This window comes from Schistocerca cancellata, chromosome 1 (assembly GCF_023864275.1).
Source record: "Schistocerca cancellata isolate TAMUIC-IGC-003103 chromosome 1, iqSchCanc2.1, whole genome shotgun sequence".
In the NCBI taxonomy this organism is placed as follows: Eukaryota; Metazoa; Arthropoda; class Insecta; order Orthoptera; family Acrididae; genus Schistocerca; species Schistocerca cancellata.
Window position 1 is genome coordinate 884027349 of NC_064626.1, and position 72089 is coordinate 884099437.

General features: G+C 38.7%; 1 protein-coding gene across 1 annotated transcript; it reads left to right on the top strand.

Moving 5' to 3' along the window:
* Positions 1-39906: 39906 nt before the first annotated feature.
* LOC126111220 (major centromere autoantigen B-like) lies at positions 39907-42266 on the top strand. The gene is made up of 2 exons (XM_049915004.1): positions 39907-39954; positions 41757-42266. Exons 1-2 carry the CDS (start codon positions 39907-39909, stop codon positions 42264-42266), a joined length of 558 nt encoding a protein of 185 aa, XP_049770961.1.
* Positions 42267-72089: the final 29823 nt, after the last annotated feature.

A 72089-nucleotide genomic window follows, 5' to 3' on the forward strand; every position in this document is an offset into this window, starting at 1 on the left:
CTAATACATTCTTCTAGATTAACTCCCTCAAAAAGATCAGGTCTGTTTGTCACCAAGGTATCTAATATGTTCCCATCTTGAGTTGGTTTTCTAACCAATTGCTCAAGGTTGTATGTTGAGAGTGCCCCTAGAATAACTTCACACGAATCTTTGCGTCTGCCCCCTGTGATAAACTTGTAATTTTCCCAGTCAGTGGATGCTAGACTAGTCTCAACCTATAACTAATGGATAATTTGGATATTTACTTCCTATGTACTCAAGACTTTCCCTGAAATGTTCTGCGACATTTGTTGCACATGTTGGTGGTCTATAAAAACATCCTAATACAATGGTCAATCCTTGTCTGATTGACAGCTTTATCCAGACTATTTCACAGTCCAACCCAGTATCGATCTCAATTGCATTTAAACAGCTTTTAAGTGCAATGAACACACCACCTCCCATAGCATCAGTCCTACCCTTCCTAAACATTGTCCAATCTGAGTTCAAAATTTCACTGTTTTTTATGTCTGGTTTCAACCAGCTTTCGGTATCTAGTACAATATTGGCATTGCTACTGTTTATTTCAGAGATTAACTTGGGTGTCTTGCTACAGACACTTTGACAATTTACTAACATGATATTAAGCATCAAACCAACCAATTACCAGCAATACCTCCACTTTGATCACTGCTACCCATTCCATACCAAGAAGATGTTTCCATACAGTCTAGCAACAGAAGGCTGTCGCATCTGTAGTGATGAGCAGTTGTGTAGGTACATGGTGAAAGACCCCCAGGATATTGTAAAGTTAAAATTTATTAAAAACAAAACATGAAACACTGATCGACCATAAGCATCATCAAAGACATTAATTATGAATGCATGGTAAGGTGCAGACAAATGAAAAGAAAACCATTCATTTTTCTTTGCACATGATTTGATTTTTCACTCTTTCATGTGTAGAAGGATAATTAAGATGTAGTGCTTAAAATATGAAGTATCTACATCTACATATACATCCATACTCCGCAAGCTACCTGACATGTGTGGCGGAGGGTACCTTGAGTACCTCTATCGGTTCTCCCTTCTACTCCAGTCTTGTTCATGGAAAGAAAGATTGTCAGTATGCCTCTGTGCAGGTTCTAATCTCTATGATTTTAGCCTCATGGTCTCTTCACAAGATATATATATAGGAGGGAGCAATATACTGCTTGACTCCTTGGTGAAGGTATGTTCTCGGAACTTCAACAAAAGCCCATACCAAGCTACTGAGCTCCTCTCTTGCAGAATCTTCCACTGGAGTTTATCTATCGTCTCCGTAACACTTTAGTGACTACTAAATGATCCTGTAATGAAGCACGCTGCTCTCTGTTGGATCTTCTCTGTCTCTTCTATCAACCCTGTCTGGTACGGATCCCATACTGGTGAGCAGTATTCAAGTAGTGGGCGAACACGTGTACTGCAACCTGCTTCCTTTGTTTTTGGACTGCATTTTCTTAGGATTCTTCCAATGAATCTCAGTCTGGTATCTGCTTCACTGATTATTAATTTTATATGGTCATTCCATTTTAAATCACTCCTAATGCCTACTCCCAGGTAATTTATGGAATTAACTGCTTCCAGTTGCTGACCTGCTATATTGTAGCTAAATGATAAAGGATCCTCACACCACATTTCGCTTCGTGGAATTTTTGTTTGTCTGCAAGGCTTTGGCTATGTTTCTGTTTGCTGTGAAGTTCCCCTTGTTCCTTAGCAGTTTTCTAACTCAGCTGTTGTACCATAGTGGCTCTTTTCTATCTCTTATGATCTTGCTTAGCACATACTCATCTAATGCATATTGTACAAAGGTTTTGAACTTTGTCCACTGACCCTCAACACTACCTGTACTGGCTTTATGATCACTGCTTCCCTGTTCTGCGTAAACTGTTTCAAATAGTTCAGGTCTGTTTGTCAGCAGGAGGTCTTACATGTTATCGCCATGAGTTGGTTCTCTGTTTAACTGCTCAAGATAGTTTTCAGATAATGCACTTAAAAAAATTTCACTGGATTCTTTGTCCTTGCCATCTGTTATAAACTTTTGAGTCTCCCAGTCTATATCCAGCAAATTAAAATCTCCACCCAGAACTATAACATTGTGGGGAAATATACTCGAAATATTTTCCAAATTATCCTTCAGGTGCTCAGCCACACAGCCGGGGGGGCCTATAAAGACATCCAATTACCATGTCTGAGCCTGCTTTAACTGTGACCTTATAACCCCTGACACAGTACTCGTTAAAGCCTGTGCTATGGTAAGTGAGCGGAATTCACCTTATGAGAAAGGATTTTCATATAGTCATCAACCGCGTGTACCTGAATGGTGGCAAATCAGACTTACTTACACTATAATGTATACTACAAAACTTTATACTGTCTATTAATCTGATTAAAATCGGGCATAAGTTACCCTAGAAATTGCACTTTTGTGCCACACACAAAATGTCAATTTTGATAAAGAAAAAACACTGATAACTTTTGACTTTTATACTGACTTTAACTTTTGCAGGTCCAACCAATTTAGAATACGTCAGAATTCAAATGAATGAGGGGGGCCCTGAAACTTTTATGATTGCTGTATTTAAAAAATTGATTACTGAATTTATTATGCGTTCAAGATTTCCAGTATATAAGTTACTACTCTTTTCATCTTATTTACTATTCATTTAAATGCCTTTAAATCTGTCTCGAAATAATAAACTTCATTACTACACTCCTGGAAATGGAAAAAAGAACACATTGACACCGGTGTGTCAGACCCACCATACTTGCTCCGGACACTGCGAGAGGGCTGTACAAGCAATGATCACACGCACGGCACAGCGGACACACCAGGAACCGCGGTGTTGGCCGTCGAATGGCGCTAGCTGCGCAGCATTTGTGCACCGCCGCCGTCAGTGTCAGCCAGTTTGCCGTGGCATACGGAGCTCCATCGCAGTCTTTAACACTGGTAGCATGCCGCGACAGCGTGGACGTGAACCGTATGTGCAGTTGACGGACTTTGAGCGAGGGCGTATAGTGGGCATGCGGGAGGCCGGGTGGACGTACCGCCGAATTGCTCAACACGTGGGGCGTGAGGTCTCCACAGTACATCGATGTTGTCGCCAGTGGTCGGCGGAAGGTGCACGTGCCCGTCGACCTGGGACCGGACCGCAGCGACGCACGGATGCACGCCAAGACCGTAGGATCCTACGCAGTGCCGTAGGGGACCGCACCGCCACTTCCCAGCAAATTAGGGACACTGTTGCTCCTGGGGTATCGGCGAGGACCATTCGCAACCGTCTCCATGAAGCTGGGCTACGGTCCCGCACACCGTTAGACCGTCTTTCGCTCACGCCCCAACATCGTGCAGCCCGCCTCCAGTGGTGTCGCGACAGGCGTGAATGGAGGGACGAATGGAGACGTGTCGTCTTCAGCGATGAGAGTCGCTTCTGCCTTGGTGCCAATGATGGTCGTATGCGTGTTTGGCGCCGTGCAGGTGAGCACCACAATCAGGACTGCATACGACCGAGGCACACAGGGCCAACACCCGGCATCATGGTGTGGGGAGCGATCTCCTACACTGGCCGTACACCACTGGTGATCGTCGAGGGGACACTGAATAGTGCACGGTACATCCAAACCGTCATCGAACCCATCGTTCTACCATTCCTAGACCGGCAAGGGAACTTGCTGTTCCAACAGGACAATGCACGTCCGCATGTATCCCGTGCCACCCAACGTGCTCTAGAAGGTGTAAGTCAACTACCCTGGCCAGAAAGATCTCCGGATCTGTCCCCCATTGAGCATGTTTGGGACTGGATGAAGCGTCGTCTCACGCGGTCTGCACGTCCAGCACGAACGCTGGTCCAACTGAGGCGCCAGGTGGAAATGGCATGGCAAGCCGTTCCACAGGACTACATCCAGCATCTCTACGATCGTCTCCATGGGAGAATAGCAGCCTGCATTGCTGCGAAAGGTGGATATACACTGTACTAGTGCCGACATTGTGCATGCTCTGTTGCCTGTGTCTATGTGCCTGTGGTTCTGTCAGTGTGATCATGTGATGTATCTGACCCCAGGAATGTGTCAATAAAGTTTCCCCTTCCTGGGACAATGAATTCACGGTGTTCTTATTTCAATTTCCAGGAGTGTATTAAAGGAAGTCAGAATGTTATTTCAGATGTCTTATCTAGATTACCACGAGGTTTAGAGAATTTAGTGAATTAACAGAGCGAGATACAGAAATCAAAACAACATTAATGCAAGGCACAACACAACAGTCTGATTACCATAAGTTTTGTAAGCAAATGAAAATTATACAACAGCAAGATTGCAGATGTAGTAAAGTCATGCAAACCCTCAAGCAATATGAAGATAGAAAGGTAAGTAAATGGTATCAGGAGTACAAGGACGTTTTTGTTTCATAGGAAATATGAAAAATCTGATCGGTGGTGTCTGTGTATTCCTGAAGATTACATCAATGAATTTATAAGGCACACACATGAAGTTTGGGGACAATTATGCAGTAGGCAAATGTACTGAAACAATTGCAACACTTTGTTATTTGCCAAAATTGAGATGGCGAGTCCTATGGGTATTAAGAAAGTGTGCAATATATCAAAAATCAAAACAGTCCAATGGTCAAAATATACTGAGCTACTCCCAATACTCACAAAAAACCCTCTAGATATAGTATCCTTGGACACAGCTGGTCCATATCCAAGAAGTAAAGGAGGAGTAAGATACGTAGTAGCACTATATGATGTTCTCAAAACATATCAAAATATATGCCATTATAAATGCAACAGCCACAAATATCAGAAAAAGAATTGAGTGAGACTATTTGAGAAAAGTTGGTAGACCAAAGGTACTACTAACTGATAATGCTTCATATTGCACTGGCAAAAGTGGAAACAATTTATGACCTCAGGGCATAAAACATGTATTGGTAAGTTTTTTCACCCAGAAGCAAGTCCAGTAGAATGAGTCTTTAAAGAATTTCATCCAGTTTATTAGGACATACACCCCTCACAAACACATCAAGTGGGTAGAATTTGTAACTCCCTTCATGCAAGTTGTCAATAACCTTCCACATTCTTCAACAGGTTTCACACCTAACAATGTTCCGGACAAAACAAATAAGCTAGTGGGAGTCACCAATACCAAATGTACCCACTACAGAAATGACACTACAAGACAAAATCAAACAAGCCTGGCTACACTAGAAAACAGGGCTGAGTATAGAAAGAAAATGTATAATAAGAAACTGGAACGTGTTACACAGTTTTTTGAAGGACAACGAGTCCTCTTAAGGATGCACCCCAAATCAACAAAATTTGGCAAACTGAATAAGAAGTGGCAATTACTCTATTCTGGGCCATATATAATTTCCAAAACACCATCCCCTGGGACTTCCAGATTAGCCTATGAGAAAACAGGAAGAGACAAGGGTCTCCACCCTCACACAGATATAAAAGCTTCTATAGAATGATGAAGCCAGTTAACATTTTTTCTTTGTATCACAAGATAATTGTGTGTATTTTAAGATAATGTGTATAGGCATAGTAATTCTTTTGAGTAGTACATGTAATTGTAATTGTAAACTGCCAAAGCTGCGTTGGTAAAGTACCGGAACTTCAAGCGCTGATAGAAAGCACCGAAGCTGAAATCGTTATAGGTACAGAAAGCTGGCTGTAGCCAGAGATAAATTCTGCCGAAATTTTTACAAAGGTACAGACAGTGTTTAGAAAGGATAGATTGCATGCAACCGGTGGTGGAGCGTTCGTCGCTGTTAGTAGTAGTTTATCCTGTAGTGAAGTAGAAGTGGATAGTTCCTGTGAATTATTATGGGTGGAGGTTACACTCAACAACCGAGCTAGGTTAATAATTGGCTCCTTTTACCGACCTCCCGACTCAGCAGCATTAGTGGCAGAACAACTGAGAGAAAATTTTGAATACATTTCACATAAATTTTCTCAGCATGTTATAGTCTTAGGTGAAGATTTCAATTTACCAAATATAGACTGGGACACTCAGATGTTTAGGACGGGTGGTAGGGACAGAGCATCGAGTGACATTATACTGAGTGCACTATCCGAAAATTACCTCGAGCAATTAAACAGAGAACCGACTCGTGGAGATAACATCTTGTACCTACTGATAACAAACAGACCCAAACTTTTCGACTCTGTAAGTGCAGAACAGGGAATCAGTGATCATAAGGCTGTTGCAGCATCGCTGAATATGGAAGTCAATAGGAATATAAAAAAAAGGGAGGAAGGTTTATCTGTTTAGCAAGAGTAATAGAAGGCAGATTTCAGACTACCTAACAGATCAAAATGAAAATTTCTGTTCCAACACTGACAATGTTGAGTGTTTATGGAAAAAGTTCAAGACAATCGTAAAATGCATTTTAGACAGGTACGTGCCGAGTAAAACTGTGAGGGATGGGAAAAACCCACCGTGGTACAACAACAAAGTTAGGAAACAACTGCGAAAGCAAAGAGAGCTTCACTCAAAGTTTAAACGCAGCCAAAACCTCTCAGACAAACAGAAGCTAAACGATGTCAAAGTTAGCATAAGGAGGGCTATGCGTAAAGTGTTCAGTGAATTCGAAAGTAAAATTCTATGTACCGACTTGACAGAAAATCCTAGGAAGTTCTGGTCTTACGTTAAATCAGTAAGTGGATCGAAACAGCATATCCAGACACTCCGGGATGATGAAGGCATTGAAACAGAGGATGACACGCGTAAAGCTGAAATACTAAACACCTTTTTCCAAAGCTGTTTCACAGAGGAAGACCGCACTGCAGTTCCTTCTCTAAATCCTCGCATAAACGAAAAAATGCCTGACATCGAAATAAGTGTCCAAGGGATAGAAAAGCAGCTGGAATCACTCAACAGAGGAAAGTCCACTGGACCTGACGGGATACCAATTCGATTCTACACAGAGTACGCGAAAGAACTTGCCCCCCTTCTAACAGCCATGTACCACAAGTCTCTAGAGGAACCTATATCTCTGACGTCGATCTTTTGTAGAATTTTAGAACATGTTTTTTGCTAGAGTATCGTGTCGTTTTTGGAAACCCAGAATCTACTATGTAGGAATCAACATGGATTCCGGAAACAGTGATCGTGTGAGACCCAACTCACTTTATTTGTTCATGAGACCCAGAAAATATTACATACAGGCCCCCAGGTAGATGCTATTTTCCTTGACTTCCGGAAGGCATTCGATACAGTTCCGCACTGTCGCCTGATAAACAAATTAAGAGCCTACGGAATATCAGACCAGCTGTGTGGCTGGATTGAAGAGTTTTTAGCAAACAGAACACAGCTTGTTGTTATCAACGGAGAGACATCTACAGACATTAAAGTAACCTCTGGCGTGCCACAGGGGAGTGTTATGGGACCATTGCTTTTCACAATATATATAAATGACCTAGTAGATAGTGTCGGAAGTTCCATGCGGCTTTTCGCAGATGATGCTGTAATATACAGAGAAGTTGCAGCATTAGAAAAGTGTAGCGAAATGCAGGAAGATCTGCAGCGGATAGGCACTTGGTGCAGGGAGTGGCAACTGACCCTTAACATAGACAAATGTAATGTATTGCGAATACATAGAAAGAAGCATCCTTTATTGTATGATTATATGATAGCAGAACAAACATTGGTAGCAGTTACTTCTGTAAAATATCTGGGAGTATGTGTGCGGAACGATTTGAAGTGGAATGATCATATAAAATTAATTGTTGGTAAGGCGGGTACCAGGTTGAGATTCATTGGGAGAGTCCTTAGAAAATGTAGTCCATCAACAAAGGAGGTGGCTTACAAAACACTCGTTCAACCTATACTTGAGTATTGCGCATCAGTGTGGGATCCGTACCAGATTGGGTTGATGGAGGAGATAGAGAAGATCCAAAGAAGAGTAGCACGTTTCGTCACAGGGTTATTTGGTAACCGTGATAGCATTACGGAGATGTTTAACAAACTCAAGTGGCAGACTCTGCAAGAGAGGCGCTCTGCATCGCGATGTAGCTTGCTCGCCAGGTTTCGAGAGGGTGCGTTTCTGGATGAGGTATCAAATATATTCCTTCCCCCTACTTATACCTCCCGAGGAGATCACGAATGTAAAATTAGAGAGATTTGAGCGCACACCGAGGCTTTCAGACAGTCGTTCTTCCCGCAAACCATACGCGACTGGAACAGGAAAGGGAGGTAATGACAGTGGCACTTAAAGTGCCCTCCGCCACACACTGTTGGGTGGCTTGTGGAGTATAAATGTAGATGTAGATGTAAGAATAAACTCAGCAGCGATGAGAAGTAATACACCGCTTCATGCAAAGCAAAAGTATAAACAAAATTAGCTTATGGCTCATCTGTCCACACTCAATAATACATGCTGATGTCAGTAGTAGGGAGGAGGCATTGACCTGTGCGAATGCATGACAGACTGGCAGAAGGTGCAACGAAATAGGAATGTGATATGTACAAGTACCTAACTTAATACAAAGTAAATGGAAATACTAAGCAATTGCATCTACTGTCTAAGAACTAAGGAACTTATTGATACATGTACACAGAGATTTAATTAAATGCTAAGCAATATACAACATATTTACAAGCAAAAGGAAACATAATGGGAAAATATATAAGATGTGTAAGCTAAGGAGAAATAACAAAATACCGTAAAAAATTTTCTTTGCAGAGTAAATGGTCACAAAGGGTAACAGAATAAATGAATGTCTATGAAATTAAATGAAGTATGGAAATATGGTTGCATTTTTTCATATGACTTGTCAAGCCAATGGCAGCACGGCACCTCTTGCCGCAATTGTCACAAGTGTCTCTGGCTGCTGAGGCAGGAGCAGTGGTAGCATTGTGAAGCTTTTTCTGCCTTAATCTGTCTAACAAGCCTTCATCATGCTTCGACATTCCAGATGGACGTGTCCCAGCCAGCGGAGCCATCTCTGCTTCAAGATAACTGAAATACTGTTGCAGTTAGTTTTAGATAGCACTGCTTCCTTGGTCTCTCGGTCCTTCCACGTTACTCTGAGGATGGATCTCAGGCACTGCATGTGGAAAGCATTAAGGCAACATTCTTGTTTGGCACAGGTAGTCCATGTTTCCGATGCATACAAAAGGATGCTGAGGACGCAAGTTTGATATACAAGAATTTTGGTGGTCAAAGAGAGTTTGCAAAAGCTTTGGAAATATCTACAGATGGATGTAATCACCAAATGTATCAGTGGCCACTGAGCTATATAATGCAATTAGTTTTAAGTTTTTTTTCTTTCAGCGACCAGTGCATCACCACAGCACGTAAGAAGAGAATTACATCGGGAGTAGCAGGCACCAAATGAAAAAAAATTGGCTGCACCTTGAGTAAACAATTTAGTTATAAGGATATGGTTATAATAGAAGGAAACATTCCACGAAGGAAAAATATACCTAAAAACAAAGATGATGTGACTTACCAAATGAAAGTGCTGGCAGGTCGACAGACACACAAACGAACACAAACATACACACAAAATTCAAGCTTTCGCAACAAACTGTTGCCTCATCAGGAAAGAGGGAAAGACGAAAGGATGTGGGTTTTAAGGGAGAGGGTAAGGAGTCATTCCAGTCCCGGGAGCGGAAAGACTTACCTTAGGGGGAAAAAAGGACGGGTATACACTCGCACACACACACATATCCATCCACACATATACAGACACAAGCAGACATATGTCTGTATATGTGTGGGTGGATATGTGTGTGTGTGCGAGTGTATACCCATCCTTTTTTCCCCCTAAGGTAAGTCTTTCCGCTCCCGGGACTGGAATGACTCCTTACCCTCTCCCTTAAAACCCACATCCTTTCGTCTTTCCCTCTCCTTCCCTCTTTCCTGATGAGGCAACAGTTTGTTGCGAAAGCTTGAATTTTGTGTGTATGTTTGTGTTCGTTTGTGTGTCTGTCGACCTGCCAGCACTTTCATTTGGTAAGTCACATCATCTTTGTTTTTAGGTATATAGTTATAAGGATATTTATACAAAGGTCATAAGGCAAATGAAAAATGAAAAATGAAAATATGCACTGTCGCAGTATGTCTCCGTGACATTTATCAATACCTATTCAGTGCAGAGTACACATAAACATTCAAGCATGTGATTTTACATTAATTTTTATCGTGTCACATGAAAGCATAAATAATGACATTTATAAATAATGGCATTTCCAGCTATTCGAGAAAGATAAGTCTATGATGGTTAAAACTTCATATTTCTCAAAAACCTACATGTGAATTGAAGTAAACTGCACTAGCACATGAAGAAGTAACATGATACTATGTTAGTGATTAGTCAGTACACAATATTTCCATGAATTAAAATTTCCTTGGCAACTAGTCCATGACTGTATGAGTAACATTTCCTCATAAAGCCTTGAACCAGTAGATGAGTAGTTCCTTCCTTCCCTCGCAAACAAAGGAGACAGTGTCAAGCAAAGTTAGGCCAGCAATGCATAATGTGTTAGTCCTATTTTGAATGTTTTTCTCCCTCCTGTACCTAAGGAAGAAATGAGCTCCCATAAATGATAAAAGCCTATCTATAAAATGAAGCATAAATATATCATATGCATGTATTGTACAATAACAATATGTTCTGTAGTTAATTTGCATATGTGATGTGAATGAAGATAAGTTAAAACTAACAAACAACTGTAGTAACAGAACCCAGTTAATGAAAAATTTATGACATTTTAAAACTTGAGAAATTTATGTTCATAGTATAAGCAGTGGATGGAATGTCAGCCATAGCTATAAGCTGTCATGTTATGTATATTGTTGTAAGTCAATTCTTGTATGAATTTTCATTGAAAACCAAACTCGATGTGAAGGAATGAACTTTGAAGACAAGTAATTTATACAATGTTTTGGATGGCTATATGTGTCTTTCAACAAGTATGTGGTCAAGTGTGGCGACATTAACATATGAGTGCAATGATATAATTTCTGAGTATCATGGCTTGCAACACTTGATACATTAATAAGTGAACTATAGTTTTTTGAGCCGGTACTTGCCTCAGCAACGTATGCTGTTGGCCAGGGTTCTCTCTGCTGAAAATGTGAGTACGACAGGTAATAATAATGCCCGGGCCATAAAAATGGAAGTCTTGTGCCACAGAATTGGATTTTGAACAAAAAGCACACACCCACAGCACCCAGAATGAAGACAAACACCACTGCAAATCTTTAATATGTGTTACTCAGGCGAAAATGTGATGCTCAGTGTGAAATCAACACTAAGAAAATGAGTGCATGCATGTGCAACAGTAACAACTAACATGTTGGTCCCTAGTAACTAGTTCTTAGCCACCAAACCTGCCAGTGCGCAAGCATGAATCCCGGCAGTGAGGCCAAAGCAAACTAAACATTATTATCAGCGCACTAAATTCAAATATGTAATGGACTATTATATTATGTATATAATCATTCAGTTTCTTGTAGAACTTTAACATACATAGGACAGATAATCTGGCATATCCATTCCATTAAATAAATGAGAAGCTGACAAATAAAGGGCAAATGTTAGTATGTACATGCAAAAAACACTGTACATCTCCATACCGTGTCAACATACAGTGTGGGGGCAGCTGCGTAGGTACATGGTGAAAGACCCCCAGGATATTGTAAAGTTAAAATTTATTAAAACCAAAGAATGAAACACCGATTGACCACAAGCCTCGGCAAAGACGTAATTATGAGTATGAATAAGATAATGCTTAAAAATTGTATTAAGTATTTTTATTGAAGTGGAACCAAGTAAGGAGGATTTTCTTCATTTTTTGACAGGCATTGGTGTCTTTGAAGACAGCTGCCAGCATCTAGCATGTAAAAGATGAAGTCTGATTAGCCTAAATTCGTACAAGCAGAACATTTCTAATAACCCCACAATTGAAATATACATTAAATGTTTTCTTTCCAAAAATGTATGTATGTATTTTTTATTATTATAACACACAGTCCATCTTCATATAGACCAAGCATCCCACTGAGGGCATCATGGACTAAAATTATCCTCCCACCCTCGTACAGAAACGATCTCCCATGCCTTGTCTCTGCATTCACCTGGCACCTTCCACATTCACACTGTACAATTACAAAGAAGCATTAGCATTTCCTTCATGACTCACTACCACCCTGGGCTGAAGCAACTGAATCACCTTCACTAACAGGATTTTGACAACTTCTCATCATGCCCTGAAATGAGTAACCTACCTACTATCCTTCCCACCCCTCCTACACTTGTATTCCACTGCACACTGAACCAATGCAGCATCCGAGTCCATCTCTACTCCACCCTTGCTCTCAATCAGTTGTCTCAGGGCTCATATCCCAGTAATAGGCAAAGATGCAAGAACTGTCCCATACAACTTCCCACCACCATCTTCCTCTATTCTGGTCACAAGTATTGCCCATCCCATCAATGGCAGGCCTACTTCTGAAAACAGTCATATGATCTACAAACTAAGCTACAACTGCTGTGCTGCATTCTGTCTTTCACCCATTTGTCCCCTTCCCTGCTCCTATTCTAGTACTACACAGCCTTCTATTCTATCAACATACCAAGTAATCTCTCTCTTTCTTCCCCCGTCATCAACTTACAATACACCTAGCAGCCTGCCCTGTGCGCACCATGTCCCTGCATGCCCCCACAAGCCACACTACACTCTCCCCCCCACCCCATCCCCCAAAATCCTGTTATCCCTCCCCCTCTTTGCTCCGGCCTCCTCCTTACCCCCACTACCCAGATTGCTTCTCCCAATAGGTGCAGTTGTTCACAGTCAGCCTCAGGAGACAGAGACAGTAAATGTGTATGTGTAAGTTATGCTTGCATGGGGGTGTGTGTGTTTACTAGGTTAGAAGTAAGCCTTTTGGCTGACAACTAACATGAATAACAGGCTTTTTGTTGTGTGTGTCTGCAGCTCAAGATCTCGTCTATATAATGAGTAGCAATCTATCCTTTTTATAATATTGTCTTTATTCTATCCTCAGTCTCCCTTATTTTATTAAGCTAGGTGTTATAAACTTACATTCTAATCATTTTAAGTCAGCGGGCTCTTAATTATATTATATTTGTAAATAATATCAGACTAAGAGTTTAACATCATATTAGTAAATTTATAATTCTCTTGTAAGTTAACACAGAAACAGAAGATTCCACCATAAGAAAACTATATCTCACATCTTAAAACTACTGTTTAACTTAGTCATGTATTTAAATGACAAGTGAAGCAGTAGTACATATTTTAATATGATGCTTATATTTAGTGCTGTGTGAAATCCAAAACAATAATGAAACTCAGTTTTCTGTAATGTAAAGATTCTTCATAATACAGAGTTTTGAAGTCAGTATCATTAGCATACCCTTTCACAACTTTTAAATTGAACTATTTACTTTCCTTTGAATCATTTTCAAAATAATGCATCAGCTTCTCCACCTTATTAGCTTAATTTTTGCTTAAGTGATTCACTCAGGTGAAGCACTTCTCTTTCCAGCTTTGAGTCCCTCAACATCTGTCAGTGAAGCAACGTAAGTATTCTGAAAAAGAAATTGTGCTCTGATCTTAGATCTTCTTACATAATGCAATACTCTTGCCTCGGATATCTTAAAAGGCAATTTAGATTTCATTACATGTTTGGGGGTTGATTTCATACCAGCCTTTACTCTAAACTTTCATCTCTGCAAACTTTCCCAAAATGTCATAATATTATATGGCAAGAACAATTGTTCTGTGTTTTCTTAGTTCTTTTTCAATAAGGCCAAAAATCCTGTCATGAGACAAATAACTATTTCCACATATTGGGAATAATGCTGAATTGCTCCAAATACCTTTGAGCTTAATTTAAATAGTTTCTCACAGCAAATGACAAATGCAGTTTCATTTGCCCCCCACCCTGAATCAATCTCAAGCTGTGCGTAACTACCTACTTTGTGTGCTTTCTTTTGTGAATATTTTAAGATTGTACAGTTATACAACTCGACCTATACTTCTTCAGTAGACAGTTTGGGTAAGGACCAATTCTGCTGGCATGCAAAATGAACTCTCACACTATTGTTTTTATTTTCATTTAAGATACAAAAGACTTTTTTTGCCTTCATTTTGTGCAAACTATAATCAGTTCTTATATTATTTTTTATTTCAAACCTTAAACAACCCTACAACAAAGTGAGCACAAGCTGAGCAACTGTCAGTATGAGGATTTTTCAGAGCTCATATTCAGACATTTTGGAGAATACTCTTTCATGCTTTGAAAGAGAGCAGCCCAGCAATTCTTGTTTAAGATGAAAAACTTTGTACTTATCATGAATTTTGTAAGGTTTAATTCTACTGCAGGATACGACCACTGAACTGTATTTTCAGAGCAATGAGAAGATCTGCATTTCTACTTAAGTATATCATTCTCAATTAACTGTGTCTGCTCTTCATCCCTCTCCTGCAATTGGTGACCTTGATTCTCCTTCGGTAGTTTACCCTCTAGCTTATATCTTGTAACAGGGCACCTGAGTCTGTCTCCAGACACTCCTGGAAAAACCGATATGAATAAATATAGCTGTTCAGACAGTTATCTTCATTCCACAAACTTGTTGTTTAGGCTATAAATAAAATCAGATTTACCCGTCACTTTTCTGAATGTTTAGGCACAAACTGGAATCTCTTGACTTTCTTCTCTTATATACTACAAGACTGACACAGATATTTGTTTACTTTTATTGCTCCCTTTCGTTTGCATCTCTTAGGCAAGATCACTCTTATGTATCATAGTAAGAAATTACTGTGTTCAACTTTTGGCTTATTCATATCTAGCTATTTTTAAAATGAAAATTGTTTCAGTATTGCCACAGTCTATATTCAGATCTTCATTTGAAAGTGCAATCACACACTTCTTACTGTTTTGATGTTAATGACTCCTCCTTTGTCTCCCATGTTTCACCTCTGAACTGTTTCAGAATATTCTGAATCTTATAACATCTTAATAATGGTGTTCCAACAAGAGCCTTCGACAGCAGTTAATAACCTTACAGTAAAACTGTGGCTGCACATGAAAGAGAATTATCCAGGACAATATGCATTGTTGTTCAACAATCATGTAACAAACAGTTTGTTTATCCTGTATAAGGGTTGCCCAGAACGTAATGCACCACATTTTTTGTCTTCAACAACTCTTTATTAAACATAATGAGAATTACATACATGAAAGAATGGTGTTTTATCTACACACCCTACTGTATCAAGTAATCGCCATCCCTTTCTATGGCCTTTCGCCAGTGTGAAACAAGGGCATGTATGCCCTGTCAGTACCAATCTTTGTCCTCTTGGTGGAGCCAGTGCTTTACTGTGTGAATCATCTTCTCATCATGCTCAACATATCTTCCACGATTGGCATCCTTTATTGGCCCAAAACAGGGGAAGTCTGAGGATCATGTCAAGTGTGACAGCCATGAATGGTCTCCCTGACTGCTGCAAATTGCGGAACTCGGCCGAACCGCCTTCTGATGACCTCACCCTCCATACCCAGCAACAAACTGTACTTCTGTCAACACCAGATGCTCCATAGACTTTGCACACATATTTCTGAATATTCCCACAAGTTTCTTTTTCTTCAGAGAGAAATTCAATGACGGCACGTTGCTTATAATGTACATCACCTTCAGATGTCATTTTGAAACTGTCCTGCAGCTACACTATCTGTTGTAAATGATGGAAACTTGGCATGCTCACTCAGGAGACTTCAGATAATACATATGTAATGTTTCACATTCACAGCATTGTCTTTGAGAAAAAAATGCAGTGTATTACTTTCTGGGCAACCCTCATCAAATGTTGTGCAATTGCCCAATAATAAACACATGTTGTGTAAACACCATTAAATTTAACTTTTAAATTTAATGTTCTAAGTTCCAACCATGAAGTACAAAAGAAGGATTAGTTGAGTTTTCTGGAATCCTGAAATCTGTAGATGTCAGGTTTTGTGAACATTTACTAGATTCAGATACCTTTTATGATGACAGATATTCACTGTCATCATATTTTCTGATAGCCATTGTTTGAGGCCCCCCCATGAACCATGGACCTTGCCGTTGGTGGAGAGGCTTGCGTGCCTCAGCGATACAGATAGCCGTACCGTAGGTACAACCACAACAGAGGGGTATCTGTTGAGAGGCCAGACAAACATGTGGTTCCTGAAGAGGGGCAGCAGCCTTTTCAGTAGTTGCAAGGGCAACAGTCTGGATGATTGACCGATCTGGCGTTGTAACAATAACCAAATCGGCCTTGCTGTGCTGGTACTGTGAACGGCTGAAAGGAAGGGGAAACTACGGCCGTAATTTTTCCCGAGGGCATGCAGCTTTACTGTATGATTAAATGATGATGGCGTCCTCTTGGGTAAAATATTCCGGAGGTAAAATAGTCCCCCATTCGGATCTCCGGGCGGGGACTACTGAAGAGGATGTCGTTATCAGGAGAAAGAAAACTGGCATTCTACAGATCGGAGCATGGAATGTCAGGCAGGTAGGTTAGAAAATTTAAAAATGGAAATGGATAGGTTAAAGTTAGATATAGTGGGAATTAGTGAAGTTCGGTGGCAGGAGGAACAAGACTTCTGGTCAGGTGACTACAGGGTTATAAACACAAAGTCAAATAGGGGTAATGCAGGAGTAGGTTTAATAATGAATAGGAAAATAGGAATGCAGGTAAGCTACTACAAACTTCATAGTGAACGCATCATTGTGGCCAAGATAGATACGAAGCCCACACCTACTACAGTAGTACAAGTTTATATGCCAACTAGCTCTGCAGATGACGAAGAAATTGAAGAAATGTATGAAGAAATAAAAGAAATTATTCAGATAGTGAAGGGAGATGAAAATTTAATAGTCATGGGTGACTGGAATTCGAGTGTAGGAAAAGGGAAAGAAGGAAACGTAGTAGGTGAATATGGATTGGGGGTAAGAAATGAAAGAGGAAGCCGCCTGGTAGAATTTTGTGCAGAGCACAACTTAATCATAGCTAACACTTGGTTTAAGAATCATGATAGAAGGTTATATACATGGAAGAACCCTGGAGATACTAAAAGGTATCAGATAGATTATATAATGGTAAGACAGAGATTCAGGAACCAGGTTTTAAATTGTAAGACATTTCCAGGGGCAGATGTGGACTCTGACCACAATCTATTGGTTATGACCTGTAGATTAAAACTGAAGAAACTGCAAAAAGGTGGGAATTTAAGGAGATGGGACCTGGATAAACTGAAAGAACCAGAGGTGGTACAGAGTTTCAGGAAGAGCATAAGGGATCAATTGACAGGAATGGGGGAAAGAAATACAGTAGAAGAAGAATGGGTAGCTCTGAGGGATGAAGTAGTGAAGGCAGCAGAGGATCAAGTAGGTAAAAAGACGAGGGCTAGTAGAAATCCTTGGGTAACAGAAGAAATATTGAATTTAATTGATGAAAGCAGAAAATATAAAAATGCAGTAAATGAAGCAGGCAAAAAGGAATACAAACGTGTCAAAAATGATATTGACAGGAAGTGCAAAATGGCTAAGCAGGGATGGCTAGAGGACAAATGTAAGGATGTAGAGGCTTATCTCACTAGGGGTAAGATAGATACTGGCTACAGGAAAATTAAAGAGACCTTTGGAGATAAGAGAACCACTTGTATGAACATCAAGAGCTCAGATGGAAACCGTGTTCTAAGCAAAGAAGGGAAAGCAGAAAGGTGGAAGGAGTATATAGAGGCTCTATACAAGAGCGATGTACTTGAGGACAATATTATGGAAATGGAAGAGGATGTAGATGAAGATGAAATGGGAGATACGATACTGCGTGAAGAGTTTGACAGAGCACTGAAAGACCTGAGTCGAAACAAGGCCCCCGGAGTAGACAACATTCCATTAGAACTACTGACGGCCTTGGGAGAGCCAGTCCTGACAAAACTCTACCATCTGGTGAGCAAGATGTATGAAACAGGCGAAATACCCTCAGACTTCAAGAAGAATATAATAATTCCAGTCCCAAAGAAATCAGGTGTTGACAGATGTGAAAATTACCGAACAATCAGTTTAGCAAGACACAGCTGCAAAATACTAACACGAATTCTTTGCAGACGAATGGAAAAACTAGTAGAAGCCGACCTCGGGGAAGATCGGTTTGGATTCCGTAGAAATACTGGAACACGTGAGGCAATACTGACCTTACGACTTATCTTAGAAGAAAGATTAAGGAAAGGCAAAACTACGTTTCTAGCATTTGTAGACTTAGAGAAAGCTTTTGACAATGTTGACTGTAATACTCTCTTTCAAATTCTAAAGGTGGCAGGGGTAAAATACAGGGAGCGAAAGGCTGTTTACAATTTGTACAGAAAGCAGATGGCAGTTATAAGAATCGAGGGGCATGAAAGGGAAGCAGTGGTTGGGAAGGGAGTGAGACAGGTTTGTAGCCTCTCCCCGATGTTATTCAAGTATTAAAATCCATGGAGAAGAAATAAAAACTTTGAGGTTCGCCGATGACATTGTAATTCTGTCAGAGACAGCAAACGACTTGGAAGAGCAGTTGAACAGAATGGATGGTGTCTTGAAGGGAGGATATAAGATGAACATCAACAAAAACAAAACGAGGATACTGGAATGTAGTCGAATTAAGTTGGGTGATGTTGAGGGTATTAGATTAGGAAATGAGACACTTAAAGTAGTAAAGGAGTTTTGCTATTTGGGGAGCAAAATAACTGATGATGGTCGAAGTAGAGAGGATATAAAATGTAGACTGGCAATGGCAAGGAAAGCGTTTCTGAAGAAGAGATCACATAACTAATGAGGAGGTATTGAATAGAATTGGGGAGAAGAGGAGTTTGTGGCACAACTTGACAAGAAGAAGTGACTGGTTGGTAGGACATGTTCTGAGGCATCAAGGAATCACAAATTTAGCATTGGAGGGCAGTGTGGAGGATAAAAATCGTAGAGGGAGACCAAGAGATGAATACACTAAGCAGATTCAGAAGGACGTAAGTTGCAGTAAGTACGGGGAGATGAAGAAGCTTGCACAGGATAGAGTAGCATGGAGAGCTGCATCAAACCAGTCGCGGGACTGAAGACAACACCACCACCTTACAGAGGAAAGCATTACATTTTTATCATCTAGAAATAGTTACATTAGCTGAAAAAAGGAACAAAGAGTTTGCCTTTGAATATGTCTGCTTGTGTCTGTATATGTGTGGATGGATATGTGTGTGTGTGCGAGTGTATACCCGTCCTTTTTTCCCCCCTAAGGTATATATTGGGAGTAAATCAAAACAATCAGAATGGCTGAAAGAGAGCACAATAACATGAGCCATAAGCGAATAAGAGCTAAGCAACTAAGCAAATAAGAGAATAGGCAAAAATGAGATGCTAACAAAATGAGAGCTGGCCAAACTCCGTCGGCACTTATATACGGTTGCGCTCATGGCGGCACCTCGCGGCCTGTACAGAACACACGTGCCTGCGATCGCAATGCACTCTTAGCGCTTGCGGCGGCATCTAGCAGCCCGTATGCAAGTTGTGCGATTGCTGTCGCAGGTCGACCCGTAATCTATGATGTTACAAACACAATTGACTGAGCTCATTACTCAGCTACTGCATCCACTGAACTTTCAGGAATTATGTTGATTTCTAAGGCTTGGTTAATTTTTATTGCAGATGCCAAGCTGACACAGCTGCCGCCAAGGCACTACTGATGAATACTTTAGCAGGCAAGCAAGGGGTATTGAATGAATCATGCAAATCCAACAGGCATTTGTGCAAATCAGAAACTGACTTTTGTGGCTATAATGTTGGAATACCTACTACATGCCACAAACTTGTCAATCACTTGCAATTCAAGCACTTCTGTGATCAGAGCAGTTCTCCAATAGTCAATAGCAGGAATACAACAACTACTATGCTTCTTTTCAGGAAGTTAAACAACTCCCAGTGCAGTTGTTCTGCATATGATGAGGAATTGTTGGCTATGTATGAAGCAGTATGTCAGCTCAAAGATGATGATGAATACAGGCCTGAGACCATCTACATAGATCTTCAGTCCATGGCAGCTTCCATCCGTAATCCATCAAAAGATTGTTGCCCATGGTGTTTTCATCATTTAGATTATATTACACAACTCACATCCAATGTTTAGCATCTCCATGGTGCAGACAAGTTCATGGCAGACTACCTCTCCCACAGATCAATGCACACTTAGTGGATACTGATTATGACAGACTAGTAGAAGCACAACTACAGGAAATGCAGTTACTTGAACTCCTATGTAACACCACAACTGGTTTGCACGTATAGTACCACACCATTATCAGTTCATCAACACAAGTATTGTGTGATGTTTGACCCAGCATACTCCACAGCATGAGGAGAGTCGTCTTCGATAAACTACATGGGCTGTCCAATCGAGTGGTCCATCCAAGAATAAGACTTGTCACAGACCACTTCATGTGGCCAAATGTCAAAAGAGATTGTAAAACATGGACCTAAGTATGTGCTGCCAGCCAACACTGTAAGATAGACATATGACATGAGTACAAACTGTCTGTAGTCTCTCCCATGTATGGTAAGTGTGAGCACATTCATATAGGTAATAAAGAAAATAGCAATAGTTGGACATGAACTGAATTATATTACAGGTGTTCCTGAATGTATTCATAATATAATAGCAATCATGTCTCCAAGCCAGCATGGTATGATTTAACTTACATCAATAATGTGTCACTTCCAGGATTTGGGGAGGTGATCTTATCCATCTTGTGAATTAACAATGAGGGTTTGCAGGGCAACCTACTTCAATGTGGATTTGAGGCAGCTTCCCACCTCCTACTAAGTAAATCCTGGAATGGTACACACATTCCACTTCAGATTTACATTAAGCAAACATTTATGAAACATACACTTTAACATGAGATTTACTCTAGATGCAGACAGATGTGGAATGCAGATACCACCTGGAGGATTGGTGAGGTCAGGAAGGGTATCCACCACTAACTTTCACTAACACTTTCAATGCTACATTTAATGCTATGTAAAATTAATGTTTCAGAAATGACATAATGTTAATTTTGTTTTATAATGTGCTAGCCTTTTCTCCATAGCTTCCCCTGCATTTATGTTCAACACATACATTGCACACACCTCCTTCTCCCCATTTCAGTGTTCTCACATCTTCCTCCCATAGTGTGTCCATCCACCTCATCCTCCCACCTCTGCTTATCTATCTTCTCATCCGCAATCTCATTCTCTCTTTCTCTTCATCTCCCTGTCCCCCTCTCTTTGACCATCCCCACTGCCCCCTCTGTCTGATCATATCTTCCTCCCACCTCCCTCTGTCCACATCCTCCCATCTCTCTATTCATCTCCTCCTCCCCTCTTCTGTTTCGACCTGCACCCTATCCCATTACAAGTTTCAGTTTCCTCCTGCATCTCAAACTACTCCTGGTTCTTTCTGTCCACTTTCTCCTCCTGTACACTCTCCATCTTCTGTTCCCACCTACCCATATCCATCTCCTCCTCCCTCTCTCTCTCTGTCCCTCCCCTCCTTTCTCCCTCTCCCTGTCCATTAACCTCTTATCCGTTCCCTCCCATCCCTCTCTCCCTATCCATCCTCTCGGCTATACGTGTCAACCATTGCCCAGCCATTCCCATCTGCATGTGTAGCCCCTGCAAAACAACTTGATAAAGCAGGCTGATATTACTCTCACAACACACTTGTCATGCAGGGGTTTGAGATCCATTTTTTTCCCCTGACGTGTAGGTTGCCATGCAAAGTAGGTTGATAAAGCAGGCTGATACTACCCCAACATAACACATCTGCTATGCAGGACACCCTATAGCCAGGGGCTGAAAAAACACGTTATTTAATCCCAAAGGGCTGCTTTCAGCCTAGATCTCATCAGGCCACTCCCTAGATCAGGTGGTTTTTGTTGCATCCACTGAGCAATTGACAGGGTAACTCACTGGTTTGAGGCTACACCAATACCTGACATCATGGCAGAAGCTACATAAAGGCATGTGTCCATTAATCAATTTTCTGATTTGGCTTCACTGCCTCCATAAACACTGATCAAGGCAGACAATTTTAATCAGCACTTTATACTGAACTCTGTCACTTATGGGGTGTTCAGCACTTCCAAACCACAACATACCTCCCTCAAAGTAATGTCCTCATGGAGCTTTCAGACGGCCATACGTACATAGCAGAAATCTTTTACAGTTGAACCACTAACTCTGTCACCAGACTTGACAGAGGCATCACAACCATCAATAGGTAAAAGACTTCCTACACTTATCTGCAAGGTGAAGCTGCACATTATTCATCTCAATATACCATCTACTCAACCACTGGTTCCCATAAGGGCACCTTCCTCCACTCACACATTATTATCTATGCTGACCAGTAACAATCACACTCCACTCCATCCAACTGATACACTGAGAAATGGTCCTTCTGTGACCTCCTTAAGCAGTCAGTTGCGGCATATTTGGTCATATGCACCTGCATGAACAGGAATTTAATAACAGCATATATTTGTACCTAAGTGAAATAATTGCCTATAAATTATTCACTCATAACAAAGAAAACCAAAATTTATATGATTTATGAAGTATTTTTGTGTATTAGGTAATTCGGTCTTTTGAGTGTATCAGGTACTCCAAGTGTCTACAAGTATTGAGCGGTCCAGTTTGTGGTGAAAAGAGGTTTAGTCACCACTTCCATTACTGCCTGTATCCCTGATATGTGTCAAATGTCTCACAACACAAAGTGATTTGCTCTTATCACTATTACCAAATCGTGTAAGTGTATTTTCCCATTATCATAAATTGTTGAAAATTCTGAGTGCCATTTTAAGTTCTGTTTTCAGATACTTTTCTGTAGCGAATTTTTGTATGTTGACACAGCTGTTGAATCTTGTTGTTCACTTTCCTTGCTTGCTGTTGTACCATGTGCCTTATAACTTAAACAACACATGTACTTAGCCCTTCATCATCTTGTTAACTCCAACATTTTGCTTTCTTTTATTGAATGAAGATGTTTCTGATCACCAAAAGAAACCTCTTTTTTAATCTGTGTCTGTCGTTATCTGGAAAGAAAAGTTTTTGTGATGCATTTACATGCAATATTATCTTCAAAATTATTTATTTTATGACAGTTTATAAGCTGCAGCAATTAACTAATGACCATAATGAAATGCCAGTCACTGAAACTATTATTCAGATCTTCAGGTCATTCATGATGCACAAAGTAAAACTGATTGATAATGTACTGGATTTTAACTATTGTACACAGATTTTTAGTATTGTATATTCATTATTGATTTATAAATATTGTCTTTTGCTATCAATGGAATATAGTTGTGTGTGTATGTGTGTGTTTGTAAACCTTAACTTATCTGACATGACAGATATTTGACTGTGTTTTAATGTGATTAAAAATAATCATAATGGGGCTGTATTTCTAATTTCTCTACACCAGTACTTTAAACATTTCTTGCATTTTCTTTTATGTCAGAATTTTTGCAAAAATAATGAACTACTGTCTGCAGATTTTCTGTGCTCATGGAGGCATCCCTCCACCCTGGTCATGTCCTGTGGTCTCAGCCATCAACAGCATCCCTTGTCCTCTTCCCAGGCCAGATGAACAAAGTCTGTTAGCCTGGGAACTTATGTGGAATGACCCTATAAAGTAAGATTATTAATATTGTATACCTATTTTATTTTTCTAATGTTTTCTGAGTTATGATAACCACACTGGTGAGGAAAATAAGTTCCTAATATAAAGTACATATGATAGTTTCGGATATATTAAAAAATATCATCATGAGGCAAGTAATTAGAAGCAGAACACCAAGGAACATCAGTGAAGGAGAGAAGATTAAGCAGTGATCTTATTTGAGGAACTGTCGTACCGATTATTTCTTAGCCTATTAACTGAAAAGCAGCACTGCCTCGTAACACTCTGTAATTGTTGTATTCACCATAATGTTGAAGAGGTGTGTGTGTGTGTGTGTGTGTGTGTGTGTGTGTGTGTGTGTGTGTGTGTGTCTGTGTGTAGTAATGATACCATAGCATTTCTGTTACTTATCAGAAATTCTGTGGCATTGATACTCGGTGAGAAAACATGTTTCCTTACAATATAATACCTGTTCTTCCCAGTAAATTATCTCCTTTATGCTCTCCATTATAATAATAAAAATCAGTTTAATAAAAACTGTGATTTACATAACCATGATAAAATCGCAAAAGTAGTTTTCTTATACATATTCTACCTATTTCAGTCATTAATTCATTGTGTTCCAGAGATGTTATTAGGAAGGACATTCTTAGGAAGCTGGAGGAGTGATCTTAAATATTAACAAAGTGAACCATCTGTTAGAACTACATTAAATATTTAAATATTGTTTAAGAAGTATAAATTACTTTTTTTACTTGCACTATACTGAATCAGAGTACTGGCTGACAGGAAAGCCAGTACTCCAATTAAAAATCTGCTGCTTCTTCAATTACAGTAAAGAGCTGTTTATCTCCTGTTGTTAGCTTAATATCTACATGGCCATGCTCATATTTACCATAGAATAACAGTTACCTATGTGCCATAAAAAATAGAGGCCTTTTTGCATTGAAGACTCCTGCTCCAGAACACAGGACCCCATTCATCTCTAGACAAACAGACAAAGTTAGCATGTCAATAGATGTATGCCTTGTATTGCGGTTGTATAAATCACAATTCATCCAGTCATTACCTTGCTTTCTTCTCCAACACATGAACACATTAAGCAATTATGTAAGTGTACTTTTACTTCAGTCTGAAGAGAAAAAGTAGATAGTACAAAACTTGCAGTGGCTTAGTTGGATGAGAATTAAGTGCTCTAATGGTTGACATTAATTATGTCTTCGTGGGCTCCAGATTTTTTATATTCATCTGAAAATACTGGTATTTAATTTGCCAAAATAAAATATGCTCATCTTCGTGTACAGGGTGTCTTGTTTATCTTGACACCCCCTCCCCCCAATAACTGTTTTTCCAGAGAAAAACTGAAAAATATGTCAAGGAAATAATATTTGGCTACCAGGGAGACATTACAAAATTCCTGAAATTGGTCATCATGTACAGTGATACACTGGTCCACGTGTTGGATGAAAGAATTGATCACTGCTACAATGTTGCCTGATGAAGTGAAGTACAAGCAAGCATGATATGTTTATGCATGTTCTATGGAGTTGTTGAAATACTGTGGTAGACAACATCTACTATGCATCCCCAAAGAAAAAGAAGAGAAGTTAAGTCATTAGAACGAGCAGGCCAATTCACTGTTCCTTCACGACAAGTCTGTCTGACAGGATACCTTGAGTTCAGAACACGACATACATGGAAGGCATTGTGTGCTCGATTCCCATCCTGTAACAACCACATAAACATTCTGGTTGTTAGTGGAACTTAATCCAAAGACAAGGAAGAATTCATGTGAGAAAGTTGGCAATGCCCTGCTGTTTAGGTTACTGTAGACGAAATAAGGACCAATAATTGCAGTACCAAGGGTCCTACACCAGAATTCTCTCCATTGACACTGATGTCATGGATTTTCACTGGAACAGAATATTCATTGGTACAAAGAATATTGGAGAACAAGTTGTAGCTGCAAGGGTTTGTTGCTGTTATAATGTACCATAGTGCACATTGGATTTAGGGATAGAAACCTCTTGTTCAAGCTGTTGTGTGCTCGTGTGTAAATTCGTTCCAACGGAAGGGAGAACAGTCCCTTGAGTCACTTCTTCTGTGTGAGTTCTATGATGATTGTGTTACATTGGTTGGAAACTTCTCATTTTCTGTTGGGAAGGTGGGTTTTTGTCAGCATATTGCCCTCTGTAGATTTCCTCTACCTGGGTAGCTTCATGCCTACCTTCAACCATGATAATATGAAAGTAATAATGATGCAGTGTATAGTGAAGGACTGCCTGTAATGTACACAACATATGTTTTAAAAGTACTGCAGTACCATATTACATGTACCCATATTGTAAATAAGAAAACATTATTGCAATTATTTCTGTCAACTTACATTCCCCATGAAAGGGCAGCATTTCTACCTACTCTTCATTGGTATACATTGAACTCACACAAAACTTGAATTGAAAATGCTTGACTGAATGGCTGGTGTGTGTTTTCCATGTGTTTCTATTTGTTTACTGTCAATTCAAATAAGTGGATAAGTTATGTAGCCTTTACCAGTATCTGCACTTATGCTAGTACAAGACAGTCAAAGTCAATTTTGCATTATCTTTTAGAATAACATCACATTTACATCAAAGGTAGACCATGATACATTTTTGAACAGGTTGTGACAAGGAAAGTGGATCACAAAATAAAAATAAGGGGTGCTGTTTAAAAAAGGCATACTCTCTCACATATCTTCATAAAGAACAAAGTTACAGAAAAGGCAGTAATGCCAATTAATGTCCCACTTCATACTTTTTTTTTATTTTTCTTCTGCACAAAAAGTTTTTAGGGTGGTCAAGATAAATGGGACATTATGTATGTTGTTTACTATGGAATAATGGCTTTATAAATTTAGTGATGAAGTTACAAAACGTTTCTCAACAAAAGTTCAATGGAGATGAACAATATAAATATTTTGAGAAGGTTTCTTTTAATGGTCAAGTTTTATCATTCAACACAAATTGTACAAGTGACATTAGACAGTTTAAAATAAGAATACTAATTTGTTTAGTATCAGCAAAAAGGAAGCTAAACTAAAGAGGTATATTTCTTATAATCTAAGCTTACCCGTATCTATCTAAGGACAGGTCAAAATGAGAATACAGTTTCACTTTACATATCAGATATATAGAAGTTTTATTTCCTATTGTGTAGTATCAAACCAATGTTAATTATGCTCCTGGGATAGGATCATATTAGGTAATATGTATATCTGATTGCCCTCTGGTACAGAAGCTGTTCTGCAATAAATTTCCTTCTTTCAAGAGGTAGTCTCCAATAAATAAGTCAGTTTCATAGATGATTAAGCATGCAACACTCAGAGCACCAAGCTCAGTAAAGTGAATCTTAAAGAATTCTATTACTTTAAAGCCAAAAATTATTTTAGATTTCTTTTTTGGAAACTCTAACAATAGTTATTTACAAGTCAAGTGTACCCAGAAAATGATCCAATATTCAAGCAGTGAGTAGATCTGTGCATAAAATATTTGTGGTTCTGCTGTAAACTTTAATATTCTTAGATCATAGTATACAGATGTAAGTTTCTTTAGCAAGTTATTTACAGGCATGTCCCAATTAAAATCCTGCTGAACCCACAGACCCAAAAGTTTTGTCAAGATTAAAGTTTCTAGTGGAACATTTCTTTTAAAATTGTGCTTGAATAGACATTTGGCTAGATGGTGGAAATAAATGGAAGTTGACAGATACAGTTATTTCAGTATTAGTGCACCACTATGTGAGTCTTTTGATGTAAGTTTCTACTGTTGACTGCAAGCTTTCTGGACTGGATCTAGTGAGAAATATGCTGCATCATTAACAATAGGATAGTTTTTTGGGGACTCATATGTTCAACCAAGGTTATCCACACAAATCCAGAAGAATTACAGGTCCAGGATTGAATGCTGAGGACACCATATTTTATTGGTAAATCATGAAAAAAGAAGGTGTTGTTTATTATTTAGTTCAGTGTGGTGAACTCCTACTGAAATGATACCTTCTGCTTGTTATGTTTTAGTTATGAACACAACGAGCTACAGTTCTTACCTATTTTTTAAACAGGATTTTCTGATCCCTGACATTAAAGGCTTTTGAAAGGTAATGGAAAAACCTACACCTGTTTTGTTTTGATTGATGGATTTTACAGTATATCTAAGGATTCAGATATCACTGTTTGTGGCAGATGAAATATTAGCCTTTCCACAAGGTGAGTCTGCGAAATGTTCAGTGTCATATACACTTGACTGTGTGAACAATGTACATGAGGAGTACTATGAACATCATATGTGCTTAACAAGTGAAACTGGTATTGAAACAGGTGTTCAGCTATGTAGTTCATCATCCTTGTTGGACAGAGAACCACAAATCCCATCTCCAGTGAAACATAGTAAAGGACAGTCATTGTCCACAGAACAGGTGCTAAACATAATTACACATGTGGGAACTCACTCACAGCATAGTAAAAATAATAATAATAATAATAATAAACCCCGTGGAGGCTCGGGAAAAGAATAGGCCTCCGGTATGTTCTGCCAGTCGTAAAAGGCACCGAAAAGAACAAACCACTAATAGGGCTAACCCCACTTTTAGTGTGATTACTTGGTTCAGGACAGAACTAAAGAAGCCTCGGACAAGCACCGTCACTTTTAGTGTGATTACTTGGTTCAGGACAGAACTAAAGAAGCCTCGGACAAGCACCGTCATGGTCGGGGACGACGCTTGAACCCTATGCCTGCCCACAATGGTAACGACACTGCTAGCCAACTGGAAAATGATTTAAATCCAAATAGAGGTGTTTGCAGGATATGCTTCCTGCAACCACCCTAGAAGGAAAACAAAGACAGAGGATGAGATGGTCAGATGAAGTTAATCGACACCTCATGTTCTGTTATTACCAAGCAACAAACCTATGAACCAACACAACTGGATACAGATCACAAGTATACACAACATTTATTACCAGATACCCGGAATTAAAATTTGTAACAGAACAACGACTAGCTGATCAGATCCGTGTAATAATAAAAAATAACAGGATACCCCAGTCAGAATTAGAAAACATCAAACAACAAGTACAACAAATACTGGAACAAAATAATGTGCAATTGGAAGAAGAAGAAGAAAATACAGTAATGGACTCAAACATCCCAGAGAAAACAAACAAAGAACAAAACACGTCAATTAAACAATCAGAGGAAAACGAAATCTTAAGACAGCCACCAGCGCAAGCACAAATAGAACATGAAGTGACACACATGTTAGATATAGAAGAAAAATTTCAGTTGACATATATAGAATACAAAGACACAAATACAGGCATTAGACCATTCTTGCATAGACCACCAAATAACCCACAAGTCGAAACAACTATCAACACAATCATACACAACAAAATAAATGAAAATACAACTATGGAAGAGTTACAACTACTGGTTTATGTAGGAGCACTCACTACACTAAATATACACACTAGGCAGAGATCAGAACCAACCAACACACAGAAGAAACCCACAAAACCAGTATGGCAACACAGGCTACAGATCAGAATAGAAAAACTGAGAAAAGACATCGGACAGCTAACACAATTTATAAGAAATGAAATATCAGACAAAAAACGAAAAAGGTTAGGTAAAATCTCACAACAAGAAGCAATAGAGCAATTAGATGAAAAGAAGCATAAATTACAAGCATTGGCCAAACGACTTAGAAGATACAAAAAAAGTGAAAATAGAAGGAAACAAAACCAAACATTCAACACAAACCAAAAGAAATTTTACCAGACAATCCACCAAACATAACAGACATGGAACACTTCTGGAGCAACATATGGTCAAACCCGGTACAACATAACAGGCATGCACGGTGGATACAAGCAGAAACACACACATACAAGATGATACCACAAATGCCTGAAGTGATAATTTTGCAACATGAAGTCACCCGAGCAATTAATTCTATGCACAATTGGAAAGCCCCTGGAAATGATAAAATAGCAAATTTCTGGCTAAAGAAGTTCACCTCAACACATTCACATCTAACTAAATTATTGAAAATGTCTGCTTGTGTCTGTGTATGTGTGGATGGATATGTGTGTGTGTGCGAGTGTATACCTGTCCTTTTTTCCCCCTAAGGTAAGTCTTTCCGATCCCAGGATTGGAATGACTCCTTACCCTCTCCCTTAGAACCCACATCCTTTCGTCTTTCCCTCTCCTTCCCTCTTTCCTGACAAAGCAACCGTTTGTTGCGAAAGCTTGAATTTTGTGTGTATGTTTGTGTTTGTTTGTGTGTCTATCGACCTGCCAGCGCTTTTGTTTGGTAAGTCTCATCATCTTTTATTAGATAAATTATTTAACAGTTACATTGCAGACCCATACACATTCCCTGATACACTTACACATGGAATAACCTATCTGAAACCTAAAGATCAAGCAGACACAGCAAACCCAGCTAAATATCACCCCATAACAAGCCTACCAACAATCTAAAAATATTAACTTCAGTCATTACACAGAAATTAATGACACATACAACACAGAACAAAATTATAAATGAAGAACAAAAAGGCTGCTGCAAAGGATCACGAGGATGTAAAGAGCAACTGATAATAGATACAGAGGTGACATATCAAGCTAAAACTAAACAAAGGTCGCTACACTATGCATGCATTGATTACCAAAAAGCTTTTGATAGTGTACCCCACTGATGGTTACTACAGATATTGGAAATATACAAAGTAGATCCTAACTTGATACAGTTTCTAAACATAGTAATGAAAAACTGGAAAACCACACTTAATATCCAAACAAATTCAGATAATATCACATCACAGCCAATGCATAGTAAGCGTGGAATATACCAAGGAGACTCATTAAGTCCTTTCTGGTTCTGTCTTGCTCTGAACCCACTATCCAACATGCTAAATAATACAAATTATGGATATAATATTACTGGAACATACCCACACAAAATCACACATTTGCTGTACATGGATGATCTAAAACTACTGGCAGCAACCAATCAACAACTCAACCAATTACTAAAGATAACAGAAGTATTCAGCAATGATATAAATATGGCTTTTGGAACAGACAAATGTAAGAAAAATAGCATAGTCAAGGGAAAACACACTAAACAAGATGATTACATATTGGATAACCACAGCGACTGCATAGAAGCAATGGAAAAAACAGATGCCTATAAATATCTAGGATACAGACAAAAAATAGGAATAGATAATACAAATATTAAGGAAGAACTAAAAGAAAAATATAGACAAAGACTAACAAAAATACTGAAAACAGAAGTGACAGCAAGAAACAAGACAAAAGCTATAAATACTTATGCCATACCAATATTGACCTACTCATATGGAGTAGTGAAATGGAGTAACACAGACCTAGAAGCACTCAATACACTTACACGTTCACAATGCCACAAATATAGAATACATCACATACATTCAGCAACAGAAAGATTCACATTAAGCAGAAAGGAAGGAGGAAGGGGATTCATTGACATAAAAAACCTACATTATGGACAGATAGACAATTTAAGAAAGTTCTTTCTAGAACGAGCAGAAACTAGCAAAATACACAAAGCAATCACTCATATAAATACATCGGCTAAACCACTGCAATTTCATAACCACTTCTACAACCCTTTAGATCACATAACATCAACAGATACGAAGAAAGTAAATTGGAAGGGGAAGGCACTACATGGCAAGCACCCATATCATCTAACACAGCCACACATCGATCAAGATGCATCCAACACATGGCTAAGAAAAGGCAATATATACAGTGAGATGGAAGGATTCATGATTGCAATACAGGATCAAACAATAAACACCAGATATTACAGCAAGCATATTATTAAAGATCCCAATACCACAACAGATAAATGCAGACTTTGCATACAAGAAATAGAAACAGTAGATCACATCACAAGTGGATGTACAATACTAGCAAATACAGAATACCCCAGAAGACATGACAATGTAGCAAAAATAATACATCAACAACTTGCCATAAAACATAAACTAATAAAACAACACGTTCCCACATACAAGTATGCACCACAAAATGTACTGGAGAATGATGACTACAAATTATACTGGAACAATAATAATAATAATAATAATAATAATAATAATTTTATTGTCATTCGGCCATTACAGCAATAGACAACGTCATATACATACTAAAATACAATTGATAGTTTGAAAGAAACAACAGGTTTCTTGTTAACATTATAGTATTATATTACAGTTGATAAATTATCTTATGTCATATAATGGGTGGAGGACTAGCCAGTCATGAATTGTTTGTTTGAATAATTGTTCAGGTAATTCTTGAACAGATTGAGGAAGATTATTAAATAATTTGTACCCCATGATTTCATAGCTGTTGAGTGACTTTGACAATCTGTGGTAAGGAATATAGAGGCACCTATTCCTTCTTGTATTGTGGCTGTGTACATTTTCTCTGGTTTTAGTTTCTGGTAATTTCTTCTTCGTATAAATTAGAACATAGTATATGTACAAGTTTATAACAGTCATGATTTTCTGTTCGCAGAACAATGGTTTACAGTGTGCCTTATGTGCAGAACCAGTAATTATCCTAATAGCTTTTTTTTGCAGTATTAATATGTCATGTACACAGCTAGAGTTCCCCCACAAAATAATTCCATATGTTGTTATACTTTGAAAGAATGAAAAATAGGATGTTCTAACATATTTTTCAGGAACACAATCCATAAGTCGCCTTAACAGGTAAATAACTCTTGACAATTTACCACTAATATATTGTACATGTTGACCCCAAGATAATTTATCAACAATGTATACCCCCAAAAATTTGACATAACTTGGATCATCTGACAGAAGCTTGTCTCTAAAACTACAGACCATCTGCTGTGTTTTGTTTTCATTCAGCAGGAATCCATTTGCCTTGAACCAATAGGATGCTTGGTCAATTGTCTTTTCTGCACAAGTTTTAAGGCTATCGAAATCCTCACTAGCATGAAGAAATGTTGTATCATCTGCATACAACACAGTGGTGGACTTGATAAATGACGGCAGATCATTTATCATTATCAGGAACAAAAAGGGGCCCAGCACAGATCCCTGCGGAACACCTACCTTGACTTGCTCTTTACTCGACATTTCTCTCCCTACACAAACAACTTGCTTACGATTCTGAAGATATGATTTTATTAATTTAAGGCTGTTATGTCTAATGCCATAGAATTCCAGTTTTTCTATGAGTGGCTTATGCTTTACACAGTCAAAAGATTTGCTTAGATCACAAAATGTGAGTTGAGCATAGCCCTTATCCTCAAACACTTGATGTAAGTATTTGACTACAAAGTCTATAGCATCCATAGTAGACAACTTTTTCCTAAAACCATACTGAGATTCACTAATTATTCCTAATTTTTCAAAATAGACAGATAGCTGTTGGTAAATTACACATTCCAGTATTTTAGAAAAAACTGGGACTATGGAGATTGGTCTGTAACTGGAAGGTGAGTCCATATCTCCCTTTTTATATATTGGAATTACCCTAGCCACTTTGAGTTCTTCGGGAAAATATCCTTCAGATACGCATTTATTTATACAGAATGTTAAGGGGTACACAATATAGTCTATTACTTTCTTTAGTAAATTACAGGATATGTCATATATATCTACACTGTCTGAAGATTTCATCCATTTTACAATGCTTAGGACATGACTAGGTGAGACCTCGGAGAACATAAATGTACCTGTGTCTGTTGGTGTTCTGCAAACATTTTGAGGAAGTAACTCTGATGAACTGATATCAGGTTTGATTATAGTATTTCCTACATTTTCAACAGATTTAATAAAGAAATCATTGAATTTTTGGGGACTTATATTAATTTTTTTGCTTCTCACATCTTTAGCAACACCATTTATTAATTTCCATGCAGCTTTGCACTTATTTGTGGAATTATCAATGGTATTGAAATTATGTGCTTTTTTTGGCTTCCACGATGGATTTTTTATACTCATTCCTGCATTTTATATAGGCTAATCTGGCATGTTCTGTTTTCTGATTGCTACATATATTGTGCAACACTATAACTTGGTTTTTCATATTTGATAATTGTTTAGTGAACCATGAATTTTGTCTGTTTGTAGCCCTGTTTGTAAAAACTTTGCCAGTTAATTTGCATTTCTTTATGGGGATGTTGTCATTAAATTGTGTCAGAAATGTTTTAAAAAATCTCTCAAATAATAGTTTCCCTGACAAATCAGCACTAAGACTATAACTTGTGTCACTATGACATTGGTTGAACCAGTCTCTCTCAGCAAAGGACTTACAGAGCTGAACAACTTTGTCATCTGTGACAGGCCTGGCGATTATAACTTTTGGGACAGGCTTAGGAATATTACTATTATCAATACAGAACCTACTTGTATAGTTTAAAGATACAGAGTTATGATCTGAAAATGGAAACGCTGTAACAGCACATGTTTCTTCTGTAGTTTTAAAGTTGACAAAAATATTGTCAAGATATGCTTTATCTCTTGTGGGCCTGTTATTGATTGAGTGCAAATTGCACTGTCTTAGAAGGTTTTTCAACTCAGTCACAGTATGTTTATGTGTTGTTATATCAAAATCTGCATTCAGATCTCCACCAATTACTATGTCATAATGCAACCATCTGGTCCCTCTTAGTACATCTAACAGCATGTCCAATTTTTCTAGAAATACATTGATGATACCCTTAGGTGACCTGTGAAGGGATACTGTTACTAACTTAAGACTGTCCATAACTATACCAGTGGCTTCAAAGTTCTGTTCCTCACATAAATAATCTAGGTTGCTTCAATGAAAGTTGTGTGCACAAAACCGCTACAAATCTTCCTGAATTTCCGATTTGTCGCGATGATTCCTTTGTTTACACACGAGTCTTCCGTTAAGTCATGTCTGTAGGGAATGTTTACAACAAATACCTTCGCCTGTGAAATTTTTCCTAGCGATTCTTTCATTGTTCTTACAGCAAGGCTGCTTTCATTTTTATAGATATTGTTTCCCCCTCCGATTATGACACAGTTGACATCACTTTTCACGGAACTCTCACAGTTTTTCAGCACTTCTCATAGAGGAGCACCAGGTTTCGAAATTCCAATCACTTTATATTCAGACTGCATATCAGACATGATTGTAGCCAGTCCCTTGCCATGACTCGTCGATAATATGTATATTTCTTCCTTCTTCTTCTGTTTCCTTTTTTGTCTTGTGTTCAGTTTTATTGCAAGTTGCTCTCACACGATTTTTTCGTTTAATAGTATTTGATGGTAATGTGTTTCTGCTGGCACTTTTTTGTTCAACAGATCTTTCCGAGCAGTTACCTGTTACACTGAGATTTTTTGTCCGTGATTCTGAGCTGTCTGCACTTAGAACATCGTATTTATTCATTAGCGGAACACGAAAAACATTGGTATTTAAGACAGGTCAAGAGATTTTCTTAGGCCTAGTATATAAACACTCTCGTTTGCCTGTTTGCATATCTGTGGGAAGGTCCATATAGTTGATCAAACTTTTCAGCATTTCTGCATATTGTCTAGCTTTACTTAAGTCACTTTGCAGTTCTTCCCTCACACTTATTTTGAGTCCAGCATTGCACATTTCAAATGCAGTTTCAAGACTAGAACCATTATAACAGATAAAACAACACCACATAACAAACCTGACATCATACTCACCAATAAAAAGAAGAAATTAACACAACTAATCGAAATATCCATACCCAATACAAGAAATATACAGAAGAAAACAGGAGAAAAAATTGAAAAATACATCCAACTGGCTGAGGAAGTCAAGGACATGTGGCATCAGGATAAAGTTGACATTATACCGATTATACTATCAACTACAGCAGTCATACCACACAATATCCACCAGTACATCAACACAATACAGCTACATCCAAACGTATATATACAACTACAGAAATCCGTAATTATTGATACGTGTTCAATAACCCGAAAGTTCCTAAATGCAGTGTAACATATACCGTACAGTTAAAAGGAAGTCACGCTTGATGAAGGTCCATGTCACTTTCCATTTTTAACCAGACCTAAGGCCTGAGAAAAATAGAAATAATAATAATATTGAATAAGTCCACAGCATGTCCATGTAATGCATGAGAAAAATGTGGATATTCAAGGAAGGGCAAGGTGCACTTTTTACAGAAACTGGTGTCTTCACATTTCAAGGGTGCTTGATACAATTTACAGGACCTGCATGATAGTGACCTACTGCATTATGCACATAAAATTGCATATGGCATAGATTACAGTGATTTCAAGAAAAGCAGTGGATGGTTGTATAGCTTCAAACATTGCTACAGAATTGGAAGCTGTAAGGTAACAAAATTTCAAACAAACAGTCAACTTGATGATGCACAGCAAACTACAGAATTGGCCTGAAAATTTGTAGATGAGATAGATGAACATATCCAATCATTCAGCAAGGAATTTGTTTTCAACTCCACCAATCAGGATTTGAAAAGGACATGTACATGAAAGGAACCCTGGAAATTAGAGGTAGTAAGAGAGTTGTATCAAGATCAACCAAATCAATGCCTTAATGCATTTGTATACAATTATCCTGACTGTTAATCTGTATGGTAAATTGGCTGGAAAGTTATTTATTGTGTTGCAAGAAGTTGGAGGTTGCCTGCCCCCTGTGATTCATTCTTGGATGTGAAATCTTGCAAGGGCAGTAGGAAATTTTTAAATCATAGCAAGCAAGAGTGGGAAAGTGGGTAATAGAGAACTACAGCTATGATATGAGCACTGCTTTTGGCCAGTAGATGGTCAAAATAACTTTCTTTTGCTTGGTCCCTGGTCTGTATATAAAAATCATACTCTTTTAGAGCAAACTATCCCTTCTGAAAAGAGTGTGACATTGTAATTAGCACCACCTGGAACTAATGAATAATTTTAGCCTCTGGATGTTTGTTTTTCCTGTACCTACGAAACATACTATCACACTAGTTGCAGCTACACCTTAAAGGGTAGCCATTTTCATGATAAGATCTATTACAGATTATTCACATTTGGTTGCATGCCATCACATTCCAGCAGTTCTACTGACTCCATTACAGCAATATGATTCTATATGCATTCTTTAAGAGTAGATATCTAGCTGAATGTCCTGCATTGTTTGTAACTCCCAAGGAGTTCACCTTTGATCTTGATGGTGCAAACCCTTTGTGATCACTGAGATAAACCATTTTTCATTTGGTGTTCATGGTGATAGTTAATGGTTTGTTTTAAACATTTCTTGAATGTTGACATTATCCATTCTATGAAGTGTAATATGCACATCCTATCGATGTTTGAACCTGCAGCTACCAGACACTCATTTTCTGTCACCCTCCTGAGGCACATGGTGAATTGTTAGCAACTAATAATTTCCTGTCATAATTGTTAACACAACACTTTCAAATGAGCCTTACTGAAGGTTGACCTTGCGATCTTGTGCTCAATAGGTTCCTTGTGAGTTTATATCAGAAGAAACTTATTTTATCACTGGTGAATATTTACTATTTTCAGAACATCTGGAAAGACAGCTGTTTCTAAATAGAGGTCAAAAATTTTTGCTAATGGCATTGCTTTTAATATGAAGCAAGGTACTTCAGCTAGACCAACTGACATTTTATTGCTTAATGATTTACTTTTATTTATTATTTTATCAGGATCATGAACATATGTAGAAGCATTGAAGATCACCAACTTACTGGGACAGCATGGGACTGGTCCTTCACAGTTTACTTGAATAAAGTTTTCAGTTAGTGAAGTGAAGTACTCATTGCATTTTTTCACAACTGATTTTGGATCTGTGACTTTGGAGCATTCTGGAGTGAAAGATACATCTTTCTTTTTGGTATTGAGCTACAAGTATCTTCCTTTATAACATTCCATGTGGATTTCATTTTGTTTGATGAGGATCCCATCAAATTCTCATTCTACATAATTATAGCCTGTCTGGTTACTCTACCATAGATTCTTTTGTGGGCTTTAGATTAATCAGCAAATTCTTGGATAATTTTGCATCTACATCTATGTCCATGGCCTGCAAACCAGTGGGAAGTGCATGGAAGAGGATAAATCCCACTGTACCAGTTATTAGGATCGCTTCCCATTCCATTCATGTATGGAGCACACGAATAATGACAGTTTAAATACCTCCATGTGTGCTGTAATTAATCTAATCTTGTCCTCATGGTCTTTATGGGGGTTATTATATGTAGGGTTCTGTAATACCTTCCTAGGGTCATCATTTAAAGCCAGGTCTTCAAACCTTGGAGGCTTTCTCAGGATAGTTGACTTCTATCTTCAAGAGTCTGCAAGTACATTTCATTCATTGTCTATTTGACTTTTTCCTGTGGGTCAAAAAAACTGTGAGCATTCATGCTGCCCTTCTCAGTATATGTTCAATATGGTCTGTCAATCCTATTTTGTATGGGTCCCACACATTTGAACAATATTCTAGTGAGGGTCACATGAGGGATATGTAAGCAATCCTCTCTGTAGACTGATTGCATTTCCCTAGCATTCTACCAGTGAACTGAAGTCTGCTACCTGTCTTACCCTGAACTCAGCCTATGTGATTGTCCCATTTCATGTCCCAAAGAAGTTTTATGCCCAGGTATTTGTATGAGTTGGCTGATTCCATGATTGATTCATCCATGAGTGATTCATTGATATTATGGTCAAAGCATACTACATTTTTTAGTTTTGCGAAGCATGCAATTTTACATTCCTGAACATTTACCAAATGTTGCCAGTCTTTGCAACACTTTGAAAGCTTATCAAGATCAGACTGAATATTTGTGCAGCTTCTCTCAGATAGTACTTCATTATAGGTAATTGTATCATCTGCAAAAAGCCTGAGTTTACTATTAATGTTGTCTGTGAGGCCATTAATACACAACATGAAGAGCAAGGGAACCAACACACTTCCCTGGAGCACACCCAAGTTTACTTCTACATCTGATGATGACTCTCCACCCAAGATAACATGCTGTGTCCTCCTAACCAAAAAGTCCTTAATCCAGTCACAAATTTCACTGGATACCTCAACTGATTGTACTTCTGACAATAAATGCAGGTATGGCACTGAATCAAATGCATTTCACCAATCAAGAAATACTGCAGCTATCTGACAGCCAAAGCTTTCAGTATGTCTTGTGAGAAAAGTGGTGTGTTGGGTTCCACATGATCTATATTTTCAGAATCCCTGCTGGCTGGCATGGAGGAAATCATTCTATTCAAGATATCTTATTATGTTTGAGCTCAGAATATGTTCTAAGATTCTACAACAAGTGGATGTCAAGTTCATTGGATAGTAGGTTTATGGATCATTTCTGCTACCCTCTTGTAGGCAGGTATGACCTGTGTTTTCTTCCAACCACTGGGCACAGGTTTTTGTTCAGATGACCTGATAATAGTACGAGAGATTATAGTTAACAGAGGGGAGTGTAATACTGCCACAGAAGAGGGCAAAGATAGGATTTTAAAATTATCTTTGTAACAAAAGAACAATATCTGGGGAATATTCAATTTCTTTAACAACTTTTGTTTCAATCTTGCTCAAGAGTACTTATGTTTTAGATCTCACACAAAAAGGACATGTAATTTTTACTCATATACATATATATTAAGATTTATCATGGACACAAGAATATTTTTATTTACAAGTGTGACTTTTACCTGCAGTTATCAGAAGAGGCAGTAATTTCTTCCATCCTGTAAGACGTCTAAAAATATACATGTGCTAATCATCAAGATTAAGAGGATGGACTGTATGATCAGCAAACACATATACCAAATGGGAAAGCGCTGGTAGATAGGCACAATAAAAAATACACAAACACACACACAGAATTTCGAGCTTTCGCAACCCCCGGTTGCTTCGTCAGGAAAGAGGGAAGGAGAGGGAAAGATGAAAGGATGTGGGTTTTAAGGGAGAGGGTAAGGAGTCATTCCAATCCCAGGAGCGGAAAGACTTACCTTAGGGGGAAAAAAGGACAGGTATACACTCGCACACACACACATATCCATCCACACACGTGTGGAGCATAATATAAAAAATGAGAAGCACAGAATTAAAAGGGCCAATTTATCCACCAATGGGAGATGTAAGTAAACTCTAATAACTGGCACATGCGCTTCACAGTGGTTCACAGTATTAGATGCAAATGTAAATGTAAATTTAGATGACATCATGCTGAGGAAAAACTGTGTGCAGTGGTGGACATAATCCCCAAGTATAGATACATACTTGTATTTATCCATTGTGCCTTCCAGAATTGCAAGATCAGCCAGAGAATGCTTCCAGCCAGGACCCTTCCAATGATTGTTCCAGGGTCTGTGCTTTCAGATGTTTCACACTGTACATGCTAACAGCTATCTGTCCAGTGAGGGTAAAATGTGATTCATCTGAAAAGGTCAGCTCCTGCCACTCAATGGATTCAGCTGCAGTTTTCATGTGCTATTTCCAGTTTTCATCACCAATGAACAGCAGTCAGCCTAGGTGCAGGAAAAAGGCACCTGCTGCAGAGGCCATTATGCAGAAACGTTCGCTGAAAAGTCATTGAGGAGACAATGTCGGTAGCCCCTTGGTTCATCTGGGCAGTCAGTTGCTCAACAGTTGCACATCTGTTCATCCATACACATCTCTCCAGCCATCATTCACACCTGATGCATCACAGTTGCCTTGGCATCAGTTTTGGATAGCACCATTTTGGCATGTACAGTATATTCAAACCGTGGTAGCCACGAACAGTTTACAAACTGAGCCATTTTGAGAATGCATCCACCCACCCTTGGCCTAAAAACCAATGAGCATGCCCTTTTGCATAATGACAATGACTGCTGTGTACTTCATGCCTCCTCAACACATTTCATACACTCTCCACTGCTAATCCTTCCACCTGCCATTAGCAAGCGATTATTGCATGTTGACATCAAATGTGGGCAGTAATCAGTTTAATGTGATTGGACCATTTAATATTATACTAGTGAATAGTAGAACTGATAGCAGTAAGTGAGTTACCTTGATCCTTTAGTGAGTTTTAGTGGAACTTTTTTGAACATTGCAAATTATTAGAGCCATATCCATTAAATTTTGGGCATGCAGCCACGCAAATAAAATTTCTTCCACTGATATTTTGGCCGCATATTGTCTGGCCATTCTCAGAGTGAGTCACAAGACTGATGACAAGATGTCAAGCATGGCCTTATATCCTCCACCGTGGCGGTACCACGCATGCAGGTCACAGATGCTGGTTGGCGGCAGAGAAATACGCTTACACATGCGCTGCCTGTGGCGAAGGCATACAGACATTTGATTTGCTTATCGATGTATGATCGGCGGCGGTGACACCATGATAACTTCTCTGCAGTTTAATTACCCAAAGAGCGGGATTCCATAATTTGTCCAAATTAAAACCATTATCTCTATTTATTAAATTATTAGCTAATCTAATCTCTATAGCTTCCTTGAAGACAGATTCCCAAAAAAAGTAGATGTTAAAATCTTCACATCACTGTAATTCATGGAATGCCCTGTATCAATACAATGTTCGGCCACAGCTGACTTGTCTGGCTGAAATAAGCATGTGTGTCTTCGATTCTCCGCACACATTTCATGAACGGTGTGCGTTGTTTGACCTATGTATGACTTCTCACAATTTCCGCAAGGAATCCGATAGATACCCACTTTACGAAGCTGTAAATCGTCTTCACAGAGCCAAGTAAAGCTGCAATCTTCGTGGGGGGCCAGAAAATCACATTAACACAATGTTTCTCAAGAATACATCCTACCTTCGAGGAAAGAGCACCCACATATGGCAAAAACGCACTAGATCTGAAGGAATTACTATCTTCTTCCCCAACACATACCTGCATTTTAGGTTTTGCATTGAATGTGATCTTCCAGCCCCCTCACGAAGATTGCAGCTTTACTTGGCTCTGGAATGTAGTCACACGGCAGACTGTCATAAATTGCTTTGCAAATGCTGGTTGTTGTGCAACATCGTTTGTGGAGGACGATATCCCTGAAGAAGATTGGAATGTTATAGATGTTCCTGAGACTGTGACATTCCAAGATTTTATTTTGTGTGATGATAATGTACTTACTTCTACACCCACTATGGACATGAGTGAGCTGTTTGCTGCTGATATTGGTGAAAAAACTGAAATTGGTGGTGACAGTGGTGGTGACGAGGATGATGATGATGATGAAAATGTGGACTCACCAACACCAAGTTTTTCTGCAGCTGTGGAAGGACTTGAGAGTGTTAGAAGGTATTTCTCATCCTTCATTGTGGATGAGTCAGTTCTTAACAGTATTAACCAGCTGGAACGACAACTTCTAGGAGTATGCTGTGCTGGAAGGAAGCAGCAGACTACTCTCCTAGATTTTTTTTCAGAAATACAGACAGTATAGCAGTTTTATTCATTATTGTGATATCTAATCATTGAGTGCCATTAGCTAAATGAAATTTTCTCCTTTTAAATCAAGATACCAGTTGATGACTTTTGATGTGACCTAACATCCAAAATATCTTGAAATTTAAAAAAAAAAGTATTATTAATATATCGAGTAGTTTTAAATTTTCCAAGAAACATTTTCGTGTTCACTGTATTTTTGTATGCAGCACAAGGTGAGTTTGTGATTATGAAGTATTTATATGGTCTAAATAGCCTAGGTTCCAATTTTGATTCTGGAACACTTATTTAGTGCATTTTGACATAAACCCTTATTTAAGGAAAACCCTCTTTTAAGGAACAAATTTTTTGGTACCCTGAGATTCGTTAAAAAGGGGTTTTACTGTATAATAAATAAATTACCTTTTATTACTTACACATGCACATTTTTCTTACATACTTTAATTCATTTTCTTACAGAAGAAATAAGCTCATCTCATCTACTGCACTGCAAAATGGTCTATGATCATTTCATTAAAATTTGTACAATTCACTATCTTTGTGTCAAGCTCAAGTTACTTTTTTTGTCTAATGAACTGCACACTGAATTTATTTTTGCTGTTTTGACAATCATTGTATGCTGCAATTTTTTGCAAGAAAATAAAATGCACTAGAACTCAGGCAAAATATATTCACAAAAAGTAGTTTTGCTAATGATAGTAATGGTGAATTTTGCCTTTGTATATTTCCTCTATTCATTCATGAATCTCTCACTAGGTGATGAAACGTTACCATACTGTAGTGCACTCTGGTGAAAAACAAAAACAAAAAACTATCTAAAACATTCGCACTAAACATCAATTAATGACAAATAAAAGCATAATAGACATTACAGTGACAGTGATTTGACAGAGAAGTTTCAGCAACTCTGCTCATTTCCCATTTATGTCAATAGTGGAATGTGAAAGTCATATGAGAATTGGTAGGACATCCTTAGGCTCTGCTAGTCTAGCCTTCAGGAGACCAATAAGAGCTATAGTCTGTAGAAGCCACACCTCTGAGCCCCTTATACATAGAGCTAACAGGCATGGCAAGGTGCACCTTAAGACTAACTACTACCTGTTAAAAAGAAATCACATCAACAGTCCCAAAAACAGTCACTGCCATTCTTCATGTGGAAAATATTTGAAATGTGTCCTGATAATTTAAATTCTGTAATACTTTATTGAGAAATGTATTTTAACATATATTTTGCAGTGCCTCCACCTCAGAGCCCTTCACTAGGAGCCGCACCTGGGCTGCAGCATTATCCTTTGGAATCCAGTTACTCATTTCATTTTTTATTTATGGATCTGATTTTAAATATGTTTTGATAAACCCACGTTTAATCATATTAATATTTTACTAACTATTATGCTAAACCATATCAGTGTTTAAATGTTATATGACCCAAAAGACAACAGTATACAACTGATCCTTAGATATAGTTGAGCCAAAATATTGTAAATGGTGTGCTTATCCAATCACTGCTTATTACTGTTAATAGGATTTCAGTGAGCATGCAATTGGTTTGCTTGTCTAAAATGTGGTTTGGTTCATCTGGGATAGAGCTTACTATTAGCATTTATTTAAATGTATGTTGGGATATGTTTCCCCAGTGTATGTATTGTGGCATTAGAAGTTGATAGTTGGCATGAGGTCTCTGAGCTATAGACAGAACAGAAACAACAGAGTATTTATGCATTGTATTATGGCAAGTTATGATGCCACTGTGTATCCACATTGGCCTAATACAACCATGAGATAGTGTCACAGCTATTATGATGCAAGGTATATGACCTGCAGCATGTTTCTGACAATTTTACGGGCCATGATAACTATACCATTCCTTGCCCATGGTGCAGTCACCATTATGTGGCCATGTGCAAGTGCCACCTGACTGACTCATTTTCCATGTTAATGTGTTCTTGTCCCACTTCCACACTGCTGAGTGACCGTGCTGAGGTGTCCTCACCACATGTCAATGATGCTGCCTTCTGCACCATGTCCATGTGCAGCCACTGGTGATGCCACCATCTACATCAATCTTCTGTGCTGCATTGTAGTATTAATGAGTTGATGTTGTCTGTAGTTGTGGAGCAGTGACAAGAATGTTGTTATTGAAAGTTTCCCTGAGGACCAAATTGAAATCCATGTTTTCTTTAATGATGAGCATGCTGTTCTGGATGATAATGTTAATTGGGATTGGTTAGAAAAACAGGAGGCTAGCTAGAACTTAACTGATTGGATATTCAATACAAAAATACATAAAGCTTTATTGCCAAAGGATTGGAGTAAATTAAAATTTAGAGTTGCCAGAAAAGTAGAATAATGAAGTGGAAAAGAGGATGTTAGGGATGTATTGAAAGATTTGTTTGAAGAGGATACTGATGTGGAATACATGACTGAGGGCGGATTAGATTAGTTTTAATGTCCTTTAGACAATAAGGTGATTAAAGACAGAACACAAATTCAGATTAGGGAAAGATAGAGAAGGGAAGTAGCTGTGCCCTTTCGAAGGAACGATCTTAGCATTTGCCTTAAGCAATTCAGGGAATTTACAGAAAATCTAAATCAGGATGGTCAGATGTGGGTTTGAACTGTTTTCCTCCTGAATGCGAGTCCAGTGTGCTTACCACTGCATTATCCCTCTCAGTATGGGTTGAAGATAGGGGAATATGTATAGTGCAAGAGGGAAGCAGAAGGGAAATGGAAAATGATTTATTAAAAGAAACAGGGTTGAAATGAGTTGATGCTGAGATTCAAACCATTGTTGATATCAGTGTGGGTGAAATTGATAATACAGTATTATCAGATTCAGGCTCAAGTTTGTCTGCAATTTTTGAATGTTTCTGGCAACATATTAAATGTTTGGACATGTAGTAAGCTCATCAAAAGAGAGACATTGTTGGAGTTTTAACATCAGAGAACATAGTTTTAGCATAAGTTGCTTTGTGACATCGTGTGTGGCTGTGTATATTATCCTGTGAATTGATTTCTTGTAGTGAATGTGATGAGTGTAGAAATATGTACTAAAGAAGATGGGTAAGATAATTTATTTAAGTGAGAAACAGAAATTACAACTTACTGTTTTATTATGTAAATATAAACAGGTATTCTGAAACAGATCTGGGAAATTGAAAACTTTGCATGGCTGATTTGGAGTAGATGAGGTAAAATCTTTCCCTATCGCAATGGCAGATAAAGAAGCAGTGAGGACCACAACACAAAAGATGTTCGAATGAGGTGTGATAGAGATAGGCAGAAGTTAATATTGCAAGTAAGAATGAGTTACTGCAGTATTTTTGTAATGTAAAGATTATTTCTAGTGTGGACTTTACATATGGGATATGGGATTTTGGCAAGTGGAACTGCCAGAGGAAAATATTAAGTGCACTTGTAACGTACCGGGCTGAATCCTTGCATTAGTGCCACTTAAAGTTCACGTCACAACCAGATGTAGTGAAACATTTCCTCTCCCAGTAGATAGTGCACAGTGTTCCTGACCAACCTTGCTTTGCTTATTCAATGTTGTCTTCTCGGTAGCTGCGTCCATCTCACCTAAATCACACTATAATTAAGAAGCCAGGATCCTAGATTAAGTTTTCCAAAATCAAAAGTCAAGACCTTATTCATTGTTGAACACTTATGGCAACCACAGTGCGGTTTATTTGTTGTCACTCACACACACAATATTCATGTGACCAGGCCTCTTACACTTAATAGTCGTCACATTAGGTAGGTCAAAAACTTCAAGTCTTTAACAATGTTCACAATATGCATTAAATGTTCAAAGCCGAATACAATTACACTTTTTTGGTAACGACCAGAAAAGTTAAGCTTCTGTTTCAAGTATTATCACATCACATTCCAGCACCGACTTGCCGCACTTTTGCTCCATGAGAATCTGACCGAGAACTGCACCAGCTCGGACCTTATATAGACGATTGCTTGCATATTTGACTATTTCTGTTAATATATTGTAGTTTATAATTTCCCAGGGTTAAAATGATCCTTTTTAATTGGTTTTGAAGTTAACTATTGGGTTTTATTACTTAAATAACATGAGTGAGCTGTATAAATTTAAATACGCAGAACTAACTTATGCATTTGCAGTGGGACTTCCCGACTTATAACCATGGCAGCCCTCTTGAACAATAATGTTTACTTATTCAGATTTACTTAATTCTTAATTAATGCACTTACAAAGTTGAGACTGGAGTCATTTTACGTATAAAAATATTGGTAGCAAAAGTATCAAAACAGATCTCAGAATTATTCAGTAATTTGGTCACAATTGGCACTGAAAGTCATACAGGCTACAGATTTCAATGTCTTAATATCTATTTAACTAGTAGACTTTAGGTTAATTTAAACACTTTGCTGGAATCAGTAAAATTTAGGCTTTCTTTTGGATGCAGTCTTACAGCTGAATTTGATCTATTAGCTCATTCGAAAATTTATTTAATATGTATAGCACAATATACGTCATTGTTCATAACTTTTACTAGGATGCATTTTCAATAAAACTAATTAGCTCATTACTTTCAGAATAGACATTAGAATGTACTGAAATAATAGATTTTACTAGGGGAATTTTATTTAAACTATTTCTGAATTCTGTGCTATGAGGCTGAAGCCCACAGAATCTGTAGTCGGTATCTGGGTAGTGAAAATGAAAAAAAAAAAAATTAAAGGTCATTGCTCAACTAAGTTACTGAAGGAGTGTAAAACCAAAACAGGAGAGCAGTGGGCAACCCTGCTTCATTACACAATGACCTTTCTTTTTTAAAAAAAAGAAAAAGAAAAAGAAAAAAAGGAAAAGCAAAAAGATGTATTTTAGAAATGGGTCTTTTGCTTCATCTATATCTGTAGCTATTTTTGTGAGAGCGTTATATCACTTACTAGGTAGTGAATTAATGAGAAGTTAATGCTTTGGGCTGTTTGAGGATGTGTTCAAGGCAGTTTATGATTTGGGAGGAATGGGGGAGGGGTGACACTTAAGCCGAGCAAGTAAATTTGTGTAAGCATAACTGCTGGGTTATCATCTGACTCATAAAAGCATAGCACCCAATAGAGAGGGCTGTTGCTGTATGTAGGGCGCCAGCCAAAGAGCAGAAAATAATTGAAGTAACTCATTGGTTACATTCATTCTATAGAAAGTATATCAGTGATTTTAGTCTAAATTCACCTAACTTGTGTAGATTATTGAAGAAGAGTTTCATATGTTGCTAAAGAGCTGATTGTGACCGTGAACTTGAAGCCATTAATAACAGTCTCAATAGCAGTAAGATACCCCAATATGTGATGGACTTTCTGTGTTAAGGGAGGAAGCTCAGATTATGGAGTGGAGGCAGTTTTGTTGCAGGAGAGGATGACGGGTGGGAAGACTCAACATAGAAAAATTGCTTTTGGTAGCAGACTGTTGCCCAGATATGAACTGGTGAACTATGTCTCTGAAAAGGAACTATTAACCATGTTTGGGTTCCAGAAATTTAGAGTATATCTGAAAGGCAGAAAATTTATTGTCTTCATATATTATCGTCATGAAAATCATATTCTCTTCTGAGTTACAGTCAATCTCAATTAAAAAAAAAAAAAAAAGTGACAATGAGCTTTGTAAACTACACAGTGTCGGAGCAAACAAAACTGCAGCCAATGACAACAGAACCAAGAATACACTGGATAAAAGGTACAGTGTTCTTTTTCTAATGGACAGCCATGGTAGAAACCTGGCAAGAGCTTTACAAGACAATAACAAAGACTTCCAAGCAATGGGATTATTGAAACCTTGTGCAAGCATGAAAAACTTTACCGATGTTAACCTGCAGGGAAAAATGGAAGACGAAAATGAATATGTTGTGTGCATAATTGGTACTAACGACATCGCAAGAAACGAGGAGCAAAATTGCTTAGCAAGCCTGAAAAACTTCTTAGAAGTTAATAAATCTTGCAACACAATAGTTAACAACACTACCTCGTAGGTATGACCTAATGTATAATTTGTGTGTCAACAAGGAGATTCAAAAAATGAAAATCAAAACAAAATGGTTGTGTGCTTCATTTGGAAAATGTAGAGCAGTTTATATAGGTAAATTGGACAGATGCCTTCATACCAAACATGGGTTGCATTAAAATTTCTAAGGCAAAAAACTTTTGTGTGACAAAATAAGCGAAACTGTTGCAGAAAAAGGTGACTTAAACAAAATTTTAAATATCAGAGGTATTAGGAATGCTTGTTTAGAGTAAATGGTAGCATAGAACAACATCCAAGCAGCCCTGAAAGAGAAAAAAACTGGCTTAGCAGCTGATGGTCTTATGCAAATAATGTAGCTGATACTTCTAGAGCTTAAGCTTAAACAATGCATTAGTGTCTAGTGATAACTGCAGTGAAGCACTTCACATAAGTAGCTGCGCTTTTACAACAACAAAAAATCAACAATACAAACACAATTAATGTCTAACAGTGTTCCACCAATACATTCAGTGTATCTAGAACAAAATGCAGAAGCTTGAAGTCGATTTGCAAACCCTAAATAGCCCTGTTATGTGCATCACTCAGCACTGGTGCAATGAAAGTGAAATTGCCTACGTAACTTTACCCTCTTGTATACTAGCATCTTCTTATTGTATAGTTTCAATTAAAGGGGGAGGGTCATGTATTTATATTAAGAATGAGGTCCAGTATAAGGTAAGAAGTGACATTGTCTCTCTTGGTGAAGAAAAACACTTTGAAGTGTCAGCAATACAGCTATCATCTCAAAATGTTTCCAAAAAACTTGTCATATTGTGTGTATATCATTCTCCTAGTGGTGACTGTGACATATTCTGTGCAAAACTAATGCAGAGTCTAGAACAGGCATCAAACACTAAAAGTAACATCCTGCTATGTGGAAATCTTAACATAAGCACAGCAAAAATAATGTTACTAAAGCTTTTCTGAGTGTTTTATGTAGCTTTGGAATGACATCACAAGTCACCTGTGCAACAAGGATAATGATACACTCAGCCTGTACTACTGATCATACAGCCACTGATACTGGCACAGAAAACTGTGACTTATTATTAAAAAATTTGGGGCTTTCACGTCATCTTTGTCAAATTGCACAAATATATGTTCCTATAGGAAAAGCAACCAAGCTACATGCATGCAATAGAATCTACTCCAAATCAGCCATGCAAAATTTTACTGTGCAGTTACATTGCAAAACCTGAGACAACATATATGCACAAACAGATGCCAACAAAAAGTTCTGTCATTTCATGTCATTGTTTAAGTTCAGATTTGAAGAATAATTTCCCAAAGTCATACTTTCTGTTGGACCACAGAGCAAAACAAAATGGATTACCAGTGGGATTACAAAACCTGCCCCTAACCTTCAGACAACTCAGCTCTATAAAGAATACATGCAGTGACTCTGCTTTTATAAGCTATTACAAAAACTATAAAAAATCTACAGAAAGGTACTTCAGGCAACTAAAAAGTCAGCTAACAACAAACTGATAAAAATGCAAATAACAAAAGTAAAGCTGCTTGGACATTAGTTAAATGTGAGACTGGAAATAAAAAAATGGGCACTCAAGCACTAAAATCATGAAATCAAGCAATACACTCAGTGATCGAAAAGAGCTGGCTAACTTCATAATCTCATATTTCACCAGTGTTGCAAAAGGCATGCAGTGCAAATTGCCAAACAGATCTGATATTCAGTGCAAAATTACATAAAAGATTCAATGGTTCTGCTCCCCACTACCGAGAGAGAAGTAAGCAGTACCATAAAACAATTAAAAAACAAATCCTCAAACAGGACTGGACGATGACCCACTTTGTGTGTTAAAAGCGTGCATAGCCAGAATTGAAGCCCCTTTAACTGACATCATTAACCAGTCTTTCAAGACTGTCGGCTTCCCAGACTACCTGAAACTAGCAAAAATCATACCTCTTCACAAAAATTAGTGATGTTGAAAATTTAGAAAATTACAGGCCAATTGCTTTACTTCCAGTATTTTCCAAAATATTGGAGACTTTAATAAAAAATATACTTATGAACTACTTAAATAAATGTAACCTTCTCTGCTCTGCCCTCCCCCCATGAACCATCGACCTTGCCATTGGTGGGGAGGCTTGCGTGTCTCGTCAATACAGATAGCTGTACCATAGGTGCAACTACAATGGAGGGGTACCTGTTGAGAGGTCAGACAAACGTGTAGTTCCTGAAGAGGGGCAGCAGCCTTTTCAGTAGTTGCACGGGCAACAGTCTGGATGATTGACTGATCTGGCCTTGTAACACTAACCAAAATGGCCTTGCTGTGCTGGTACTGAGAACGGCTGAAAGGAAGGGGAAACTATGGCCGTAATTTTTCCCAAGAGCATGCAGCTTTACTGTATGGTTAAATGATGATGATGTCCTCTTGGGTAAAATATTCTGGAGGTTAAATAGTGCCCCATTTGGATCTCCAGGCGGGGACTACTCAAGAGTATGTCGTTATCAGGAGAAAGAAAACTGGCGTTCTACGGATCGGAGCATGGAATGTCAGATCCCTTAATCGGGCAGGTAGGTTAGAAAATTTAAAAAGGGAAATGGATAGGTTAAAGTTAGATATAGTGGGAATTAGTGAAGATCGGTGGCAGGAGGAACAAGACTTCTGGTCAGGTGACTACAGGGTTATAAACACAAAATCAAATAGGGGTAATGCAGAAGTAAGTTTAATAATGAATAGGAAAATAGGAATGCGGGTAAGCTACTACAAACAGCATAGTGAACGCATTATTGTGGCCAAGATAGATATGAAGCCCATGCCTACCACAGTAGTACAAGTTTATATGCCAACTAGCTCTGCAGATGACGTAGAAATTGAAGAAATGTATGATGAAATAAGAGAAATTATCCCGATAGTGAAGGGAGACGAAAATTTAATAGTCATGGGTGACTGGAATTCAGCAGTAGGAAAAGGGAGAGAAGGAAACGTAGTAGTTGAAATATGGATTGGGGGTAAGAAATGAAAGGAGAAGCCACCTGGTAGAATTTTGCACAGAGCATAACTTAATCATAGCTAACACTTGGTTCAAGAATCATAAAAGAAGGTTGTATACATGGAAGAATCTTGGAGATACAAGAAGGTAGATAGATTATATAATGGTAAGACAGAGATTTAGGAATCAGGTTTTAAATTGTAAGACATTTCCAGGGGCAGATGTGGACCCTGACCACAATCTTTTGGTTATGACCTGTAGATTAAAACTGAAAAAACTGGAAAAAGGTGGGAATTTAAGGAGATGGGACCTGGATAAACTGACTAAACCAGAGGTTGTACAGAGTTTCAGGGAGTGCATAAGGGAAAAATTGACAAGATTGAGGGAAAGAAATACAGTAGCAGAAGAATGGGTAGCTCTGAGGGATGAAGTAGTGAAGGCAGTAGAGGATCAAGTAGCTAAAAAGACGAGGGCTAGTAGAAATCCTTGGGTAATAGAAGAAGTATTGAATTTAATTGATAAAAGGAGAAAATATAAAAATGCAGTAAATGAAGCAGGCAAAAAGGAATACAAACGTGTCAAAAATGAGATCGACAGGAAGTGCAAAATGGCTAAGCAGGGATGGCTAAAGGACAAATACACGGATGTAGAGGCTTATCTCACTAGGGGTAAGATAGATAGTGCCTACAGGAAAATTAAAGAGACCTTCGGAGAAAAGAGAACCACTTGTACGAACATCAAAAGCTCCGATAGAAACACATTTCTTGGCAAAGAAGGGAAAGCAGAAAGGTGGAAGGAGTATATAGAGGGTCTATACATGGGTGATGTACTTGAGGACAATATTATGGAAATGGAAGAGGATGTAGATGAAGATGAAATGGGAGATATAATACTGCGTGTAGAGTTTGACAGAGCACTGAAAGACCTGAGTCGAAACAAGGCACCGGGAGTAGACCACATTCCATTAGAACTACTGACAGCCTTGAGAGAGCCAGTCCTGACAAAACTCTACCATATGGTGAGCAAGATGTATGAGACAGGCGAAATACCCTCAGACTTCAAGAAGAATATGATAATTCCAATCCCAAAGAAAGCAGGTGTTGACAGATGTGGAAATTACCGAACTATCAGTTTAATAAGTCACGGCTGCAAAATACTAACACGAATTCTTTACAGAGGAATGGAAAAACTAGTAGAAGCCCACCTCGGGGAAGATCAGTTTGGATTCTGTAGAAATATGGAAACACGTGAGGCAATACTGACCCTATGACTTATCTTAGAAAAAAGATTAAGGAAAGGCAACCCTACGTTGCTAGCATTTGTAGACTTAGAGAAAGCTTTTGACAATGTTGACTGGAATACTCTCTTTCAAATTCTGAAGGTGGCAGGGGTAAAATACAGGGAGCGAAAGGCTATTTACATTTTGTAAAAAATACCAGATGGCAGTTATAACAGTCGAGGGGCATGAAAAGGAAGCAGTGGTTGCTAAGGGAGTGAACAGGGTTGTAGTCTCTCCCCAGTGTTATTCAATCTGTATATTGAGCAAGCAGTGAAGGAAACAAAAGAAAAATTCGGGGTAGGTATTAAAATCCATGGAGAAGAAATAAAAACTTTGAGGTTTGCCGATGACATTGTAATTCTGTCAGAGACAGCAAAGGACTTGGAAGAGCAGTTGAATGGAATGGATAGTGTCTTTAAAGGAGGGTATAAGATGAACATCAATAAAAGCAAAACGAGGATAATAGAATGTAGTCAAATTAAGTTGGGCGATGCTGAGGGAATTAGATTACGAAATGAGACATTTAAAGTAGTAAAGGAGTTTTGCTATTTGGGGAGCAAAATAACTGATGATGGTTGAAGTAGAGAAGATATAAAATGTAGACTGGCAATGGCAAGGAAAGCATTTCTGAAGAAGAGAAATTTGTTAACATTGAGTATAGATTTAAGTGTCAGGAAGTCATTTCTGCAAGTATTTGTACGGAGTGTAGCCATGTATGGAAGTGGAACATGGACGATAAATAGTTTGGACAAGAAGAGAATAGAAGCTTTCGAAATGTGGTGCTACAGAAGAATGCTGAAGATTAGATGGGTAGATCACATAACTAATGAGGAAGTATTGAATAGGAATGGGGAGAAGAGAAGTTTGTGGCACAACTTGACTAGAAGAAGGGATCGATTGGTAGAACATGTGTTGAGGCATCAAGGGATCACCAATTTAGTATTTGAGGGCAGCTTGGAGGGTAAAAATCATAGAGGGAGACCAAGAGATGAATACAGTAAGCGGATTCAGAAGGATGTAGGTTGCGGTATGTACTGGGAGATGAAGAAGCTTGCACAGGAAAGAGTGGCATGGAGAGCTGCATCAAACCAGTCTCAGGACTGAAGACCACAACAACAACAACAACCTTCTCTGCAAGGAACTGCATGGCTTCAGACAGGGCAGAAGCACTGAAACTGCAATAGCTCAGTTTACAAAAATTGTTCTTGAATCACTAGACAAGGATTGTTATGTAACTGGAATTTTCCTAGATCTATCAAAGGCCTTCAATACCATTGATCACGACATTCATCTACACAGTCTCTGGGAATTAGGGGAGTGCTAAATAAATGGTCCACTTGTACTTAAATAACACAGTGCAGAGAGTAGAAATTTCACATAACACATCCAACTATGTGGTAAATCACCTATCTGACGCACAGTATGTTAATATAGGAGTCCCATAAGGAAGTGTTCTGCGCCCAATATTGTTCTTAATTTATATTAATGATTTCCCACAATGTGTGGAGCATGGAGAAAAATTACTTTTGCTGATGACAGAAATATACTGATTACCAGCAAGACACCTGACCTGCTATTGGAAAAAGCCAATGAAGCACTCTACAGAGAACGGAGTAACTCTCAACATTAAAAAAACAAACAGCATATACTTTAGAATAAACAGGAAGCACAAGTCCACACATTTAAAACAACATGACAGTTGAATAACAGATGTAACAAACACTAAATTCCTAGGACTGCACAACAACAGCCAACTAAAATGGAATTAACATGTCACGATTATCTCAAAAAGGATCTCCACAGCATGCTATGCACTTAAAGTTCTTGCATCAGTATGCAGTGGCATCTATGTAAGGTCAGCTTACTTTGGTTATGTGGATGCCATCCTTAGGTATGGAATAATCTTTTGGGGAAATGGTACCCAGAATCTAAAAGCAGTTTTCAGATTCCAAAAGAGAGCTATAACAATAACTGCAAAGAACCGCATGAAAACCTGGGCATTCTGACTGTTCCTTGTGAATTTCTTTTTCGGACCATAATGTATAACAGAAAAAAATCTTGACAATTATAGCTTGAATAACATTTTTCATGATCATAACACAAGGCTGAGTCATTGCCTCCAGCTCAGAACTGTCTTGATTATCGAGTTGTGATAATCTATAATAAGCTTCCACAGAATATAAAAGAAATTAGCAGTATGTATTCTTTAAAAGAAAATTTTTTTTTTCAATTTGGACGGATATCTTAAATGAAACCCAAAGAATTGTTAGGAACACCTAGCATATGTTATACCTGACATATTGTTTTCATTCATGTCTTATGTATTTATGCCTATGTATTTATGTATGCTAGTTCCATATCAAAACACACACACACACACACATATATATATATATATATATATATATATATATATATATATATATATATATATATACACTTAAAAACAAAGATGATGCGACTTACCAAATGAAAGTGCTGGCAGGTCAACAGACACACAAACGAACACAAACATACACACAAAATTCAAGCTTTCGCAACAAACTGTTGCCTCATCAGGAAAGAGGGAAGGAGAGGGAAAGACGAAAGGATGTGGCTTTTAAGGGAGAGGGTAAGGAGTCATTCCAGTCCCGGGAGCGGAAAGACTTACCTTAGGGGGAAAAAATGACGGGTATACACTCGCATACACACACATATCCATCCACACATATACAGACACAAGCAGACATATTTAAAGACCCAGGTGAGGTATGAGTGGCGGCAACTTGAAATTAGCGGAGATTGAGGCCTGGTGGATAACGGGAAGAGAGGATATATTGAAGAGCAAGTTCCCATCTCCGGAGTTCGGGTAGGTTGGTGTTAGTAGGAAGTATCCAGATAACCCGGACAGTGTAACACTGTGCCAAGATGTGCTGGTCGTGCACCAAGGCATGTTTAGCCACAGGGTGATCCTCATTGCCAACAAACACTGTCTGCCTGTGTCCATTCATGCGAATGGACAGTTTGTTGCTGGTCATTCCCACATAGAATGCATCACAGTGTAGGCAGGTCAGTTGGTAGATCACGTGGGTGCTTTCACACATGGCTCTGCCTTTGATTGTGTACACCTTCCGGGTTACAGGACTGGAGTAGGTGGTGGTGGGAGGGTGCATGGGACAGGTTTTATACCGGGGGCGGTTACAAGGGTAGGAGCCAGAGGGTAGGGAAGGTGGTTTGGGGATTTCATAGGGATGAACTAAGAGGTTATGAAGGTTAGGTGGACGGCGGAAAGACACTCTTGGTGGAGTGGGGAGGATTTCATGAGGATGGATCTCATTTCAGGGCAGGATTTGAGGAAGTCGTATCCCTGCTGGAGAGCCACATTCAGAATCTGATCCAGTCCCGGAAAGTATCCTGTCACAAGTGGGGCACTTTTGTGGTTCTTCTGTGGGAGGTTCTGGGTTTGAGAGGATGGAGAAGTGGCTCTGGTTATTTGCTTCTGTACCAGGTCGGGAGAGTAGTTGCGGGATGCGAAAGCTGTTGTCAGGTTGTTGGTGTAATGCTTCAGGGATTCCGGACTGGAGCAGATTCGTTTGCCACGAAGACCTAGGCTGTAGGGAAGGGACCGTTTGATGTGGAATGGGTGGCAGCTGTCGTAATTGAGGTACTGTTGCTTGTTGGTGGGTTTGATGTGGACGGACGTGTGAAGCTGGCCATTGGACAGGTGAAGGTCAACATCAAGGAAAGTGGCATGGGATTTGGAGTAGGACCAGGTGAATCTGATGGAACCAAAGGAGTTGAGGTTGGAGAGGAAATTCTGGAGTTCTTCTTCACTGTGAGTCCAGATCATGAAGATGTCATCAATAAATCTGTACCAAACTTTGGGTTGGCAGGCCTGGGTAACCAAGAAGGCTTCCTCTAAGCGGCCCATGAATAGGTTGGCATACGAGGGGGCCATCCTGGTACCCATGGCTGTTCCCTTTAATTGTTGGTATGTCTGGTTTTCAAAAGTCAAGAAGTTGTGGGTCAGGATGAAGCTGGCTAAGGTAATGAGGAAAGAGGTTTTAGGTAGGGTGGCAGGTGATCGGCGTGAAAGGAAGTGCTCCATCACAGCGAGGCCCTGGACGTGCGGGATATTTGTGTATAAGGAAGTGGCATCAATGGTTACAAGGATGGTTTCTGGGGGTAACGGATTGGGTAGGGATTCCAGGCGTTCGAGAAAGTGGTTGGTGTCTTTGATGAAGGATGGGAGACTGCATGTAATGGGTTGAAGGTGTTGATCTACGTAGGCAGAGATACGTTCTGTAACCAGCTACAATGGGGCGGCCGGGATGATTGGGTTTGTGAATTTTAGGAAGAAGGTAGAAGGTAGGGATGCGGGGTGTCGTTGGGGTCAGGAGGTTGATGGAGTCAGGTGAAAGGTTTTGTAGGGGGCCTAAGGTTCTGAGGATTCCTTGAGCTCTTCCTGGACATCAGGAATGGGATTACCTTGGCAAACTTTGTATGTGGTGTTGTCTGAAAGCTGACACAGTCCCTCAGCCACATACTCCCGACGATCAAGTACGACGGTCGTGGAACTCTTGTCCGCCGGAAGAATGACGATGGACCGGTCAGCCTTCAGATCACGGATAGCCTGGGCTTCAGCAGTGGTGATGTTGGGAGTAGGATTAAGGTTTTTTAAGAAGGATTGAGAGGCAAGGCTGGAAGTCAGAAATTCCTGGAAGGTTTGGAGAGGGTGATTTTGAGGAAGAGGAGGTGGGTCCCGCTGTGACGGAGGACACAACTGTTCCAGGCAGGGTTCAATTTGGATAGTGTCTTGGAGAGTTGGATCATTGCTTCGTCAGGAAAGAGGGAAGGAGAGGGAAAGACGAAAGGATCTGGGTTTTAAGGGGCAGGGTAAGGAGTCATTCCAATCCTGGGAGCGGAAAGACTTACCTTAGGGTGAAAAAAGTCTGCTTGTGTCTGTATATGTGTGGATGGATATGTGTGTGTATGCGAGTGTATACCCGTTCTTTTTTCCCCCTAAGGTAAGTCTTTCCGCTCCCGGGACTGGAATGACTCCTTACCCTCTCCCTTAAAACCCACATCCTTTCGTCTTTCCCTCTCCTTCCCTCTTTCCTGATGAGGCAACAGTTTGTTGCGAAAGCTTGAATTTTGTGTGTATGTTTGTGTTCGTTTGTGTGTCTGTCGACCTGCCAGCACTTTCATTTGGTAAGTCACATCATCTTTGTTTATATATATATATATATATATATATATATATATATATATATATATATATATGTATATAAACAAAGGTGATGAGACTTACCAAACAAAAGCGCTGGCAGGTCGATAGACACACAAACATACACACAAAATTCAAGCTTTCGCAAAAAACGGTTGCTTCGTCAGGAAAGAGGGAAGGAGAGGGAAAGACGAAAGGATGTGGGTTTTAAGGGAGAGGGTAAGGAGTCATTCCAATCCTGGGAGCGGAAAGACTTACCTTAGGGTGAAAAAAGGACAGGTATACACTCACACACACACACATATCCATCTGCATATAAACAGACACAAGCAGACATTTGTAAAGGCAAAGAGTTTGGGCAGAGATGTCAGTCGAGGCGGAAGTACAGAGGCGAAGATGTTGTTGCAAGACAGGTGAGGTATGAGCGGCGGCAAATTGAAATTAGGAATTAGCAGAGATTGAGGCCTGGCAGATAGCAAGAAGAGAGGATACACTGAAGGGCAAGTTCCCATCTCCAGAGTTCTGACAGGTTGGTGTTAGTGGGAAGAATCCAGATAACCCGAATGGTGTAACACTGTGCCAAGATGTGCTGGCCGTGCACCAAGGCATGTTTAGCCACAGGGTGATCCTCATTGCCAACAAACACTGTCTGCCTGTGTCCATTCATGCGAATGGACAGTTTGTTGCTGGTCATTCCCACATAGAACGCTTCACAGTGTAGGCAGGTCACTTGGTAAATCACGTGGGTGCTTTCACACGTGGCTCTGCCTTTGATCGTGTACGCCTTCCGGGTTACAGGACTGGAGTAGGTGGTGGTGGGAGGGTGCATCGGACAGGTTTTACTCCGGGGGCGGTTACAAGGGTAGGAGCCAGAGAGTAGGGCAGGTGGTTTGGGGATTTCATAGGGATGAACTAAGAGGTTATGAAGGTTAGGTGGACGGCGGAAAGACACTCTTGGTGGAGTGGGGAGGATTTCATGAAGGATGGATCTCATTTCAGGGCAGGATTTGAGGAAGTCGTATCCCTGCTGGAGAGCCACATTCAGAGTCTGATCCAGTCCTGGAAAGTATCCTGTCACAAGTGGGGCACTTTTGGGGTTCTTCTGTATGATGTTCTGGGTTTGAGGAGATGAGGAAGTGGCTCTGGTTATTTGCTTCTGTACCAGGTCGGGAGGGTAGTTGCGGGATGCGAAAGCTGTTTTCAGGTTGTTGGTGTAATGGTTCAAGGATTCTGGACTGGAGCAGATTCATTTGCCATGAAGACCTAGGCTGTAGGGAAGGGACGGTTTGACGTGGAATGGATGGCAGCTGTCATAATGGAGGTACTGTTGCTTGTTGGTGGGTTTGATGTGGACGGACGTGTGAAGCTGGCCATTGGACAGGTGGAGGTCAATGTCAAGGAAAGTGGCATGGGATTTAGAGTAGGACCAGGTGAATCTGATGGAACCAAAGGAGTTGAGGTTGGAGAGGAAATTCTGGAGTTCTTCTTCACTGTGAGTCCAGATCATGAAGATGTCATCAATAAATCTGTACCAAACTTTGGGTTGGCAGGCCTGGGTAACCAAGAAGGCTTCCTCTAAGTGACCCATGAATAGGTTGGCGTATGAGGGGGCCATCCTGGTACCCATGGCTGTTCCCTTTAATTGTTGGTATGTCTGGTCTTCGAATGAGAAGAAGTTGTGGGTCAGGATGAAGCTGGCTAAGGTAATGAGGAAAGAGGTTTTAGGTAGGGTGGCAGGTGATCGGCGTGAAAGGAAGTGCTCCATTGCAGTGAGGCCCTGGACATGCGGGATATTTGTGTATAAGGAAGTGGCATCAATGGTTACAAGGATGGTTTCCGGGGGTAACAGACTGGGTAGGGATTCCAGGCGTTCGAGAAAGTCGTTGGTGTCTTTGATGAAGGATGGGGGACTGCATGTAATGGGTTGAAGGTGTTGATCTACGTAGGCGGAGATGCGTTCTGTGGGGGCTTGGTAACCAGCTAGAATGGGACGGCCGGGATGATTGGGTTTGTGAATTTTAGGAAGAAGGTAGAAGGTAGGGGTGCGGGGTGTTGGTTGGGTCAGGAGATCGATGGAGTCAGGTGAAAGATTTTGTAGGGGGCCTAAGGTTCTGAGGATTCTTTGAAGCTCTGCCTGAACATCAGGAATGGGATTACCTTGGCAAACTTTGTAAGTAGTGTTGTCTGAAAGCTGACACAGTCCCTCAGCCACATACTCCCGACGATCAAGTACCACGGTCATGGAACCCTTGTCCGCCAGAAGAATGACGATGGATCGGTCAGCCTTCAGATCACGGATAGCCTGGCCTTCAGCAGTGGTGATGTTGGGAGTAGGATTAAGGTTTTTTAAGAAGGATTGCGAGGCAAGGCTGGAAGTAAGAAATTCCGGGAAGGTTTGGAGAGGGTGATTTTGAGGAAGAGGAGGTGGGTCCCGCTGTGACGGAGGACACAACTGTTCCAGGCAGGGTTAAATTTGGATAGTGTCTTGAGGAGTTGGATCATTAGGAGTAGGATTAGGATCATTTTTCTTCGTGGCAAAGTGATATTTCCAGCAGAGAGTACGGGTGTAGGACAGTAAATCTTTGACGAGGGCTGTTTGGTTGAATCTGGGAGTGGGGCTGAAGGTGAGGCCTTTGGATAGGATAGAGGTTTCGGATTGGGAGAGAGGTTGGAGGAAAGGTTAACTACTGAATTGGGGTGTTGTCGTTCCAGATTGTGTTGATTGGAATTTTGAGTTTTTGGAGGGAGTGGAGCTGGAAGTGGGAGATTGAGTAGTTGGGAGAGAATGGGTTTGTGTGCAATGAGAGGAGGTTGAGGTTTGCTGGAAAGGCTGTGAAGGGTGAGTGAGTTGCATTCTGGAGGTGGGAAACCAGGAGATTGGATAGTTTTTTAAGGTGGAGGGTGGCATGCTGTTCTAATTTGTGGTTGGCCTGAAGGAGGATGCTACGTCTTTGCCTCTGTACTTCCGCCTCGACTGACATCTCTGCCCAAACTCTTTGCCTTTACAAATGTCTGCTTGTGTCTGTGTCTATTCGGATGGATATGTGTGTGTGTGCGAGTGTATACCTGTCCCTTTTTCTCCCTAAGGTAAGTCTTTCCGCTCCCGGGATTGGAATGACTCCTTCCCCTCTCCCTTAAAACCCACATCCTTTCGTCTTTCCCTCTCCTTCCCTCTTTCCTGATGAAGGAACTGTTTGTTGCAAAAGCTCGAATTTTGTGTGTATGTTTGTGTTTGTCATAATAGAGGTACTGTTGCTTGTTGGTGGGTTTGATGTGGACGGACGTGTGAAGCTGGCCATAGGACAGGTGGCGGTCAATGTCAAGGAAAGTGGCATGGGATTTAGAGTAGGACCAGGTGAATCTGATGGAACTAAAGGAGTTGAGGTTGGAGAGGAAATAAATATATATATAGGACGTCAAACGGGCCGACTTGGAGCAGGTGAGTCACCACAGGACATTTTAATTTCTACTGTCTACTTTTACAAATAAATTCATAAAACTTTGTCACCATGACCAGGAAGGATTGAGGACTCACACTAATCGCAGTGGAAGTTCAAAAGCGTAGCAAATCACCTTTTTTTACATGTGAAAGTTCATCATTACTGGCTGCATTTGTTGCTATAGGTACACTTTTCTTCCTAAGTAAGAGAGATTCTTCGATGAATTTTTCATAGCAGTAGTTACAGGTGTATGAAACTCTAAAATTATCCAAGTCTATTAAAAAACTCTAGAAAAAATTCAGATAATTAACTACAAAACTTGAGTTTTTTCTAAACATGAAGTTTAAAATGTAACAGTTCATTCATTTTTTCATAAATTAAATAACTTCTAGAGTTTCATACACCTGTAACTATGGTTTGTATGCTTGCAAAAAGTCACTGAAGAATCTCTCTTACTTAGAAAGAAAAGTGTACCTGTAACAACAAGTGCAGCTAGTAGCAAGTGAAAAAATGATGAAATTTCACATGTAAAAAAAAAAGTGTTTTGTTACGTTTTTGAGCTTCCACTGCTATGAGTATGAATCCTGAATCCTTCCTGATCATGCTGTTCAAATTTTATGAATTTACTTGTAAAAGTATAGACAGTGGAAATTAAAATGTCCTGTGGTACCTCTCCTGCTCCAAGTCGGCCCGTTTGTCGTCCTACCCCCCTTAAGTATGTTAGTTCTACATCAAAATGCCTATGCTTATTAAACAATGTAAATTGCATTTGTTAAGAAAAGATTTAGTCTTCATACCATAATTTGTATATTCACTGACGACATCCATACAATGTACAGTATATTGTCTAAGGATGGATAAATAAATAAACATATCACAAGGCTTTAAGTTAATTGCAGCGGAACCATGTTCTTACAGCAGTTTAATTATGATACAAAATATATTAATGGAACAAATAATAATGTAGCTGATGCTTTGTCAAGGATACCCTTTCAGTTCGGGATGAATGTGAAGGAAATGTGGACTATAATTCTGGATATTGTACATGAAAAGTGGAGGGAGGGGAGGGGGAGACAAAAGGAGGTCAAATCAAGCTACAAGGACATGAGGAAACAATAGAATGGAGACTAGACATTGAAATTCATTGAAGTCAACTTAGAGTAAAAAAAATAATGTGAAAAAAAACTGAGAAATATTGTAAAATTTATAATGGGATTCTACTTATACACAGATCATAAGACAAAGAGAAGTGGAGAGTACATGTCCAAGGTGAGCATGTGGATTTTTTAATTGTGTTTTATTCAGCTCATGATGCACAGTTGCAATCCATTTGATTTGCATACTGGAGACATCTCAGAATTTATAATATTGTTACAATGATTTTTACATTAATGAATAATAGCACTACAATAAATAATAACATGCTATAAGGATATTTCTTGGAATATGTAACACATTGTATCCAGCTAAGATTTCCAGTTTGTCCTGCATGAATTCATCCACTGAGTAATAACACTTCAGTATCAGTACCTCATATAGCTTCTTTTAAGTGAACCTAAATTCATCTGCATTAACTTGCTCCCTTTTAATTTATTACAAATTTTAATTCCCCTGTACTGAGGTCCCTCAGCATATGGCCTGAGGTGGTGGGGGGGAGCATAAAAGTTTCTTTGTTTCTAGTATTATGTGAATGGACAAAATAGTTTTCCTCAAATAATACATGTCCAGTGTACAAAAATATAATAATATCATATATGTATAAGGATGATAGAGTTTTCTAAATAATGATCAATGTGGTTCTTTGTGATTTTCAGTGCACATGTTTTGAATGATTTCTTTTTTCTGTATTTCTAGTATCTGTACTATGTTTGTTGAGTTACCCCAAAAAACAATACCATACCTAATAATGGATTTGAAGTAGCTTGTATATGCTACTTTTCATGTGTCTCACAGAGTCAACTTCTACTATATCTTGGTTATTGTGTACAATCTTAAACTGCTCACATTTGGACTGTTTGGTTTTGAACTGCATCATCTGAGTCTTAGATAGACTCAACTGATTTAGGTGGAATCAAGTTTCTAAGGTGCTGATCACAGATTTGGAAATTTTTTTCGAATCCTGATCTTCAACTAAGACAGAAGTATCATCTGTGAACAGAACTGATGAGGAGATGATATTTAATGGTAAGTCATTAACATAGAAGAGAAATAGGATTGGGCCTAATATGGATCCTTGTGGAACACCCTGAGATATTTTTTCCAGTCAGAAAAATAGTATGTGCCATTTGAAGAGATGCTATCTCTTTGCTTTCTGTTTTATAAGCAGGATTTAAGCCATTGTAGGGCGTTCTTTAAACACAAACTTCACTGAACTACGCAAATTAATTATGTATGGTTTTAAAAATTTAAATATAACACAGTTACTTTCAACAACTGTTAATTCAGTAGTGGAGGAGAATAATTATAAAGCAAAGTCTTCACTCTATTTTAGGGTTAATCAGGAAATACTCCAGTTTTGCTAAACTGATTGGAAGTAGCTTGTCTACAAGCCTAAATCAGGTGCCTAGCAACAGCATCTCACAGTATATTATCTCTCAGTAGTACTCTAGATCTGCCATATCGTTTAGACCCATCCTTGGAAACGATTTCATGCTACTCATATTAGTATTCTACAAAAGTACAGTTACTGGAGACCAATATAGTCAGTGGTTGGAACTGACTACATTCGTGTGATAGCAGCCTCAATGTTCTGCTTCCACCCATCCCACTGAACTGTTAAATAAGGCCTTTTACTGTTATCTCTTATGAAATTCACAAATGATAGATCACATTTGTGACAAACAGTTCTAAGATTTACTCATACTCAGTTCACACTGACTTCTCCTTCTACATAAGCAGTATTGCATAATAACTTGTTTATTAGATTTTTTTTACTCTGTGAGTACCATTACAAGAGCATATTTTGCCACTGTATTTTGAATCGAGAAATTTTGAAGAGAGGGTGCTTGTTTACAACTTCTGCACATACCAGTGCATGCAATGTACAGGTAGGGATCTCGTCTTCAATTATGGCAAGATTAGACTGCTGCAGGGTGAATATCTTTAGTCATTCAGTTTGTTGTGAACCACTCTTATCACAAGCGCATTTTTCTTTCTATGACCACATATAGTAATAAAGTGTGTGTTAATATAGAATTTACTGGTGTTCTGCTTCTTCCTGCCAGTATTCCATGCTGGAAGCCACACATTGGTGACCTCACAATGAACAGTAGCAGCTACTTCAACATAATAAGTGTACTTTGTCAAACTGTGTTTACTTTGACAATGGAGCCATCCCATAATTGCTGCCTTAACAAACAACTTGGTCCAGATAGTACTTTCCATGGTCATTTGTGCAATGTTTTCTATTACCCTAATCAGACTATATTATGAGTGAAAGATGAAAGTAACATGCTGCTGTGTAATACCATTGGCTACAACAATTTATGAACGTGTCCATGAATAATGTGTAACAACCTTCAACCTCCTTTGTGATTTCACTGAAGAGTTCAATCTCTCCTCACAAGACACCAGCTACTTCATGTCTACACAGCATCACCTTATGGGATTTTACTGGTCTATCTGTATTAGGCATGACTCTGCCGAATCCATTCATAACCTCATGTGGGGTCAAGCCAGCTGGACCACACAAGAACATTCTCTGGTTGCCACCCACACTGCATGTGATCCAAGGGATCTCATTTTCCCTTGTCTTTGAACCACACACCCCACTTGTTCTTGAACCACACACCTCAGCAGATCAATATCAAAATTTTTATGAAGCATTGTGATGACGTTCCCTGCTTTCTTTATTTCTTCATTTGTTTGTCCTCGGTGTTGACGTGCAGCCCCCAATAATACACAGTTCTATTGCCAATGCATTAGTGTTTAACTTTTGATAACCCTCATTAATAGACTGCAGGCAAACATCCACATACTGCTACATTGGTTTACTGTTGAACATCTAGGAGCAGTAAAAAACTATAAGCACATAATTCACAGTTCTTTCAGAATAATCAGGTATGTATGGAACAGACACTGTCATTGTTTTAACACACGACCTAATTGTGTAACACTTACACTGTTAAGCTGATGCATTGCTGTCATTCTAACCAACACAGGTTCCTCCTCTGAAACTTGGCCTTGGACTGACTGTCTCGTGACCAAAACTCGTACCCTTATGTATCATCACAATAATAGGTGCAAAAACTACACACTGTTTGAAGTTAAATTTACATAAATTACAATTAAAACTTAACTCATTAAATTAACTGGATACATATGAAAATCCCCATACAAAAAATTTACGTACAATGCATTGTACAATGTCACAAAAGATCCACAAGTTATACTTCGAAACCAAAATTATGCAGCTTCATCATAAGTGACATCCTTTTTTGTTAAGTGAAGATTACATTTTAAAATATATATCACTTGATAGAAGTCCTTTCTTGCTTCAAATAATAAATCCTCATATGTTGTACAAAAATAATTTACACTGTGCATTGCAGTTCACCTGTTAGAAAATTTCACTTGCTCCATGTTTAGTATTTTCCGCAAGCACTTTCACTTTTTCAATGAGCTTCTTCACACTGTCTCACCAAGCTGTCCACACTCTCAACAGGTCCAAGTGGCAGTTATCAAGGAAATGCACTGCTATCAGTTCTCTTGGAGGTGGTTCTCCTCCGCCACAGTACATTAAAAATTAGAAAAAATACCCTGCTTTAGTACACTTACTTTTACTTCTAACTTAAGTGTAAGACAAAAATGTTTCACACTAAAATTGATCATCATTACTTCAGAAATATATATGTTACATAGTTCTCATAACATTACAATATTAGCAGTAAAATTGACTACAGTACGCAAGGTGTGGACTAGAACAAATTTAAAATCAAGTACACATTACACTACCAAACATTACTCTAAGTCATAACTCTGTCAGAAACTGGTTAAACTTGAAAGATTTGGTTTTTTTTTCGTTTGCAAAAATAGCAAAACTCAAGGTGTGCAGTAGCATAGATTTACTAATCATTGTGTTATGAAAAAAGAATAGAGTCACCATTACATAACTTAATTACTACCCAAATCGAAATTATGGGGATGGAAGTTGTACCAAATCATTGCCCCACTTCTCTACTCAACTCCAAGCACTACTCTCATTCAAACAGAAAATTAAATTCTCACAAAATGTTACCAAATAGTTGACCTGTCAGAATATTTACATCAGTCTAGTACCACAGTTATCAGTTAATCAACAAAATTAATTTTCATTGTTTCAGCATTACCACTTTAAGCTCATAATTCTTCAGAACACAAATAAAAGTTTTCAGATACTCTATAGGTCCAATAATGCAGCATTATATGACTTGTAAATATTGCTCTTAGTGTTAATGTCTCATTCCAGCTGCAGGGTCACGGATTGCACAATATAAATAATACTCAATTTAGCCTAGTTTGCAATTAGATCCTCAATACAATAACATCACATTTGTTTGTACACCATCATCTTTTTCATTACCCAAGAATATCTGGCAACTCGATTATTTTACTTACATTTCTTACCTTGTTAACTAGTGGAGTACATTCTCAAAAAATATCCTTACTGCTAAGACAGGCTCCCTAACCATTAAGACCTTAAGATTATTCATTATTTCATTGTTGTTTCCTTATTGCTTCATTATCTAATAAATAAACACCGGCCGGCCGGAGTGGCCGTGCGGTTCTAGGCACTACAATCTGGAACCGAGCGACTGCTACGGTCGCAGGTTCGAATCCTGCCTCGGGCATGGATGTGTGTGATGTCCTTAAGTTAGTTAGGTTTAATTAGTTCTAAGTTCTAGGAGACTGATGACCTCAGAAGTTAAGTTGCATAGTGCTCAGAGCCATATTTAAATAAACACCTGCTCTGCTTATCTAATGCAAAATTGATTCTACAGAAAAAACACTCCACAGTAACAGATCCTTATGCTAAGGCAAACTTATTTATTTATTTATTGGTCCAAGAATCAGTGTCATACATTGTTTGTACGTGTGATATAGGACAGTGGTAAACCTAGTTAGTTTACAATACAGTAGTCATTTTGACTACATTGTTGACATAATAAAAAGACATAATAATGTAGGTTGGTGTACTACATTGCTTCTATATGTGATAACAGCAGTTATTAAGTGAGATGACATGATAAGCACAATGTAAACTATATTATGAATTGACAATTAGTGAAATTTGGTAAATGAAGTTTACTTATTATGATGTTCCATAAACTCAGACTCAGGCTCTTCTTAGTGTCCAGATAAAATTATTACTTAAGAAAACTATTATCTCACTGTAGTGAATCAAATTTCTTGATTTTACAGCCTGAAGGGCAATATGCGTATAAATCTTGCTTATACTTTTTGCATGTTACATGGTTAAAATTGTAATTCCTTAATGTTAGAAAAGGCTGTGACATAACACACTACTATACGTACATATTTATCTCTATATACAGATTGCATTGAACACAAACATATCTATTATACTGCAATTAATATTAATATCTAGAATTTAAGATGGTTTATACTGCATATTGCTGCTGTTGCTGCACGCATGAGCTGATTACTTCAGATGTTAATTATCCTCCACATAGGCTGACACCTTTCATTTTCTGTTTACCTTACCTCTTTGTTTGGCATAAATTCTTTAACCACAGTACCAATTTACTTTCTTTCATCCTCTTATGACTGCATTACTTATAACTAACACAGCATATTATATACATACAACACTGGAGAAACTTTTCTAACATATCCACATACTAAAGCATCCTATGGTACAAAATTACATGAAAGTCGAAGATAGAATGGTTCTGATTTACTTATGAACTACAGGTAGGATAGCAGAAGAGTTTGACTGCCTCAGGAAACATGAAAAATGAGACAGACTGCTGGGGTAAGCATTATTGCCACATAATGATTCCAACACAGAATTTTGGACCCCCTACTTGCTAATTGTGCAATAAATTAGTCCCAGTTATTTCATCAATGTTGAGATTTTGAATTGTCAACAAATTGCACTCCAACTGCTGTCCTGCCAATTTCATAGTCAATAGTACCTTTTGATTTACACTCTTTGATAGGTTACCAGTAGCACCGATAATTTTTATTCCAGAAACATGCATCACTACTATACCCTCTACGTTCTTAATACATTCAAAAAATGCCAGTCAATTGCCATTCAAATCACAACCACTGTCCAGTAAACACTTAACATGTATATATATCTTGTACCCTTGCTGTTATTACAGGGTGCCACACTTCCTTTAACTTACCATATAATCTTCTTCATGCAACAAGTGCTCATTAATCCTTTCCCTGGAAAAAACTATCATCCTGCTTACCAAACTGATTATCAGACACAGTCAAATGATAGATAGTATGGTCCTCTTCCTCATTACCCCTCTCAAACTCTAACTCTTCATTAGGTTTAATATTGTCCTCCTTTACTCTCTCTTTACTTACCACATGGCCATCATTGTCTATTATAAATTCAAATACCTCATCCTCATCACTACTGGATTCATCATTGCTATTATCATTACAACTACAGTCAGAATCTGACCCACTGTCACTTACGCTATGATTTAGATTTTGTACCTCTGGCGCTTTTTTCTCTATTTCAGTCGATTTTGAATTTACATTTTCATTTACCTTTACCAGTTTTTCCTCTACCACTACTGCACACTTGGTTTCTACCTCAGTTTCTGAATCATTTTTAATCTGATTGATTTGGTTCTCAAGTTTAACCCTATTTTCAGCACATTGTTTCTCTGAAATCTCCACCTTCCTATTATTGTCATCACAAAGCTTCTTTCTCTCTTCCACACATTTACAACTCAATGTTAATTTCTCATTAGTGTTATTGTTTCATCACAATCTTTAACTACCACTTCAACCTTCTTATTTAATTCTAAAAGATTAGAGCTGACTACCTTAATCTCCTTTTTAATTTCTTTCTTCAGTTCAATCTTTAAATTAACCATGTCAATACTAATGCTATCAGTTTTCTTTTCCACCCTACTATTGTCTTCTTTCATGCTACTTTCCATCCTATTCATGTGTTCTTTTGTACTGGTATTACTCAGGTGCATGGCAGAGAATGCATCTCATTGTACCAGTTACTAGGATTTCTTCCTTTTCCATTCACGTGTGGAGCACGGGAAGAATGATTGTTTGAATGCCTCTGTGTGTTCTAACAACCCTACCACAACTAAGGTCAAAAATTAATTATGATTGTAGTGTTGCTCACGCTGATAAATATTGCATTTTTTGGCAACAACAAAGTTATATTATGTGGCAGGTGTCATTAGAGCACAGTTAATAAAGTCATTTCTTGAAATAATGGATAAACTAGGCACTCATCTTTTTGTGTTTCCCATGCTGGTCTCATTGTGAACTCATGGCTCAATCATCGAAAATCTAGGTAGTGATGATTCCAAGCTCGGATTCAAGGAGACCTAGGTGTTATTCTACGATATTCAAAATTTTTATAGATGTGTTTCATAAACCATTCCTGAAGATGAAACTTTTGCAAGTTAGGACAATGGTGATGCAAAAAAGTAATCAGCACTCGGAATTTAAGTTACACTTCTTTTTTTTATTACTTTTGTTGCAATATCACGTAACTTGTTCCAAAAAATCACTTCACAATATAAAACATACTTGAAAATATCTTCCTCACTGTTAAAGTTCACATTTCATAAACTGACTACAATTTGTGTTTTTTTAACATGACGAGCAAAGCTTGACTCTCTAATAACCGCTTACACACCCAAAAAATAGAGTTACAAGTACGTCAAAGATCATAGTGACAAAAGAAAGAATACACATAAGAATAATATCATTGCAATATATACATACTGATATATCGAAGTACCTCTACATTAATGAAATCAAATCTGAATGTTGTCACAGAAATATGTTAACTATTTTACAGAAACACAGTAGAATATCGCTGGTATCGAGAGGTTGAGGTGAGCTGCCATAATGGTTACATAATTCAAGTACTATTAAAGTGTGCAGTAATTATTCTAATCTTATCCTCACAATCCCTATGCCAGAGATACATAGGAGGTTGTAGTACATCCCTAGAGTAGTCATTTAAAAATGGTTCTTGAAATTTTGTTAATAGACTTTCCCAGATAGTTTATATGTCTGTCTTCAAGAATCTGCAGTTTAGTTCCTTCAGTATTTCTGTGACAATCTCCCATTAATTAAACAAACCTGTGACCATATGTGCTAACTTTCTCTGTACACATTCAATATCCCCTGTTAGTCCTATCTGGTACAGGTCCCAACACTTGAGAAATATTCTAGAACCAGTCCCGTGAGTGATTTATAAGCAATCTCTTTTGTAGACTGTTTGAACTTCGCCAGTATTCTATCAATAAACCAAAGTCTATCACCTTCTCTACCCATGACTGACCTAGGTGATCATTTCATTTTATATCGTTACAAAATGTCACACGCAGGTATTTGTATGAGATGACCAATTCCAACACTGACTTATTGCTATTATAGTCCTAGGATACTATGTTTTTTTTGTTTTTTTTTTTTTTTTGTAAAGCACAAAATTTTACATTTCTGAACATTTAGAGCAAGCTGCCAATCTCTGCACCATGTTGAAATCTTATCAAGATCTGACTGAATATTTATGCAGCTTCTTTCAGATGGTACTTCATCACAGATGACTGCATCATCTGCAAAGAGCATGATTTTACTATTAATATTTTCTGCAAGGTCATTAATATGCAATATAAACAGCAAGAGTCCCAACACACTTCCCTGGGGCACACCCAAAGTTACTCCTACATCTGATGATGACTCTCCAGCCAAGATAACAAGCTGTGTCCTCCCTATCAAAAAGTCCTCAATCCAGTCACAAACTTCACTTGATACCCCATATGATCATACTTTTCTCATAAACCATCAGTGTGGTACTGAGTCAAAAGCTTTTAAGAAATCAAGGAACACTGCATCTCCATGGTGGCCTTGATCCAAAGCCTTCAGTATGTCATGTGAGAAAAGTGCCAGTTGGGTTTCATATGACAGATGTTTTCAAAATCCATCCCGTTTGGCACTGAGGAGGTCATTCTGTTCAAGATATTATGTTTGAGCACAGAATATGTTCTAAGACTCTACAACAAGTCAGTGTCAAGGATGTCGGACAGTAGTTTTACCATCTCTTCTACTAAACTTCTTATAGATGTGCGTGACCTGTGCCCATTTCCAAGAAATGGGCACGGTTTTTTGTTTGAGGCATCTATGATAGATTATAGTTAGAAGAAGGACTAACTCAGCCACAAATTCAGTATAGAATCTGACAGGGCTCCATTGGGGTCTGGACCTTTGTACAATTTTAATGATTTCAGCTGTTTCTCAAAACCAATGTCACTAATACTTATTTCATTCATTTTTCCACTGGTAGGAGGATTAAATTGGAGCAATTCTCCTGGTTAGAAGAACATGTGAAAATGGAATTAAGCATTTCAGCTTTTGCTTTGCTACTCTCTCAGTTCCTGTCTCACTCACAAGGGTCTGGACACTAAGTTTGATGCCACTAACAGCCTTAACATACAGCCAGAATTTATTTGGGTTCTGCAAAAGGTCACTGATCAATATTCTGCTATGGTAGTCATTGAAGGGATCATGCATTGCTCTCTTGACAGCCAGATGTGTTTCATTCAGCTCCCTCTATCTGTCTGCAGTCTCCTACAAAATACCGTGATTGGTTTGAAGCTTGAGTGCCACACAATCCCTGATTCCTCCATGCAAGTCTGGTGTTACATGTCACAAAACTGTCTCCACCCACTAATCCTGCTCAC

Coding starts and splice junctions, on each gene's coding strand:
- LOC126111220 (XM_049915004.1), top strand. CDS start 39,907: ATGAGAAGCACAGAATTAAAAGGGCCAATTTATCCACCAATGGGAGAT. Junction 39,955..41,756: donor TTTATCCACCAATGGGAGAT/GTAAGTAAACTC, acceptor GTGATCTTCCAG/CCCCCTCACGAAGATTGCAG.